Source organism: Chamaea fasciata, unplaced genomic scaffold, assembly GCF_029207755.1.
Source record: "Chamaea fasciata isolate MVZ Bird 193981 ecotype frontalis unplaced genomic scaffold, bChaFas1.0.hap1 SCAF_8, whole genome shotgun sequence".
In the NCBI taxonomy this organism is placed as follows: domain Eukaryota; kingdom Metazoa; phylum Chordata; class Aves; order Passeriformes; family Sylviidae; genus Chamaea; species Chamaea fasciata.
The window spans coordinates 21451482-21523570 of NW_027094093.1; positions in this window are offsets into that span (position 1 = coordinate 21451482).

Here is a 72089-nt window from a genome sequence, read left to right on the forward strand (position 1 = left end):
TATTTGAGAATAAAAAATATGATTTTTTAAGCTACTGAGATGCAAGTCAAAAATCTAACCATAAAAGTGATCCTTTGTAAATAATTTTATGTTGGACTATGGGAGAAAAAAAAAATTTGCATTATGAAAAACTCCTGTAAATATAGCTTCTGAATTGCAATGTGCAGCTCTAGCAAAACATTGCTTAGAGAGATTTTGTTTAAAACATTTATTGAAGGCATATATTACAGTATATCATTTACTGGCTGGAAGCCATGCAATATGTGTCTTAACAAAAAAAAAAATTACCTTGTAATATGAGCTCCTCCAAGGCATAATTATATAATAAACTTCTTATTGGGAAAACTGGAAGAAGGCCAAGCCTTGTCCAAATATAGTGAATGTCAGAGCCAAATTTATTATCCTTAGCTATTAACAGGAGAAGGCAGGTTTTGTTTACCAAGCCTAATTCTCTCCTAATTACAGCCACTATAAAATAATTACTATCCATGGGATAACAACACAAGGCAGAGTGACTAACAGAAGAAACTGCAGGGGTTAGAAAACAGAGTGCAATTCTGTGTCATTTTGAACAGCTTGTATACTGCCATGAACAAATTAACGGACTTCATTAAGGAATTATGTTTTAAGAGTGGCTTTGCAGTGAAGCAGTAAAGCAATTAATGCATCTTATTTGGTCCTAGATCTGAGTTCTAGTGTGGTTTTAGACAGCAACTTAATTTCTTTTTTTTTTTTTTTTTTAATGTATCAGGTATAATAGGATGTAACAACATTACTGAATAAGATCAGTAATGAGTATATGGAAAGGGCTTTATTTTGGACAAATGATACCCATTTTCCACTGAATCAAAATGTTTCACTGAGTAAATTCACATGAGCCTAATCTTAATTGAATAAAAAACAAAGAGAGAGCCCAAATTACACTTAAAATAATTTGCATATTCAAATATTTATTTCCATTACACTTTGGGTAAAAACTCACAGCACTAAACAAATGCTATATATAATCTCTGTGTTTATATTTGAACAAGGAAAGTAGGCTAATGCAAAAATTTTCAATATTTCATTGTTGCTCTCCATAAAGATCAGAATAGAGTATTTCTCAGCTGAAACAGAGTACTTCATTAAATTTGCAATATTTTGATTCTCACTTTGCCTATTCTCTTCCAACTTGTCGTACAACCCCAGAGGGTGCGCAAAAGTCCTAGGGCAAGGGGTTTTTCACAATTAAAGTGTATGTATCAAAACTAGCCTGTACACAACATATTCACAGTGTAAAAGGTTAGAGTTCAAGCTGTCTTCCCTCTGTAGCAGACAGTCCACCCTATAGCAGGGCTAACTCCCTGATTTTAGTGACTTAGTGGGAACTGGCAAACTCAACACACTTGGGAGTCTGCTTTAGATACTAGTTTTAATAGGCCTCCAGATGGCCACATGAAAGCAAAAGGATTATTATAGTAGCCCCCAGCCGTGCCATGATAGATAAAGGTATATTAGAGTTTCCTTTATAAACCCCTTTTTTGAGGGTTTTATAATTCCATTAAAAAATTCTCTTAGCACCAGAAGTCAATATAAAGTACTCAGCCCACACAATATGTTTTAGGGTTTTTAAAAGGATGTATATCATTGCACCCTCTGTTTATCCTGTGTACATAGCAGTGGTTTAGATTACTTTAAAGAGTGCTTTTGCCCACAATTTAAACAGAAGCTAATTGTGAAAGTAAAATTTAAATATGCATATGCTCAGCTGGGGTGAATCAGCTGACTGTCTTCTGTCTTTTGAGATTTGAGATCAGCCAAGTGACTCATTTATATCCACCAAACATCCTCTCCTCATTATTAGTCAAGGGCAAGAAGAGTGGAAACCAAAGCTAAGACATAGAACTAAAATGTTAGAAATATTGCTGGACACCCAATACGAATATCATGACAGCCAGCACCCAAGAACACTGGGACAAATAAACACAAATCCTTTGTATATCCATCAGTATGTTCAGGATCTGTCAGAATTATGTTTTGATTCAAATTCTTGCTAGTTTACATAGTGGTATTAGAGACAGAGTGCTCTTTAAGCTGGGATAAAGCTGAGTTTACTAGCTGCATTTGTATGGTTCTGCTGCTTTGCCCTTGTTTCCCTGGACTCTAATATCAGTGACATCCAGTAACTAAAACTGTTTCTTTGCACATTTCAAACAAAAAGAACAAGTCCACGCAAGGTTTCTTTGAAAAACACAAAGGAAAATGCTGCAGTTGGTCAGTTATCTTTTTTCTTTGTCTAATCATAAAATCAAAATGGAGTTTGCATTTTTTCCTACTAGTTTGATCAAACAATTTCCCACTGTCTGACAAATTCTGAGCAATTTCCTGGACAGCAAAGCAAAGAATGTGGACAGTAAACCTAACAAAGTATTAAAGCGACTTTCAGGCATGAAAACCCCAACTGATTCCTTTCCCTGGTTTTAACACTGGTTTTCTGATATTAAAACAGAAAGTGACTTATTGCAACATGAGCGTTATCTCCTCTCCATGTGTCACATCCTCTCAGGTTTTACTTCAAAGTTCTCACTGCAAAGGCCAGTCCTGTGCATTAGCATTGTAGAAAAGGAAGTGTCATTGTAAGATATTGTGTCAATAATTCTACATATTTATGAAGCTAAATTATGAATTGATATGATCTATCATAATGGCTCGGCCATGTCAACGTCTGCATATTAACTGCTTCATTACAGGATGATACTGTGTCAATCACATTTTTTCGGGAGTCCAGAATCACTGCTAAATTTTAGTCATTTATCTTCAATTGCATTAAAAATGAAAGGCTAACATGTTTGCAGCCTATTAAGGTATGCTTTTAATTAACACTCAAAGAAATCTGGACTAATAGCGTGGAAATGTTTAATGTTTTGCATGTTCCTAGAGAGTAAATATCTTCATTCATTTAGAAAACATTATTAAACTTTAAAAACATTCCAGGAATACTGTAACTGTGCTGCATGATTTGCACATCATTCTATCACATAAAATTAAAAGCTCTACAGAGAAATACAGCTTAAACATTATAATAAAATACAACACTTACAAATGAAATTATACCTAATTTTCCTTTAGATATGTGTCCCATATCTTCTTAATGGTTTTCTGAAGACATCTGAGTTGATAAGTAGTGCATTTGAATGGGATACATGTCTTCAAATATTGCAGGAAATTCAAGTGTGAGATGTCACGTACTGTAGCAAATTTGCTACAATACCTAGGCACAAAAGGGTGAGTTAAGGATGGACTGTCAGCATGGAGGTCGTTGACCTGGAATGAAAGTAATGTACAGATCTAGAGCGCTAATGAGGGAAACAATGACTTCCACAATAATGATGCGCAATGCTGTATAACATCCCATGTATTCTTGTATAGCCTGTAAATGTCACAAGCTTCAACTAGAAATCAGAATTTCCTTGCTTTTGATGGCTTGTCTTCAGATATTTGGTGCGCTTTGTAGCTGCAATTATTGCTGTGCTTTATGCATAAACCCTTCTGGGAAGCTGTTGTCCAGTTGGTGCAACATCATGGTCGTTGGACAGTGAAATACTTGTTGGTTTTGCGTATATTTCACAGGCCAAAAAAAATATTCAGGGCTGTAATTCTACTAATTACATTAAGTTTACTCCATTTGGGCACTGGAAAGATTTTCATATGTAGTTCAGAAAGTAAGGTCTTTATCATCTGAGACAGAGTTCTATGCGCATGTTTCTGTTCTCAGAATTATATCCGTTTAGGATATACTTCAGCAATGCTCTTCTACCCAATGTCCACTCTTGTAAAATGTGGACAGTTTTGCACAGTTATGGCTGCATTAATTTCTGGGGTACTTGATCGTTTGATTATGGAAAGAAAAGGACAATTATTTAAAACATTTCAAACACAAATATGTTATTTTTTTCTGATTTTTGCATTCATTTTCCTTACATTGAAGCAGGGTTTGGAAGATTTATACTAAATAAAGATCGCATTCATTGTGATGTGTATCAACAGTTGTGCTGCAAGAGACATTTCAGAAAGTGTTCTTGCTTCCTGAGGAAACTTCACTTCTGACTATTATGAACTAGCTTGAACAGACCTTTAACCAAAAAACCATCTCTGGCACCAAAATGACTACGTACCGTCTTAGATACCCAGCAAAATTTCTGGAGCTTCAAGCTGTCATCAGTAGATGTCTTCCTGGTCTTATTGCTATGATTCATTTTAAAATATTTTAAATCCCAATCATACAAAAAAAGCTGCAAAACTGTCTAGCTGAAAACTTCAAGTTTATTATTTCTGGAGAGGTACAACCTAGAAGAGGCAGGCACCATTGTGTCAGAGTACAATTGACAGTCTGTTAGGGGATACTAAAAAACAGGGCTGGAAATAGAAATAGAAACTAACTTTCAGCTTTATCAAGTGTGATGCTTCAAGGTCAGAATGAAATTCAGTGATGGGGCAGCACAAAGATGCTTGCACGGCAGGTGCCCTGGTCAATCTATAAACTCAGAGGCCATCAGTCTCTGCTTGTGCCAGCCTGCATTTTAATCAGAAGGAAAAGTAAGTGGCACAGTTAAGCATGCTTAGTGGTTTCCAATCAAGCAGGTCCCAAAACCAGAATAGTAAAAACACATCAAAGGCGTTTTAAGGCACAATGGACTTATATAAAATCTTGAAAATGCAAGTATTGCTAATGGGAAATTAGTTTAAAAAAATACTAATATCTCAGATTAGGAATTCCCTCCATAATTTTCCTACAGAGCTGGAAATTGATCATGGTAAGAATACGAATTTATAAGTCCTTTTTCATTTTTTCCTATGCTGGTTCTCACTCTAGAGCAATGACTGAAAAGGCAGTATCAATGATAACACACGTGCACTCTGTTTGGGGTCTTCCCCTTCTTTTAATTTGTTTCTTCAGTACCATGTGGTATTTGTCTTGAAAACTCTGATGAGATTTGAGCGGGAATTTTGTTAAATGTGGTCTGCTTGGAGAGATTTGAGGGTGATAGCAACGGGTATCTGAGAGACCCTGAGAAAAATCAAATACTGGGAGAACAGTAGTACCTGTAGGAGCCAGAGAATAGAGAGAGGTCCAGAAATAAACAGAACTTTGGTGATTTTTTGCTCCTTTTGTTAAACAAAATAAAGACCTTCTCATTTTATGAGAAATGAGGGAAGGGCTAACTCAGCTGAAGAGTTTTCTAGTTGTGATCAAATCTGAATTTGAATCTGGAGAAGGACTCGTGTGGCAAGTGAGAATAGATATCTTCATTCTGCTCTGCAGAGTGATAAATTAAATAGTTTAGTGCATAGCTAACTCTCTTCCTCCTAAAGCACTTTGTCATGTATACTCTTTACAGAAAATGAAAATTTTCTCCATATTTTTCATTCTTTTCCTTCCTTCATATAATCTTCAGTCCCGCTTCTTATCTTTCTTCCGGCTTTAAGATGTAGGAATTTTGTGATATTCAGTATTCCTTACATGCACTAACAAATATACACAAATGTGCCAAATAGTTCCTGGGTGTGCAATGTCCCCTAGCATTATGATATTTCACAGATGACCTTGCATGTGAGATATTTTAGCTTCCCATGTCATCTACATAGCACAGCCTAAGTGTTGTGACATGTCTTCAGTGTATCAGCTCATTGGGTATGTTCTTCACCAATCCTACTACATGGGATTTTCAGATGTGCCAAAGCCTAGCCAGTGGTAAAGCAGCTGTGTTCTTTTACCAGGGCTAAAGGGCATCCAGGCAGAAATCCTGAACATATGCTCAAAGCCTTAGATTTTGCCTAGAAAAAAATTTGAGATAGAGAAAGAGAACGTATCCAGATCATCATGTGTCCCAATCTCCAACTAGCTGTCTCTCAGCACGATGTTAAAAGTGTGGCTTCCGAAGCCAGCAGAACAAGACTTGCTGGAGGGACACTTTACTCTCAGTTGTGTAGCATTGTCTTCTACTCTGATGTTTTCTCACTGTGAAATATATGTAAAATACAAAAGACATGGCTCTGCCTGCTGCATACCACCACTATTATCTGCGAAATTTCACAGGAAGTGTGTGGAAGCTTTCTGGCTTCTATATGATTTTAAAGGTCCATTGTTCAGCGATACATTTATTAGTTTTCTGGCATATATGGCAAAATAGATGTTGTACAGTATTATAATAGCACAGAAATGAAGAAACTCAAAATGTATTAATATATTCTTGCTTTAGAGAGAGATTTTAAGGGCAGTAATGCTTGTATTTCCTGCCAGTCCAAACTCTCACGTAGTGGCACTTCCTCAATTTACTGCTGCCTTTCCTTACACTTCAGGTAGATAATTTACTGTAATGACACAGCAATAATAAAGCTGTTCCACATCTGTAGTAACAGATAATATTGTAGCAGTGTGCAAGGGAGGTGTTTTCAAGTATTGTGTAGTTATTTTTTGTGTTTTCTCTTTTTCTCTGTTATATGACATATAATAGCTTATAAACAGTTCATCAACATACATCAATTTCAATGTGAGTATGATTTTAGATGTAACTGTGTTCCTCAAACATGTGCTTTGCTCTTTGAAACCAAGATGTATGAATGAAAAACCTCCAGCAGAACCTTGAAGATAATGCTAAAATGCATATACAGGAGAAGCAGTAAAAAGTTCTGTGAAAGCTTACTCATCCTAAAAGGTCTTGACCAGTGTCCTTCTGAATTTTATACTGTAACACAATATACAACCTCAGGCCAACCCACCAGTGATAATAAATGGGAAATTCTGAGGGCTACTGAGCACTGTGCAGCTTTTCCCAGTGGACCAGGACTCAGTTTGTTAGCACAGGTGTTCCTGTAATTGTGATTCATTGGTGTAAATGCTCCCTGCTCAATGGCCCTTTTCCACGTCCGTCTTCTCCTGGGGTCGTATTGATCTGATGGGTACTGACCTGCACTACTGGGTAACAAGTAAGCCTACACAGATGGGGGCTCTATTCATATTCTAAAGGTTAAACCACATCCCTATAAAATATTAAAAGGGATATTTTTTTCAGGTGTGCAAGAATTTCATAGCACAAATTGTAAAGACTTTCTGGAGATCACCAACACTAAACTCCATGTGTGCTTTTTGAAAATGTCTCCCTAAACCACTTAAAGCCAAAAGTCTGTGTATATACAACTCATCTGTGTTTCACAGAAACCTGCACTATGGTTATTTTTTGTAGACTTGTTTGTAGGGGTGTTTTGCACTGGTATTCTGATGAAAATTTTCCTTTCTACAAAACTGGGGGGTTTGAATATTTTTTTTCCTCTCATTGGAGTAGATTGATTTTCTTCAGGAAAATCCAGATGACACGTCTTAATATGTTTACTGGAATTTTTTGTTATCAATTAAATTTTCTGTCTGGAGGCCAAAAAGTTTAATGTTGCCCACAGATGAATTTTTTCAAGGAATTTTCCAATTTCTTTCTTCAGAATAGTTCTAAGTTTTGACTTTCAATGAGCTTGAAGAAGACTGTTTTCAGAATATGAGTAAAACTGTTTTCAGAAAATGACTATTGGGAAGTGTATACGAACATACTCAATGCTCTCACATGTAAATTTGCACATACTCAAGCATTTATTAATTTATTTATTTTACACTTAAAAATAGGATTTCTTTCCAAGCTAAGTCTAATCCATCCACTCTGGATGGAAAAGGAGTTGGACCAGGGCACCCCAAATTTAAGACATCTCCACTTTCCTCTGTTGCCCTTATGCTACCCATCTGCTCCGGGAACTAGAAGAAGGGCCAGCAAAAGTCAGTACTTGGAGATGAAAATTGATCACATCCCTTGTACCCTGCAATTAATGTGCCTCACCGTAGCTTCCTCTACAAAGTTTATTTTAAGGCCTCTTTGCTGGTTATGTTGCATATTTACTGAGTTCTGTGTCTGGAATGTGGATATTTGGTGTACTGTTCCACACCACTCCCTTTTATTGATACTACAAAAATTTATATCATGCTTTCCTACTCAACTGACAGTGATTTGTTGTATTTTTCAGGTTTCAGTCTGATACAAATACACTGTAAGTCTTATGCTTGCAAGCATGGATTATACTTAGGAAGTCTGAGGGTTTTATTTTTTGGTTTGGTGGGTTTTTGTGTTTGTTTTTTTTTTTTGTGTTGATAAACAAATTGTTCATGCAATATGATATAGTATGATGTATGCATACAGGTCTTGCTTCAGGCGTGCAACACACCTTTACCTGGTCAAAATGTAGCCCTTGTCAATCAACTGCCTCTTAAGACAGTATGATTGTAGAAGATGTCCTTTTATGACTACAAACGTATTATTGTGTCCTGAAAGGACCAATCCATATCCTTATATGAAACATTAGTGATTTCTTGTGCTTTTAAATCACCGCATTAGTCCATATAATCCACTGATAAACAAAAGAAATTTATTGTGAATTAGATATAAATAGAGAAATACCCTGTGAGGATACAATAATTGTGTCCATTTTCTTGTCCCCAATGCTACGAAATAATAAAATGCTAATAAATGCAAATTATGCAAGCTTTTTGATGCATGCTAAAAAGCTAAAAAGGGGCCATTTTAAAAAACAGAGGTACCTTTAAGACCAGTGGTCAATGCATTTTTGTTTTCTGTTTTATATCTAGCTTAAACCATAAAGTTCATTTTCATTTTAAGGGTTTATGCATCTACCTGTCTATGAACCGACAGGCTAAGCAAATATGAGTTCCTGACGGTTTTAAAAAATAAATCCTTGAATTCATAACAAATTCCACAAGGAAATCTTGGAAAGAAAAAACAAAACATTGTCCCCAATAGGACAGTCACTGTGACTTGAAGAAAAGAAAATTGAAATACATGAAAAATCAATGAGGTAATAATTAAATTGTGGAGCTCACAGTACAGTGACCAAAGCTCAGCATGCATTTGCTAATGTATACTGGGAACTGGGGTAATCAGCAGTTACAGGAGAGCAAAGAATGTCTGTCATCCTGAAGCTAATTCCACTATCGGACTCTTTAAAAACACATACCTCCTACAGCATACAGGGATATTTATAGGGGGTTAAAGATACAAATTAAAGTCCTGGAGACTATACATTCCTGATTACCCAGCGTTCTTAAATCAGCCCCTTCTTGGTTCTCACACCTGGGCCTCAGCTGCAGAGTAGCTGTCATTTACGCTATCCATGGCACAGGATTGATGACAGTCATTCGCTGATGAAGCTGTATACATCATTTCTGTCCAAGCTGCACTGGCCAGATGGACCCTGACCATCCATCGCCTGTCAGGGACGCATCTGTTCACACTCCTGCGAGAGGTACTAACAAGTCATTGGCTTTCCAAAAGGACAGTATCAGCTGAATAGGGCATAACATAAAAAAAGCTGCTGTTGTTGTTGTTGATATGTTTTAATAGAGTTTCTATAGCAGCTTTTAAAAGTGTAAAAAAGGATGATTTCCACTAACTTGTAAGTTTAAAAAGTTGCAAAAATCCTTCATATTATTGTGAATGCCTTTTGAATTCAAAATATAGAGGAGCTGGCAAATATTTCTGGTAGACGTTTTTTCAGAGAGATGGACTGTTGGGCTAAGGATTTACTAGATGTGACTACATGGTGATCTATTGTTTCTTTCAAAGAATAGAGATATATGCACATTTTCTTGTATATACAGCACTGTCCGTGAATATTTTTCATGTGGAATTTCTTTGATACGGATTAAAGTTTCTATGTCACTAGAATGAAGGAGCAGTAAAGGAATATTTTAGTTTCTTCTGTGGTGTAGCCCTAGCCATCAGTAAAACAAAAACAGGCTCCTGAAGTGATTGTTTCCAGCAGTGGACTTTATTCACCAGCACAAAAGTGGCTTTTGATGGAGAAGCAAAAAAAAAGAGACTTTCACAATAAGAATGCTTCCCATTCCTCCAATGTCTTAGGACTAGTATGTCCATAAAGATATAGAATCAGATACTAGGGATGTTTTCATCACTGGGAAACCAAAACTATTTTGCAACATGAGAATTTGCTTGGGACTGTTTTAAAGGATGCTCTTCCATTAAGAATGTGAAGGCTACAGGGCATCAGACCTCCAAAATAAAACTGAGGAAAGTCAAATAAAAGGGAAAATAAAATTCTGACTCCTGAAGAATGAACAAAAATAGGAACATCTCCACCACTAAAGGCATGTTCTCCTGCCTCCCCGACATGCTCCCATGGCTTGGTGTGGAATTCCTCTTTGCTTGGTGACTGAGGAAAAACTGCCAATACTCATTAGCTATCCAGTTTATTTTTTTCTCCTTTTTCTTGTGTCCTAATATTCTTTAGCTTCATTTTGTACTGAATCTAGGAGTCTTTTGAAGGAACTAGTCAATGTCACATGTATTTTTTGACATAAGGAGTGGGTTAAGGGAAAGATCCTAATAGTGCAGAAGAATGGGAAGAATTGTGAAATACGGGGTTTTATACAGGTAATACTCTAATTTTGGCTGAGCTTCATCATTTTCCCAAGGAGGGGTTCTGAAGCCCTCTTTTGGGGTGATAAAATGTTTGATGACTTCTTAGCAGCTCACGTGTGCTGCTCATGAATTTAGCCAGTTATTCACAAAGAAAGAAGCCAAAGAATAAAGAAAAACTGAGTATATTAATACCCCTTCCATGTATTTAAGAATAAGGATTTCTATTCAATATTTGCACCTTTGTTTCTCTACAGCCATGCTCCACTCTTATATAAATAGGGATTGAAGACCAAACCTTTTCCATTTGAATTGAAAGTTAAAAGCACATGGTGTTGTCTCTAGTCAGCACTCTGTGCTATCCTTCTAGAAATGAAAATACACTACTATTTATCTCTTGAAGTTTTACGCTTTGTATTGATTTTGATCTTAGCGATCAGCAAACTGCCTAATCTGTCTTCAGTATTTTCACTTTTTCTTGCTTTGTTTCATTTATCTGGAGATCAGGCTTGATTGGATATCAGTTACTTTTCACATTAAAATATATTCCTCTGTAACGAAAATTTAAAAAGCGTGAGTATTTTTTGAAAATATAATATAAAGCCTTGTTAATAAAAAAGAAAGGTGTTATTTCCATTATTTAATAAAAAGACTAATACATTTTGTTGTATTTTAAAAGATATATTTTTACAATGATTTTGTTTTGTTCTAAGTTAGGAAACTAATTTATGTAGCAAAGGAAATAGCAGCTGCTGAATTGTCCCTGATAGGTGCTTGTAAGAGGGAGCCTGACTTCACGGCACTGATAAATTAACTGGTCTCTGTTTCGGAAATAATGCTGGGTGGGCTATAATTCTAGCATGGTCAATGTATTAGGCACAGGTCTGGAATGCACGGTCTACACAGCTTAAAGAAGGGTTAAACAGAGCAAGGACTGTAGATCATAGTGTAAGTTAGACAAAGGCCATCAAAACCAAACCAGGCACAAACCTCCAGCAGTTCCGGAGAATAAAAGGACAATAGTTGGATGCTGGGCTTGCTCTGTGGTGGCGGGAGCCTCTGATGCACTGCAATTTTGTGGTTTGTTTTCTGAAATACCCTCAGCCACTGCAAGATCACATTACAGACACAATAGTGATATGAAATTCACAACGCTTGCAAAGCAGGTATTGATATTTAATCAGTCTGCCTTTTGAACAGCAGATACTGTGATATTTTACACGAAATATTTGAGGTCTAGTGATTTGATAGGGTTTTTTCCTGTTGCATTACTTGTAGATGTGCCTACAAGCACAAGAAATATTTTGGTATTGGATAACTGAATCAATGTATTACTTGTTTGGTGATCACTGGCAGCATAACATGAACTGCAGTGTTACTGAAACTCTGTAAAACTTCTTCCTCAGAAGAACCTTATGACCTTGTACATTTGGAGCCAGAACACGAGTTCTGCTTACATTCTTTTGGGTGCTAAGAAATTGCAAAAGGATCCAAGGCCATCTGAGTGACCTCATGTAGATCTGGGACAAGTGAATCGACTATTGATGAGGGCTGGAAGGCGGTGGTGGTGCTAGAAATTTAAATGAAATAATTTATTTCAATAGAGTTTTTGTTCAGAATTGTCCATTTGTTTCACTCTTTGTCAGATTACTATTTCATGCATGTAGAATAATATTTCAATACTCAACCCCCCCTCCCCCGTTTTTCATGCCTATATATTTTGTCTTTCTACTGCATTTTATAAGAAAAACAAATTCCTTGAGCTTCAACTTTTTTCTAGGATGGAAATATGCTTTTTTAACTTGCAAAATAACTGAGTAGAATAACTGAATAGTTGTTTGTTTCACAGTAAAAAAGCTCCACTAATGCTATTCTTATTGCAGTTTACACTCAGTGATAAAGCTTTAGCTATTGAGGAGGATAGTCTAAGCCAAGCAAGGAAGATTATTTCAATTTAGAAGGAAACAGTGAAAAAAGAGGAAAGTAATCATAAACATGCTTGATTAAATTATATTTCATATACTTTAAAATAGAATATAAATTTTTTATACAAGTCTGTATATAAACAAAATATTAACAAATAATATATATTATCTAAACATAATGCTTCAAATAGGTGCTTAGAAAAACTGCTCACAAATATGTCTACAACAAATAATAGTGGAAACTACCTTGACAGAGAGGGTTTTTTGAGAAATTTTGTTGGAAGACAAGTATTTTATTGTGCAGGCTGAAATGAGTGACACATGGGAGTTAATGAAGTGTGCTCAAATAGGAAAAAAACCAGTGGGTGTAATGGCATTGATTTGTAAGACTAAAAGAGAATGGAAAGAAACACACTTCTGTTCTTTCATGGCATAAAATAGTTCCTTAAAATGTCTGTTATTGACAATGGTATTATGTATGTTTAAGTACTGATAGCTTAAACCACACTTTGTGGAACTGACTGCAGGAGAAGGAATTAAGGAGAAGGATTTTCCCACTTATCTCAATTTATCTAATACAATAAAAAAGGAATAAATTTTATAGGCTAAATTCACACTTATGTCCAATAGCCAAGAAATAAAAGCAAAGTCTTGGACATATTTCAAATTCCTGCTTGATTATATGTCCATCAAAGAGATGTTCCTACACTATGTGTAAGAGCCTATGTGCTGTATTTTAACATCAGAAAGAGAGCATACCATGTGGAGCATGTACCCACCGAGCCACATAGAAGATCCACAGGATACAGAAGGGCACATGTGTGAAAGTAAAAAAGATCAAAACAGGATCTCAAATACCAGATTTCTTCATTTAAAAGCCCCTATCAATTAGCAACTGTTCATTTTTAGCAGCCACAGCCTTACCATGCAAGTCACAAAGCTTCAGTTTCTGAATTCCCCCCATAGACAATGGCTGTTTGAGTAGATTTACCTTAGGTAATGACAATTTTGCAATATTTTTTGGAATGCTGACATTTCATCCCAGGATTAGACACTGAACTCAAGGTTATGATTTTCTCACAGCAGAAGCTGTGTTAGGTTTGGTCATTATTTTCATGAGACCTTGTCAAGAATAACCTAGATTGCTGGTTGGTGGCAGTCTTCGTGGGTGGCTTCTACCTTCAGAAGCAGTATAAAAAACCAGCATCACATCAGCAGTTCTGTGGCCTTCCAAATGTAAGAGAATGTTGAGAATTAGAGCTGAGATCCTGCTGAAGTAGGCTGTCAATTTTGTCAAATAATGAGTTTATGTTGCATATTTTTGGGGTAACTGCATAAGCCCGGACTTCCTTCAGTATAAACTCTAATCTGTAGTTTATGCACCAGGGTCAGTCAGCATTTGACATTACATACAAAGGTCAGTACTAAGAGCTGTCAGAGTTCAGTGTGAGGTATCAGCTGTGTACTGGTCTCAAATCCTAAGGAACATCAGGCTATTTTTTAACCTAGAAACCTACAAGGCTGAAAGATCTGTTGAAAACAAAAGATGAAATTAAACAGAAAGTGATTTTCAATTTTTATTTCAGTGATCTGTTTTCTTTTAAGTGCTTTATAAGTGTAAGAACACTGATCTTGTGATCCTTGTTTTCTAATCATGTTGTCTCAAACACAATTCATGAGCACTGAGAGGTGGGTCAAACATAATAAGCAGCGTGAGTAAGTAGTTTTAGTCCAGGACATGAGCATTTGGGGGACCAGTTTCAGCAGGCACTAAAATTCCCATTCCAAAAACCCCTTCAAATATCTGATAAGGTGTCCAAGACTGGGGATGCATACCAAAGGTCTGGAGGGCAGAAGATGTAGTTTGACTCAGTTCAAAAAATCTGGCATCTTTTGATAATGTAGTAATGATATTTTGAGCCAGTGTGTAATGTTGAATTATGGTACTGCTACTGTATGTGCCAAAAAGCAGGGTTTGACCTTACCACCAGAGCAGATTTGATTGATTTCAGGATACTTTCTTGAATGAAAGAAGGCATTATATCTGCTCAGATTTAAGGCCTTGGTGAGGTGGGTTCATTTCAAGCTATCGTAAGGCGTTCAGTCTCCGAAGATTTCTTCATGGTGCGTGAGGCTGAAGTGTCTCAATACAATTCTGTGTGAGGACTAGTCTGGCTCTTTCACATCCTCAGCCAACAGCTCCTTCCATGAACAGCAACCTCACCTGTACAGAGATGTGGTAGTTGCTACATACTCAGTTCCTTATTAAATCCAGGAGTGTCAAATTGGAAGTTAAAGATTACAAAGTGTAAAAAATTTTTCAAAATAATTTTTAAATTAAGAGAGTGTCTCAGAAATTTCAAACGGATATTGGATTCCTCACTTCCCAGGTTGCTCTGATGGGAGTATTGTACAAAGGGAGAACAAATCAAATATGTATCTATATAATAAACCTGATTTATAATATGTAATTATTTATGAGTAACTTTAGTTTCCAAAAGGTTACTTCATATGTTTCATATACACAGAGACACACCTGCATATTGGCCTGTATAGAATTAGAAAATGTTAGCTGTTACTTTTTTAATACCAGAGATCTGAATTATGTGCAGCATATAAGATACAAAAAAAAAAAAAAACCAAAAAAACCCCCCACCCCCCAAAAAAACAACAAACCAACAATAAAAACCCCAAAAACCAAAAACCAACAAAAAAAAAAAAAAAGAAAAAAGATAGAAAAAAAAATTTGTATGGGAGCATATACTGCATACACCACTTCAAGTACACACAAAACTATTCTGTTACCTTGTGTTAAGCAATACTTATATTCCGCTCTTATTGTAGCCTAAATCTTGCTTCTTTTAAAGCATTTTTTCCCAAGGATATAAAAATACCATTATAGATGCTTATAGCTGAGAACAGTAGCATAGATAAGTACTATTTCAGATGTGTATCTCTTCTAATCAAGACCTGGGTGAAGAAGGACTCTGTGGATGGCTACATGTCCCTGGGGAGTAGAAAGACTTATCAACAAGCCAAGCAAGCGAAGGGGCTTAGTTCGCTGACTCGAATGGGCTTTAGTTTGAGGCTTGTATGTTTTGTGTTCCAGGATTAACTATCCTTGGTTTGTCATAATTATTAAGAAATTGTTAACTATAGGTCTAGAGGCATCTTTTTATGCAGGTGGACATAGAGCTACTTTTTGACCTTGACTGCTCTCCTTCAAACTACCAATATATACTGTTGAGACTGACACATAGAAGATTCTTTTTTCCTTCCAATCTGAAATAAAAATTGATACAAATTCTTCTCTCATGAAAGTAATCAAGTAATTAAAATGGAGATGTCTATAAGAAGGCCTGCCTGGTGAATATATGCTCCATAAAAAACCCTAACATCCCAAGCATAGGAATTTAATTAAAGAAAATAAACAATTCTTCATTAAAATCTAGCTCTTAGGGTTTTTGTTTGTTTGTTTGTTTGTTTTTGTTTTTACTCTCAGTTTTCCTCATTATGACATTGGCCAGACTGCATGTAACAATAATGATTCAGATTAATTTTTTTTTCATCTCTTCAATATTTCCAGGTATAAAATACCTTTCAGTTTTCCCCAAAATGCTCTGTAAAGGCTATTCTTGGACTGTGAGGGAAGGAAATATTGTTCTGTCTATCTCAAATGTGAGTAAATTATAAATATTAGTGAGTCTAATGGTTTAATGTTTGTGGGAAAGGATGGGGCTATTCATATTGTCCCACTACGAACTAGCTGCTAATGCACTTTGTAGTCAATGGGGTAATAGGGCTAGAATTAGGCCAGTTAACTGAAGGGCAGTGCAAGTAAAAGAAGAATTAAAATGTAGTATTCTTTTGAGAGAATTGAAAAGAACATTTATGAGCAATACCAGTCAACAAGTATTAAGAAAGTAGAGTCTGTCAAATAATCCTGATTACTTTATTTGTTTTGGTTAGAAATGTAGTATTCCATACAACTGCACAGTTGTACTTCTCAAACATTCAGACTCACTTGAATTCATACCTCATGGTATTGTGATTATAATCCACTGTCTACACTGTCATTCAGCAACAAGAACATCACCTATTTTTACTATAATAGTGAATTCCTTTTTTAGTAGAATTTTGCAATATTTTATGCAAAATCACTTCTTTTTCTTAAAGATTCTAAAATCAAACATGAAACAAAAGCTGTGACAAATACAAAATATCAGGAAAAGAACAGAAGTCTGAAGCCATATAATTAGGCATTAAACCAAGACCTCTTAAAGCATTTTCTGAATGCAGATAAATCACGCATTTAGGATCTCTTTATAAATTAATACCTGAGAATGAGGGACTATATCTTGTAAGCCAGTGCCAAACAAAAAGCACAGAGAGAGTGATAGGAGGTGAATATTTTGGTGCATGGTCCCATTCTGGTGCTCTAACAGAAAAGTGATTGTGCACCCCTGAATGTTTTAGGACAAGCAGGGGAGGGATGTGAGTACTGCTTCATAGAACACATCTGTTCCTCTTTTTGAAAAGATAATAGAAAACATCTCAGAAACTGCAGAAGAATTGGGGAAAATTTTTTCTTTAACAAACACGAATTTTTATTTGTTTATTGTCACTAAAATTTGTGATAATAGAGAGCACCGGCTTCATCTTGATTTGAGAAGGAAAATCGGTGCATCTGATTCCTTTGATCAAGTCTAAACTGTCGCAGGACTGAATGGTCATCATTAGAGCCAAACACCTACAAATTAACGTAACACAAATTTTAACAGCAAGGATTATCCATCCTCAGAATAACTTGAATGTAAGAACATAGAATATAAGAACCAATGTAAGAATTACTCTGCTAATTCACGCGTCTCTGATATGTCATTTGCAAAGGTTTATACATTCAGTTTGCAGCACTTTGAAATGGCCAGAAAGTGTTTAGAAATATTTCAGGGAGGCACACCAAAAATTTTCAGGAAAGGTCCATAAAACTTAAATGTAAATGTAATGTTTTATTTACTCATCTTAGCTAAAAAAAATAAATATAAGTTTAAAAGATTTCTTCCCCTTTTTTGCTGGTTCTGTAAACTGAAGAAAATGCAATTAGACTGTTGCTGTGCTGTGGTGACCTTGCTGAAACTCAGGTGGAGTACCTGCATTTCTGTGGTTCATGCAGATCGTGCCAGTACACTGTTGGGAACAGGCACTTAGAGTGCTTGCTGCTCTTTCCATACCCAAGTGGTTTTGGAAGTACATTGATTTTATTACCCCAGGTTTGGGGCAAGTTTTTCTCCAGGTGCATCCATGAAGCACCCCTCTGCCTTTTGGGGAGGAAGATGTGCATCAGAGCTGCCTCTGAGCTTGCAAGTGCTCCACAAAGTGCAACATTATTGATTTAAAGTGTGGAGTAAGTAATTAATTTACCAGACAAATCTCACTACTTTTATAATGTTTAAGGATATTTCTACCTGTAATTTTTTACAGTACATTTGAGATTTTGGAGTTGTTTTTCATTCTAAGGGGTCTTAAAAGTAAGCTCTCTGCATATTTTTCTAGTGATCCAAAAAGTATTTAATAATATTTAAATATGTTAATGTTCTAAAAGGAATAGAATTTCTTCCAGTTTTTCTTAGCTTGATATGTTCCAGATAGCATGGCTGGAATTTTTCCATGATAAAAGTCTTAAGAATGAAATAAAACATGCTTTAATTTGAACCCAGTAACAGAACTACTACATCTGATCGGATAGCATGTTAATATATGTGCAGTGTGTATATAAGCAGTAATTCTTTTTCCTTAACCAGTTAGCTGGAGAGTTCATTAGATTCCCTATGAGGTGCAAAAGAGGGGAAGGAAACCAGTGTGGAGTTATTCATTGTCTTATGACTCAATTCTAATCACTTCAGTCAGTGTGACTGACAGAGAAATGCTTTCCACTGTGATTGAGAGTATTGATTTCTTAGCCCCTTTTGGGGCACACTGGAGAGACACAATCAGAGCCTTCACTTTCAAAAAACCTCTTCATCTGCCTTAATCATCTGATCGATAATCAACATCAGTGCTGGGGATCTTCAACAAAGCCTCCTCCGGTGTCTTTATTTTCTTTCCTCCATTGGGCTACAAATCTGCTGAGTCAAGGTGATTGTAATAGATCAGAAAAGTGAACAGTAAGCAACAATAGTGACAGCTTTTAGTGACGCTTGTTAGGCACATAAAGATCTTTTTTCACTTTTTAAAAAAATTTCCTTTCTTTCCTTTTATTTTGTTTAAGCCCTTCCCTCCTTTTTTCCCCACCCCCAATCCTTCATGGGCTGTTGGCTGGAGAACTATCACCTGCACGGATGCCTGGGAGTAGGAGCAAGAGAAATCAGCCCTTTGAGCCACCCAGCTGGAATGGGGCGGGGGAACAAAACACCAGCCACAATAGAGTAGTTCATGGGTAACATCTCATGCAACGACTGACAGAGCTTAGACAAAGTCAGAATTACATTTGGAGGTGAAACAATAAGTAACCGCAAACCCTTTTAAACATGGTCTCGCTTCCTAACTCCAATGTGAGTGTTGAAGTACCTTACTCTACTGCTTTTTCTTGGAGATTTATGTAATCCAAGTTTTAAGTCAGAGTACAGGAAGCTTCTTTTCTATGTCTTTTCATTTTTCCTTCAGGATTGTGCAGTTTCTCTGCTTTCTGTTACCATGTGTCTAATATTAATTAATAGACTTTAAATACATGTCCTGAAACTAAGTGTATCACAATCACATTTTCTCATGTGATCTGTGGGTTGTGGAAAATTCAGCCAACCACAGGAAAAGAGCATACATTTTAAAAATATCTTTATTAGCTTGCATAGAGGTTTTGAATAGCAAAATGTTGATAATTTTATAATGTCTGCTTTATATTCAATGGTGAGGACCAACTTTTAAAATTAAAACAAGAATTCTCTTATCAAAGGTATCAGGACTGCCTAAGTGTGAAATGTTTCCAATTAAAATTTCATTCATGTTTAGCCAATTTTTCAATTGAATTAAAAAAGCATAAAATACATATAATCTAATGTATCCTCTCTGAAGAGTGAAGTCTTTATTCTGCTGAATTCAGAAGAGCCTCATCCAATATAATCACTGCATTCATTCCAATTATAAGAGCAAAGTTGTGCAGACTTCTTATATGTTATGCAATGTCAAGAAGCACAGTGCACAGCACTAATTCCTCAAGTGAAAGAGGCAGCGATTTCCCACAGCAGCTCCTTGATTTAAATTACAGAGCACATTTATTATGCTTCTGTTCCTCTGACTGTGAAATACCATAGTACAGTAGCTTTGTTCTGACCTCTTCTCCAAAGCCCTGCCTCAAAGTGTGACTAATCTAGTGCCGGATGACAGCTAACTTCAACATCAGACAACACGAAAATTGAAGACACTTTTTATCCTCTTGCCAATCTGCGAGTGTCTGAATAAGCCTCGTCAACTTCATTACAAACTCATCATCTCTTGTGTAGATAATGATAGCCTAGGCTGGTGGAGAACTCAGCTTCTTGTTGTTTTTACTGACTCTCTCTGCCTCCAGGCCAAGCATCTGTGGGGATAATGAATGGAGCAATTCTTTTGGCACAAAACAAAAGGCTCTTGGGGTGGGGAAAGGCCCGTGGCGTCAGTCGAGGCCCAGCTCTCACAAGCGAAATTTCTTTGTTATGAATCGGTTCTCAGAAAATAGCTCTGTAGTAACCAGAGAAGCGAAGGACACAGAGTAACTTTGTACTGTGGTGGGAGGTTAAAGGCAGTGGCCATGTGAAAGAATTTCAGAGGGGTTTTATTCTCTTTCTTCAGGTTGTGCTTGCCAGTGTTGCCTTGTGCTAAATGCGACGGCAGCATAATGAGAATACAATTTGGGGTTTAACGGAGTTCTGCGTAGTTATTAAAATCCAATAAAGTAGCAAAACTGAAAGCATCTTGTTAAACATTCTAATATAATGAGCGCTCCCCGAATAGGTATTTTGCTGTTAATCTGCCAGTTAAGCTACAGGACCTAAGAATGTTTGTTCAGGGCTTCTGATTGTAATTTAAAAGGGATTTAAAAGTGGGTAATTGGCAAAGTTTAGAGAGTTTTTCATTAAAAAGCTCATGTTAATTAATAAAGAGAGAAAAAAGGCGTGTTTTTGTTTTTAGGGAGATATCCCTGTCAAAGAAATTTTATTTGTTTATCCTGTCACAAGAATTTCAAACTTTAGCGTAGAAGCCAGTTTTAAAGTGCTAGCTTTATATCAATGAGATCGTTAATATCTTTGGCAGTATTGCTAGTGAGAGACGATCAAACTGCTGCCTTAGATTGCAAAGCATATATGGTTTGACAGAAATTCTTAAACATTATCATAGTTGCTTCCACAAAAATATTTAATTAATACTGTCGTTTTGTCCTGTGCTGAGAGAAGTGAGCTGCTATGTGCATTGTATCTAAATAAAACTTGCATAATGACCCTCTTTAAAATCTTTAATTATATATGATAATCTGCAACAAACAATGCTTGATACCCTTGCAGTGCCAAAGCTCTTTAAAACAAACAACTGCTCCTCATAACAATGTTTTGTTAATATGGCAAGTGTAAACCTGTGGTGACATTGAGGCATGTATATTTGCATTGCTTCTTTCTGCTGTGAAAATGAAGCTATTCTGTGGCATTTATGGTCCAGTGGTTGCTGTTGGCCACAAGTCTGGCTTGGGCACTACTTTTGATGGGGTGTCCCCAGTGTGTGGAGACAGAGGGTCTCCTGCAATTGCAAAATAAGAGAGAGTGGAGTCCTGGGAGTGTCCATCCCACCTGGCATGGCTTGCCTGGTCCACGGGAAAGTGATGCAGGAGACCAAGGGCAGTGTTAGCTTCCTCTTGAGTCCTTCAGAGAGGAGAGGAGGCACTGACTGAACCCCAGAACTTTTAAACTTTGCCCAGCGCTTACTTGGGGACATCACATGGATCATACAGGGTTGCATGTGTTGGAGGGAAGGTGCTGTAGGAATGTGAGGGTCTGGGCAGCTGCTCCTCGTAGGGCAGAGGGTACCTCCTCTCTGACCCCACTCTGCTCACTGGAGGGGCACCAGATGCTGCCCCCAGGCTTGTTCTGCCAGAGGGGATCTGCACTCCCCTTTGCTCTGCCAGTGCTGCCAGAGCAAGAAAATGTGCTAAATCTGGGACTTGCAGTCAGGGCAAGGTGGATGTAGAGCTTTTATTGACTGTAATGGAAGGCATTCTCATGTTAATGACTGCAAAACATTGAAAAAAATTAAAAATTAAAGTTTCAACTAGATTTATTTATACCAAAAGCATATGGCTATAAAAAAATCTTTTAGAAATGACGTACATCTGGTGGGTTTGCTCCATTTGCAGATATAAGAAACTAATGGGAAGTTAATAGCCTAAATAAGGGTAAAAAGCATAAAATCATTGCTATTTTCAGCCTCATACTCTCCTGGGGCCATTTTAAATACCCACAGCAAACCTACGTCTCATATGGAATTATTTATACTGTTCTATAAACAGAACTCATTTTATCTCAGTCTGGCTACTACAGAAATTTCCTAATGTCACCAAAAATCTCTTTGCTTTTACTTTTTAAGTCAAAGTGGCTTGCTGTAATAACCAAACTCACTTACATATGAGCAGCAGTGTTTCAGTTAATACTTTTATGTTTACAAAAGGAATTAATCTTCAAACCAAGAAATACCCCATAATAAAGTGATAATACTTTTTCTTACACATAAATTTAGTTAAAATAAACAGAATTTGTACTTTAGTATATAGTTGCAAATTTAGATTCCTTTTCCAAGAAACCATACACCTGTGTTTGTTTTAAGTAATTTAAATTTGCCAAACGTAAATCAGAGTGCTCCTCTTTGGTTCCTCTGTTTAGTTACACCTTCCTCTAAATTTTACTTATCATGAGTATATTGACTACTCCTTCACAAAACTAATAGTAATCAATGAATCAATTGAATAAGAGGAAATGGACCTTGTTTATAAATGCTAAGCTAAATAATGTGATATTTATTAATTTTTTTTTATTTGTAGAGAAAAAGGGTTTTTTATATTGAATAAAGCACTTAACACTTTGGTTCTTATAATTAAACAGTCAACACTGTGTTATACTTGGAGATTGACATACTTGTGCCTGCAAACAGAACAGATTAATGTAATGTTTTGCTACCTTTGACCTTGTATCCTTGAGTCTCTTGATTCTGTGTCACCAAACATAGTACTGTAATAGAGTTGAGCTCTAGCTAATAGCTTGTGCTATTCTGACTGTCATGCTCCATCATTGTAACTTACTGCATGAGGTCCCCAAAGTAGTCTCAAACACAGAGAGACACAAAGTCACGTCAACAAAACCTAAAAGTAAGCAGAAAAGACCTTAAAATGGAAATTCTTCATTCAGTTCATGCAAGACCAATCTGGCTGTGACTGCTGGTTATTCTGAAAACTCCAGCAAAGCAACATTTAAATGAATTTTTGCTAAAATTCAGCTGGCAAAAGTCATTCAAAAAATATAGCTGAACTCCTAATTTTGCTCATTTGGGTTGCTATGATTTCAGAATTGGGAGGTCAAAATGTCATTTCTTTGCTCTAGTATGTAGTCTTTAAATACTTCCTGCAATGACTAGCAAACTACTTTCAAATGAGATATTTTCCATTACCTGGTGCCCTTCCTCCTAAGGGTGTGCAGGGAGAAAGTCTCATATGGTGATAGAAGTTTCCTTGGGCCCGGTGCAGATCTTGAGAGTCTTCTGCACTACAGATGGGGTCATGGGTGCCAAACAGAGGAACTCCTGGAAGGAAGTCCAGCATGATGAGAAAGCAGTTTTCCAAGCTGGGAAGAAGGAAATACCAAAGATTTGCAAACAGTGATACCTTCAAAGCCACGCTGCTCACTGCGAAACAAAATGCACCAAAAGGGTTGCTCCCAGTCCTTTCTGCTGAATCTGGCCTCTTTTGTATGAAATAGCCCTGATTAAGGTGGAGTGTTTGAGAGAAAATATGGCTGACTCCATGCTCCCTTTGTGGTGGCAGTCATTGAAAAAGGACCTGAATGTAAGGGTCTCTAGTGAATACTTACCATACTGTAAACCAAAAAATATGTGATTTTTTGTTAACTTGGGTTTGAAACAGATGAGGATTTTAATAATGTTTACATAATGGTCATATGTACCGTGAGCTCTTGGGTTCTGAGAAGAACAGAGATGCAGTTGATATTTGACAGAGGCAGGCAAGGAGAAATTTTTTCCTTGTCAACTTACTCCTGAGTGCCTAAATTATATTCTCTGCAAAACAGAATTGAGTCTAAGTAGTGCTTTCATATTGGTTAAGGCTGTGAAAATCTGAATATATCACATTAAAAAAACCTTTAAAAGTGAGGCTGATGTTACAAAATCACTTTCTAAGTTGAATGAGTTTTCAGTAACATTGGTATTTGTGTACCACTGTCTTACTGTTTCATACAGGAAGGGAATGTATGACTTTGCCTTTATGACAAGTGCTTTCAAGACAAACTTCCTCTTCTAATAGCCTGGGACTAGCTTTCTGAAATTCCAGTTGTGATTGAATTCTCCAAAGCTATTATTGCTAGAAACAAAAAAATAATTAGTGTTCTCAGTGACCGTATGCTGTGCAGTCATGTAAAACACAAAAGAACAGATAACTATTTCAGAGTGAAAAGAATACCAAAAAATGTTTGAAACTCAGTGGGGTCTTCAATTAATTTGAAGACTATGAACTTTCATCGCAAGACTTATTTTTAAGGAGGGATCTCATTTTGTTTGTGGCCTCTTTTTGCTTGCAAGATTTCCTTCTTCATACTTTAAACCTTATCACAAAACAACATGTGAATGGTGGTGCTATGGGACCATATTCCCTGTCTCCTGCTTCCTTTCCATGTTATGGGCATGGTTCCCTGCATGTTAAACTTCACAGAGGCTGGCTGACTTTGCTGTGCCAGCATACCTGCAGAGACATGGCCAGAAGAGCATTTTTCTTGTCTGGTATTTGGGTATTTATGCCTATACCATGGGTTGTGCAATATCTGAAATGGTTTTGATTCCATGTGGGAGGGCAGATCTGTGCTACTAAGATGCATATTTTAGGTGTAACTCAAAGAACACATCCAGCTGCATGCACTGTCACTGATGTCTGTGCCCCAGCCTGCTCCCACAGGTAGTCATGCCTGTGTTGAGGTTGTGTACACTGAATAAGGGTAATCTCCCTAATGTAGCTTGTCAGAATCAGAAAGTATTGCACCCTGAAAATATCTATCTTCTGAAGTGATTGACAGTTTACCCCAGCACCACAAATCCCATCTCTGCAATGTGAAGGAGGAGCTAAGCTCAGCAGAAACCGTCTGACCATCTTTTGCCAGGAAACTGAGTTCAAAAGCCCAGTGGGTCACAGTGGACTCCCTTTTAGGGGCCTCAAAATATGCAGACAGCATCAGTGATCACATTTTGTAAATCTTCCCAATATATTTTGAGTAATTTGATGTGGGCAAAGACTAGAAATCCCCACTCAGTGTGATTCGCTGAATATAATTTCACCTACCTCATGCTTTTACGAATACTAAGAAGTGTAGCATTGAAGGCATGTAAGAGTTTATATATATTCAAATATGTTTTTATAACATCTTATCTATGTGCTTATAGTATATGTATATGTAAATAATTTCTCAGCTTGTATCCTCCCTATGTCTTATATTCTTATAATTTTGTTTTAATGTTGAATCAGTAGTTTAGGAGGTCAAATAGCACCAATAGAATAAAAGCTTATAAGAACAAGTTCAATAGTTACTGCCATGTCCGACTTTAAAATTATCTTTTTGTCTGTATACTAAACAGGTGAATACTTGCATATTGAAATAGAAGTTTATCTTCCACCTATTAGCAACCTGTTAGAATTCTGATTTCTCATCTTTTTTTTCCCATGTACAGCCAGATGGATAATGCAAATATTTTAAATTTTGGAATTTTGTAGCTGAACTGAATTTGTGAACTATACTAGTGAACCAGTGGTTTGCCTATGCTCTGTTCTCATGCTCTTTCTTAGAAGCATATAGATATATATATATAGCGGAGCTATAGCCGTGATGTTTATTTCCAGTGGTATCAAACTGGACAATAAAACAGAGGCTTATGCTGGACTTCTATGTTTAAATATTATTCCAAATAATCAAATCATGATTATTATGATAAAAATTTATTTATTCTTAATTTATTTTCTTGATTATTTGTTTCATTAAAACAGTGAATGATTTAATTAGTTTAAAAAACCCTTCAATTTATATTTAATTGGAAATTTGTTTGCTAAGCTGAAGTTTTTGTTTCAGGATTGCAAAAAACATGTTGCTATGCTATGTGAGCAAAATGGCTGGGATCTTCCATAGTAATCTCTCACCAAGTGGGCGATAGGCATTTCCATTCTCATCTGTAAGTGACAGTGAAATTTTTGGGTCTTACAAACTTTGGAAGCATTTATTTTCAGTAAATTGTTTGGAGCTTATTCAGAGGGTCAAAAGACCCTGTGTCTCACTAGCACTAGCATTGTGTATATAGATGCCAGACTATTTCTAAACAGTAACTGTCAAGGAAGGGGATAAACTCTCTTCTAAAGAAAGGGGATTGCATCATCTCTCAGAAGAAAAAAAATGCTCCATTTGTCCTAGCTCCATAGTCTATGTTCAATCAACGCACAGTTAATGGAAGCCCTCCAGCGCTAAGCAATAAACAAACAGAGTTTGGCAAATAGTCCAAAATCAAATCCAGTGTATAAGGTGGACAATACATAGTTAGTTCCATTACAGAACTCTCCCCTGGGACCTGGAGCAGCTTCTGAGCCTGTCTCATTACACACCAGCACCATCTGTAGCCAGCCTGAACCTTATTTGGGAATATATAAAGTACACTGAAAAAATAGAGTAGGTATCAAGAGCCAGAGAATTCTATTTCAAGTTTAAATTTTGCTTGTGAAAGATCATTTGGTTTTAGACTCAGCAAACAGTAGGCCCTCATCACTCACAATGAGCTGTGCATGTAGCAGGGATTACTTCAGATCAGAGAGATTGAAGGTAATTGCTACTTTCCACAGGGAGATATCTAGTACTACTGTGGTTTGAGAGATACAGTAAAGCACCATAAACTGAAACACATCATCCTGAAGCAAACTAGAGCCACCTCTCATTGTCTCTCCTCTCCTTGCCTCATTTCAAAAAAGTGAGTAGGAAATTAAAAAGAATACATAGGAACAGAATGAAATTCTTTAATATGTGGATTTAAAATGATAAAACCATCCCCACTCTGATGTGCAGATGAATATATATGATATATGTGTTATACAGGCAGTACATATTTTTCCACTTTAAGTCCAATGTTTTAAAATAACTATATATATGTGTGTCATTATTGTGCAGGGATCACACAGGTGTTAGAATGCAGGTATAAGAACACTGGAGATGAAGGTCCATTTTTGGGGCCATATGAGAGAATAGAATAAAAAACCCAAGGGTTCTCTGCCTCAGAGAACAACAGTTGAACTGAGAGCCCAAATATATCTGTTAGTGACTTCAGCAGAATTACTCCTGGGGGATTCATTTATACTGGGATGCTCAGAGATTGCTGACAGTTGACAGCTACATTAGCTTCCCTTCTCCATTCGGTGGTTGTATGCGATAAATGAGCAACATCTTAATATAGTATAAGGAGTTTCTTAAGGTGAGTTTGTTATAGTAAATTATATGGTTGACTCTAAACAAACTCTTCATTATTGCATCTTAAGAATATTCTGCATAGTATACACAACTAAGTTGATAATGATTTAGTGGGTTTTATAACACACCTCCTTGAGAGTATTTTCATATACCTCTTTTTGTAAAACCTACAGACTTAGAAACCCTGGCTCTTATTTTTTGCTGGTCAGGATAGAAACTTAGGCATCCTTGATGACATTAGATGGGTTTCTGTGCTTCAAATGGTATTGTAAAACAAGGATCCTTCACTGTCACTGCAAGGTCATGCTTGCTCTTTGTCACCGTTGAATGATGTCCAGCAGGCTATCTACTAGTCAACATCAAGACTGGTGGTGCAGACAAAGCTGTGAATGATACCAGTGCATTCCACCCAAATTCAAGGAGTTTCAAGTACAGAGACACTGGGCCTCTGCAGTTTTAACAATTCCTTATGCATCTCCTCTTAATTTGCCATTACAGGAATTGCATCAAAACTTACACTCTATTCCTTTCTCAACATTAGGTTCTGCTCCAGCATAGGTAGATTTTTATAAGATAAATGTGAAGCAACTGACCTTTTTTTGTGAGGGTTATTTCTAAAAAAAACCAAAACCAGCATTCACAGGATTGTTTTTGCCATATTCCTAGGTTGTCTTCACTTCTTTTAATTTCTGACCTTGGTAGTGCAAAATGGGTAATATCAGCGAAATTGAATGGAGACACAATAAATTCTGGTAATACTGAATCCTCTCTGTGACCATGTGTGAGTGCCAGAAATTGAATATCTATTTTGTCATCTTGCTCATATTCTTTAGTACCTTTATGGCATTTTCCCATTAAATGGATTGATTATAATCAGTAGATGCATAATCAATTTCTTGATCCCTTTGTGAAAGAAAGGATTTTATTTTTCTGAAAAAAATTATAATAGCCAAAAAATAGAAAGATATTAGAGGTAGTTCAGAATTTACCAGGATCTTTGCACCTAGTAGAGTATGTACATTTTTTGCTATTAGGAGACAACTGTTTAAAATATTCTTGCCTTTAATGAGCTAGTTATGAAACTGTGACTGATTATCAGATTGTTCTGTCAGTGAAAATTGTAAGTTCTTGATTAATAAAAGAAATTCTTCTGAAAAAATTTATCATTAAATGTTCTTTGAACAAGCGCATTTAGTTTATAATGCCACCTACTTAATTCCAGAGAACAGGAAATATAATACAGCGTATGCATGATAACATAGATTTAAACCCCTAGAGCAAGAGTTGTCAATTAAAAAAAATTAATCCTGATATTTTGGGGGAATTCTTCCACATTTGTACACCTTACTCCACTGTCAGTTAGAATTATAAAGCTGGGAGTAAAACTGGTGTCATAAAAATTAGTATTGATTACAAAATTTTCAATGGCATAACTGTGCATAGTTCAGTTTTATCACTTGAACGTATTTAACAAAATATGGTTTAGCTGAACCAAATACATAGTCATACATATACAGAAACAAATTCATGCTTACAGCATAAGGAACCGTGTTTTGGTAAGGTGTGTGGGAAAGGTATTTAAAGGTCATAGTGGACAAGCAATTAAACATGAGATCCCAATAGATACTGAGGCAATGGGGCCTAGCCTAATCTTTGGATATTATAAATGAGAGTAGTATGTCAGAATGCTGTATCTACCTTTGCTGTTCTTTTTTTTAAAAAAGATGTTGGAAATTGGAAAAGACTCAAGAAGGACCACGGAAATTATTTGAGAGATGGAGCAAATGTCGTATTTAGCAAGACTTTGAGGTTATCAAAAAAAAAATCTGTGTTGGAAGTGTAGACATACTTTACGAAGTGAGAGATACCAAGTGCAAAAGGATTCCCCAGTCTGTCCAAGGAAGACATCTCAAAAGCTGGTGTTCAGAAAAGAAGCCAGATAAATTCAGACTAGAAATGAGGCTTGCAGTTTTAATGCTGACAATAATTACTCACTGCAACCAACTCCAAAGTGAAATGGTAGGTCGTCCCTCTCCAGATGCCTTACAAAGGTCTAGATGCCTTCCTGTTGCCCACTACTGTGGGCTGTTTGGCCAACTTGCATTGGACAGGATGTCAGTGATCCCTTCTGATACAGCAAATGCCAAATAAACTTGTGAGGACATGCAAAGAACTGATGGTGAATATGGAGTTGGGATGGACACCCCTCTGTGAAAATGTGTTAGTTAGCTCCCCTGTCCATCTCACAGCCATCCCAGCTAGTTGTCTTTGAACAGCAATAGCCCATAAAAGGCAGGTAGATGATCTGAAAATCAGGGCAAGAATCCACTGTGCAAAATGTTCTTATAAATTACAAATAATAGAAATATGGGCTTAATAGCAGTGTTCCTTTTCAATAAGACAAGAGCAGATGGATTCTGGTCAAAAGGTTTTGGACTGACTCCTTGAGGAATTCCGAGTTGCCTGGTTTTGCCTTTGCCTGGTAGGATGCTATTTCAAAGGGGGTATGCTAAACAGAAACCATCTGGAAAACTAAATCAGGCTTCTTCAATGTTTTGGTATTATCTATGACAAAATAGATCATTTTTGCACACCTCCTTTCAGTAAGTAGTGCATATCAGAATTAAAAGAATTTTCTTATTAAAAGAGTGATTCTACAGGAATTTGTAGAAAACATGAATGGATGGCTTAGTGCCAAAGCCATTCTAAAAAAAGAAAACAGATAAAAAATCCAAACCAGTAATATTCTTCTTTGTAACTTAAGTTCTGATGTTTACATCTTTTAAAAGAGGCTGAGTTGTAAAATGTAAAATTATTAACTGAGCTAATAAGTAAATAAGGAGTTGCTATTTTTGGTGTAGTCACCATTATTAAAGATCGTATTAGTTTAAGCTACAGTGACTGCTTCAAGAAGTCTATTCTTCATTGTGGATAGTCCAACAACTGTGCTCAAATTTTTCACCTGCCCAAAATATCCCAAGGAAGGCCTTTGGAAATCATTGAGTATGGAAATTTCATAAGCTCTGGCTTTAGCTGATTATGGAGGTGTTTAATGTTTTTCAGTGCCAACATACTTTTGTTTTTCTCACAAACAGGTTTCATAGGGGATGAATTTGTTATGTATTTCAGACTCCTTTTTGTCCTTAATGAGTGCTGCTGATGCTTTTGCAATACTCCACATAAATAGCTAAGATTCTTTCCAGAGCCAGGCATACAAAAACCTAGTTCTCAATTTGATCCTGCTAAATCTTTCATCTGTAAGAACTACCTTGTTTTTCCAGACTTTGAATTTTCTGGACGGTGAAATACATAAAGCATATGGTTGTGATCTCAATTGTTTTCATCATAGGAAGACCTCATCCTTCTTAAGAATAAAAAAATAAACTCAGGAGTAGTTGAGTTATTGAACACATTTGGAACTTAATTAATGATCAATGTCTAAAATGACTGCAATTGAGTACTTAGCCTCATCAAACCACTGTCCCTCTCTATCACCCACTTAACTGACCCTGCAGTTTGGCCTCCTCTATTTATCTGCTCTGTCTGGACAGGGCCATAGAACTTGAAGAGCTATGCTAAAGCTGAGGAGCTGCTGTAATCTTTGTTATATGAATAAGTCTCTAAGGAGAAACAAATATATCCAACTGAAATAGTAGCTGTGCAGACAAATCTAAAAGGGACAGAACTGTGAACGTGTAAGGTTCAAAATTTGTGTGGGCTTTTTTTTTTCTAGAGATAGAGGATGAAATACTTCCAAGAAAATGCTGAAGACTTGCTGGTATGTCAGCAGCTTTCCCCTGCTTCAAGCTAAAGAAGCAACTATTGAGGGGGTTTGTGCTACTAAAAGAAAATTATTTAATGAATAATTAATGTGTTACAGTGCATTTCCAGTATATTATGAACCATTAACAAATTAAAACAAAGTGGTCAATTTAAAGTAGGGCTTATGATGCATTTACTTTTCTGCTATTTGCTTGTTTACTTTCTGCTGTAGAATGTGTTGATTCATAGTTCTTCTCATCTCCAGCTTAATCTGCACCAGCCTATTCTGTGACACGTTGCTGTGTATGTGAGTGTCCATATGTTCAAAAGCACTTAAACACATTCCCATTTTCTCACTGTTGGATAGGTAAACAATGCTTGGCTATATGTAATAGTGTAATTTGTTTCTTTCAGGAAAACAATACTTCTAGTATTGATCAATGGTAAGTGTAGGACTGTTCAGTCTTCAAAACCTTCCCTGGTATGTTATGTTTGTCTTAATCTAGTACAGGGGTAAAAAAAAAAAAAAAAAAAGAAAAAAAAAAAAGAATAAGAGTCTATTTTCCACGTTTCTTTTTTTCTGCTTGCTATCGTTTAAAAAGCAGCTTTGAACCTTGTTCATGGCTTCCCCAGATTTTGCTGTTAGCTGCCAAGTCCCTGTCAGATTGAAATTGAAACGGCAGAAAAAAGATTTTCAACATACTTTTTCTGCAATTTTTTCTGTCTTTCACCTCTAATGAAATGACCTTTAACTGCCCCCTCATCCTACACTAAGCAATGCTGAGTTTTATACCCTAAGTTCCAACTACTTTATTAAATTAGCTACAAAATAGATATTTAGAAATGAAAACAAAACTAATTTAAAAGGTGTGTATGAAGCTTTGCATTTGTTGTTTTTAGATGCATTGCTGAACTTTTTACTTCAAAGACAAAAACCTCTGCACTTGAGAGGCCTTGCCACTTACTCAGTGCTTATCCAAATATATATATTTTATTAGCACAGATTATTGTAAAGCTAGCCTCATTTAGATTTTACTTTATTTATATATAAATAGTTATCAATTCATGTTTAAATCTGTAGTTATCTGCTGTGAAATAATTGCCTTGCTATTGAAAAAATGAATTGACTTAGCTACTTCAGTGTTAGGCTCTTACATTTATCCTAATGGAGTATATATACAAATTGCCTATTGGAATACACGGTGTGAGAAAGTCAGACTTACCAGCTCATTCTATTTTTATACCTTATACAACGTTCAACACTTTACTCTTGATGAAATGCGCTTCAGTCCCTTGTTGCACTACCTAATGTGCTAGTATTTCTTGCTACATTACATTTTCCTCTATATGGTCTTTAATGGAAAAGATGCTCAGCAGCATAAATATAACTAAAGCTAACAGTAAAAAAATAAATAACAGATGCACAAGGGAACCGTGGGATAAATATACAGGAGGCACACAGTCATAATCATATGTCTGAACTACTAGACCCATTATCACCATGTAGAAAAATACACACTAGTAATTATGTAGGTATCCCACATGCCGATATGATTCTGAACTGGGTCAAACTATCTTCAGCATTGCAAATATTTGTAAGGAAACATGATTTTTGAGAGCTAATATCAGATAAATTGTGGTAGACCTATAAAGCACATATAGGCGAGAACATACACATAACACACATGATTTTATGTAATTGTGAAGTTCGTCAAAGAAAATTTTTAATTGAACCGATTATAGCCACTGCACAGCACAATTAGCCAAGATAATTTTGCTCCACCAATGTATCACAACCTTGATTCTTCAGACTACTGATGTTACAGTCTGGGACACGAAGAAAAATCTTTGACAAACTTAATGGTATGGTTTTTCATGTCAGTAAAGTCTAAAAGCTTACGGGACGTGATAGTAACGTTTTATTTTCCTTTTCTACTTGTACACCAAGTCAAGGCCTTATCTCAGTTTAGATATTAAGAATAAAATATCATATAAGCCTGCTAAATGCTCTTCCTCAATATTTTCCTAGATAGTGTTTAATTAAATAAATACATAAAATTTAAAAAAAATAGAATGTTTGCAACAATGGTGCTCATTTATGGAAAAACTAAAACTAAATGCAAATCTCATTTATAGCTTAGTTTGATATGCCTCTTCACCGATAAATCTATCACTGTGCCTGTACTTTTTTGTTTGGTGTTACATTTGAAAGGTTTTCCTGGTTCACTGGAGATTGCTTTCTATATTTTTAGAATTTTTAAAGTTGCTTTACTTTTTATGTTATGAAATATCTTTGTATTAAGCTCCAAAAAGCAGGAATAAAAATACATTTTTTTTAATATAACAAATGACTCCTTGGATTGCCAAGTATTTTTCTCTTGGCAGAAGTAAGGTCGTGAAAAGGAGCTGGTTTTGGCTGGAGTAGAGTTAACTTTCTGCACAGTGGCTGGTAGGGGGCTGTGTTTGGATTTGTGCTGAACACGGGGTTGATAACACAGAGATGTTTTGTTACTGCTGAGCAGGGCTTGCCCTGAGCCAAGGCCCTTTGTGCTCCTTGTACGGCCACACTGGAGAGAGAGGGGGCTGGGGGTGCCTGGGAGACACAGCTGGGACAGGTGACCCCAGCTGACCAAAGGGACATTCCAGACCACATGACATCGTGTCCAGTATATGAAGTGGGGAAGGAAGGAGGAAAGGGGAGACAATTGGAATCATGGCATTTGCCTTCCCAAGGCACTGCAGCTGTGGTGGAGGCCTGGCTGTCCTGGAGAAGGCTGAACACCGGCCTGCCCATGGAACTGGTGCTCCCATGATGAGTGCCTCGTTGGGCTTTGCTTGTGTGCTCAGCTTCTCCTTTACCTACTGAACTGCCTTTGCCTCAGCCCATGAGTTCTCTCACTTCTACCCTTCTGATTGTCTCACCCATCCCACTGGTGAGGGGCTGAGCAAGGAGCTGTGTGGGGCTGAGTTTCTGTCTTGGGTTACAAGATGACAGAAGATTTGGGACTGGTTTTACCCTCCAGTGTGTATTTTTTTTTTTGTTTGTTCTGCAGCCAGCACAGTGCTACTAATTGGTTAATTACTATGTATACAAGACCTTGAAAATTGAATTTAGAACAACTTTTGGTGTTCAGCAAAAACTGAGACACAGAAACCATCTTTATCTTTTCCTCCTTACTTTTGAGCATTTGACTCTTACTGCTGTTTTGCTCCTGAAAGATTTTGAAGGCATGCTCCCAAAAATCAACAAGTATGGAAAATATGGATATGTGTAAAAACAGAAATTAAAACATCTACTTTTCTTAGCAGAGGGAAACTGCATGCAAACATTATGCCACACAACATCCAGAAAGGAAAAGCTGGATGATGTTTACTTTGATGAGGACCTCTGCACAGTAGGACTGCCTTAACAGCAGTTTCAGGAAAAATTTTAAATGGCTTTTTCATACAGATAAGAAATGACAAGCATTTTGAATTTAAGATGTTGCTCTTCATTTCCTTCTGTACCTTGACTACCTGCTAAATTTTGCTGTCCACTTTTGCTGGGGAAATGATAAAGAGGAATATATATGCACGGGGTGGGAAGTTGGTCCTCTAGATACAGAAGTCTTCCTGACCCTCTAAAAATGGTCATCCTGAGTGTTTACAGTGTAGATAAATGTAGGATATGAGTATAACCCTTGAGAAACACCTACTATTTATTTAAAAACATTAAAAAATGTTATTTGGATATAATCGGTGACACACTGTGTCTTTTTCAAAACCATTTTACAAATTTTGGTCCTTTATATACCTCCAGAGATGTTCTCAGAGGCAGTAGTTCCCATGGCCAGAAGTTGTAGCAGCTAGAAATAATTTTCTTTGTTTCTGTCACTGTTTAGAGATTAGAGGTCTTTAGAGATTTTCTTTAATTAACATGTGCTAACAAATGCTTCTTAAGGAGTAAAACAGTAAGTTGAAACTTTAGTTAGACAAATGCATATTAGCAAAATCTCCCTCATGATCCAGCTTACAGGGAGCCAAGATGCAGGGAACTGTAGACAGGGCACAAGAAATGGGAATCAGGGTACTGGAGTCCAATTTCTTCCTATGTCATTAACTCACAGTGAGTGTCCTTAGATGTAGAACACATCACTTCTGTGTCCATGTGTGTATAAATAGACTTGCTGATAATTGGCTACCTCTAGGAAGTGTTGTGATGAATACAGCTAATTACAAGTAATAACTAACTAATAGTAATTCTTTTTGAAGGATCATAGCATAATTTAAATATGACTTCTTTAAATCCTCTTATGTTAATATCGATAGGGTTCATAAGGCTAAACAGACATTTGAATAAATAGCTAGACACTTATAATTTACTCTTCTAAGGTATATCATGTCAATGAGTGGCTTAATATTACTCTTGATATCCACACTCACATAACTTGTGTATTAATAGCCATTTGGAACCTGTACTTGGTGTCTGTCAGAATACAAAGTAACAATTTTTAGATCAGGAAATCTGAAAAATTTAGCAAACCGGTTTAAGCTTGGAAAACAGAAACTTTGCATCTTGGAAATGATTTTTTTAGAAAATGAATTCTAGTAGTCTTTTAAACTCTCTATTGCTGGTGTAGAACTCCAGCTCTTCCAAAAGCTGTGCTTCAGATTCATTCCCATAACCACTGGCCTCAATTCTCTGCGTCCACCTGTGTCCTTCACTACAGTTTTCAGCAGCCTTTGCTGTCTTTCCAAATCAGATTGCTAAACTGTCCTACCTTCCAGTTGTCGTCTTTGACTCTCCACTAGGTCAAGTTCTGCAGTTTGAGTAGTTTTGCTTTGTGATAACTTTATCATCATCTGAAAGTGAGAAAGAAATAGTATAAGTGGTAACATTTTTTCCTTTTCATGCGTCCTCCACCATTCTCAGAATCAGTGGCACTGGTAGCAAAGGTGAGAATAGTATAAGTAATATAAAAATTAACTAAATGTAAATTCCAGCCCACATGCATTATCTGCAGTTCTAGTAAAGCATATCAGAAGTTTTCCTGAAGATGAATCATGTATTTTTAGCAGTTGTAGTGCATGAACTTGAGGGTTGATTCCTAAGCTTGATGGCACAGCTGTGTTTCACATGTAATGTCTAAAAGATTACGGCACTAAAAAAATTCTGAAAACAAAGAATGAAATTAAAGAGACTTTTTATGGCTTTAGGTGGGAATTTTCTAGCTGTTATATGACATAGTTCTTCTACACTAAAATGTCAGTTCAGATGGCAATTGAACTTGCTATTTCTTGAAGCCTGGTTTGCATTTTCTTTTCCTGTTTTTAGACTACTTGTACATCATCTTCTGCTATGTATGTGGGTACACATGCTATGTACGTGGGTACTTTTTACTTTTCTCAGAACTGTCAAAAATTGAACTATCTGAAGTGTGCAAATGTGAGAATACAATCTAGAAAAATGCTTTTTAAGAATATCTTTAAGTATTACATGGCAATCAAGGAAATAACTTTTTGCTGTACTAATCTATTGAAAAAAAACAAGCAATAATTAGTTTGTTTCCTTTTCTGTTGCTAAGATCTAAACAGGACCTATGGCTGGCTGATCAGATAGGGCTTGGAAAGCAACTAATGAACATTAGGGTTTTTTTATATTTGAATGAAACCGGGATGATTATTTGCCTATTTTTTTAGTGTGGCAAAGAGTTATAATGGTACAACTTCTCTCCTGATGTCTGAGTCAAAAAGGAATTAACAATTAACAGAATGTTATGATTTTTTATGTTTACCTTAGTTACATTTCAATTAGGTAGCATAAAATTTATTTAATGTGTAATTTCACTGTCTTACACTAATCCCATAAAATACCTTATCTCCTAGACAGGCAAACTTCCCTTTGGCAGCACCTAATTACAATTACCCTAGGAATACCACTGAGGGTATTCTATGTCAAGGTACTGAATTTGTTTCCTCCATACTTGGAAGTCAGAGAAAACAGGGTCTTCTGCCCCAGCATAACACGGCTGAAATTCAGATTCATCCTCTGCCAGGAATCCCAGTGTAGAGTTTGAAACATTTTTGATCTTTGATGTGATATTTAGACCTTTTCTGCAAGTCTGTTATCCAGACCACAGCCTCCAGTTAATCCTAAGGAATCCTCCTTAGTATCTTTACGTAGACCCTCCAGGGCCAAATGGTTTAAAACAACACTGTTTTGTTTGTAGCCAAACTGAATGACCTTTCTTGAGGTAATAACCACAAAGACAATTATCTGCCTTGATCAAAATGGTCTTTCTCTAGTCTGTCTTCTTTGGAGTACTCTAACAAAATTAAAAGAGGTCAGAAATCAATACTTTTTTCATGAGTCACCCACCTGTGACCAGGGACTCTCCTACTGAGGGATGTGAAGTACCTGAAGCTCTGGTAAGTAAAAAACCGCTTTTTCAAAGTGGCCTTTAGGCTGACTTGTCAGAGCAGGACAAATCATCTCCATTTTCTGTTTTTGCATTGAATTTACTCCTTCCCTGGCTGTCTTTGTTTGGGCTCCACCACCCTACTGACCAAGATCTTAAACTGGAAGAGTAAGTGTAGCTGTTAAAGATGTTCAGAAATCTGCATTAACAAGGTAAGCTTTATATCTGATCCACATCTTTTATGGCTACAAAATTGGAGGGGGGAGGGGGGAGGGGGGAGGGCGGGGTGGGGAAGTGTTCACGAGATCAGCTTTTTTTTTTAACAAAACCTTCTGCTGTCAGCAGCTCAGGAGTCATTCAGGAACACTGTCAGAACACTGCATCTTGGCACCTCTACTTTAGGCAGAAAGTGCCAGGGCACAGGCATCTGAGAGAAATGTGAAGAGCATACTTTAAAACCTTAAAAATTATCACTTCTAGGAATAGGTAAAATTTAGGGCTAGAGCAGGAAAGATTGCAGCTTTTCTGAATGTATGCCCTTTGGAAACTCAAGCTATTATTTTCTAAAGGTTAAAGCATTTTTGACGTACAACAGTTGCTTCATTCAGCAGCTTGTCCTACAGTGGCAAAATCTAGATGTGGATGATCTGTTTCTGGAAATTTAAGGTCAAACTGGTCTTTCCAAAGTCTGAAGTGAAGGTGACCATGAATATACCATCCAGCAAAGAAAGCTTTAGCCAAATGGGTTGTGCTAATTGCCAGGCAACATAGGCATGTTTCCAACTGAATGACTCTTCTCTGTGCTAAGGCAAAATACCTTCTTTAGAAGCTCTCACTACAGAGCTCATTTATTTCCAAAACCTGGGGGCCATCATAACTACACTGTTGATTTAGTTACTGGCCTTGAAGGAGACAAACAAAGAAACTCCAGCTCAAAACCACCAAACAAAAAACCTCAAGTTTTCCTACACAATTACCGGTTATTCCAGAGAGCACCACATAACAAAAATACTGGCAGAATTAAGTAGAGACCAGTAATGCCATGCATGGGTAACTGATGCTTAATCACATGAAAATCTATATGTAATATGCATGAATTCCTCAAGAATTTATCTGGAACAGTGTTCGGAAAACGCTTCTTGTTTATGTGTGCCAGAAGGAAACAGTGTTCCACAAGTAATTATTGGAAAAACTGGGACACAGTGGATGAACAGAACCTTTTAATAAAACTTCTTATTGATAGAGAAGGTTTTATTCTGTTTTTTAAAATGCTAAAATCAACTTTTCTTTAAAAATAATATAAAATATTGCTTCATAACAAGATGTCAGCCATAGTTTTACCTGTACTGTAATATGCTTCCTAATATTCCACAATTTGTGGCCATGCCTGGATATATTGAAGTGCCCTTAGCTTTGCCTCAGGCCCTTAGTACCTCCAGCTGTTATATTATTGGCTGATTTACTGGGAAAATAAAGAGTAGAAATACATAAATGAACATTTTTGTTGCTACCTAATCAGGAGAAAAGAGACTTACTTTTCTTTTCTCTCTCTGAAGCAGGAGAGGCTCCTTTTATAAATGTGAACCATTTACAATCAGCAGCAGTCTTATGAGGTGACAATGTAGTGCAGCCAGATTTTTTTTAGAATTACATTTAAAATACAGCAGTAACATAATTATTAAAATACATTTATATCTTAAATAACCAAAATTAAATTCCATAACTGCAGTGAAAATTACTTAGGTGAATTAAACTCAGATGTCTACACCTGCTCAGTACAAAATTGCAGCAAATTTGAGCTGGGTCCAGGATGTGTGTTTAAAAAAAAAGAAGAAAGAAACTCGTGACATCCCTCCGTATCAAAATGTTTTGGTAATAATTATGTTTAAATAGTAACATTTTATTTTTTTAAGCACTTAGATTCTTGATCTGAATCCATATTCATGGAGGTGTGCTGTAATCCACTTTACCACTTAATGTTGCAATTCAAATGTTCAGTAAGAAGCAAAGCCCTCCAGAATAAAGCATGAATATTACCGTGTGGGGGCTGTAAAGAGAAGACTATTAGAATATATCACCAACACACTAGGGGACCATTTAGTGCACTGCTCTAAATACATCATTTAATTACAATGGAGACATTACTTCATGTTTCTACTGATGTAAGTATTATTAGAATTCATGATATTCGCAGGCTACTGTGGGCCATTACATTGGCCATAAGCTATTCCATAAGATTTACTACTAAAGGCCCGCAAGGGTATTTGAGCATTCATGGATTCTGTGGCAGTAGGCTTTTATCTAAGACACATAAGTGAGGGACAACCGAGTTATTATCTCTAAGAAACATAGCTTAATATTTTGGATTCTAAAGGTTAAGGTACCATAAATCCTGAATTACTCTGAGATATCACATAAAAAGACATTTTTATTTTATTTTACTCTACTCTGCCTCTTAAAATATTTTATGATGGCAGTTTCTAGAGTTGTACCATGCTGTTTACATTCAGTCCCTGGATGCATCAAACCCACTGACATAGCATTTCCTTTAAACTGCTCTAATGGAGGCAAAAAACATGCAGGGGATATTCCCCCCATTTCTGGTCTCTCATACATGGTGTTCCCAGTGTGATTAGTCTGTCACCCTGATTTGATGAAAGTCACCGCAGACCTCCCCATCCCATGGAGGGCCTTGTTAGGGAACTAGTGGACAGTGTCTGGCAGGTCCTACTGGAGGCAGTAGGACTACTGTGCATGTGGAAAAATAAATACAAATCTCTGGTATTTTGAAGCAGATAGCTTGAATGTTCAGAGAATAAACACTTCTGCTGAAGCTGGTAATGTAAAAAGTGTGACATTTTCTTCTGCAGATGATCTACAGACCTTTAACAGTGCATGATGTTAGCTGGGTGTTCAGATACTTTTCTTAATTATGACAGTAAACAAGCAGCTTGCGTTTAACTCTGCTCCTCCAAAATGATTTAGACTTCATATGTTATCATTAGGAGTCATTATCTAGTTTCTTTATTTTTGCATAAACATAGCTGTACCACATTCAAGCAAATAACACAGGAGGTATTATGAAGGATGAGTCAGTCTTTCAGGCAGACCACAGCGAGTGTCGTTGGCGCAGTGCGGATCCAGCAGTTGGGCTGGCTCCCTGCACCCTTGCCAGGAAGGCGGCATCCTCACGCTCCAGAAAAGAGTTGGAGCACGGCCTCTGCCTCCAAGGAGCACAGTGTAAGTGGACAGGTCTATGATTTGCTATTTCAAACAGCAATTCTTTGGTATCAACCCAGGAAGTTTACCCAGTTAGTCTGCTTGGTTTCATAACTAAATGTCACAACTTGATCTGTTGATTTTAGTGGATCATACTGGGTGAATTGACCTTGAAGAGTGTCTCTAAAACTGAATAAGGCTCAAGAATGTTTTCTGTAACAAGTAAAACAACCGTGCACAAAATATCTAAGAGTTTGAGATGAGTCAAAATTCTTTTAGGAAAACTAGAAAATCAGAGATATCCGCTAGTAAATTGTCCAGGACAAGAACTATTCTTCTTCTCCTTGTTCCAGTTTTCTTTTGCCCTTCTACATTCTGCTTTTATCTTGGGCCCATTGATTGCTAGAGCTTAAGAAGTAATAATAGAGAAGAGGCAATCCTTTGCAGTTTTGCAGCTATGAGGAGGGCTGACAAGAATTTTCCTTCCACAAAACAAAGAAAGATTGGTCTTGTGTAGCATGTACTTAAATGTCAAATAAAAAATGAGCTTCTAATTAAAATATAAAGTCCGGGCCTTACACTTGTTTTCTAATAGCTTTACTTAGTACAAACTAGTCGTTCCACCTTGGTTTACTCCATGTGTTTTAATGGCTGTCTTAAGGAAATACAGAGCTCTATTTGGCCCAAGAACAATTTTAGATGCAGAGAGCTGATCATACTTCTTCATAAAGAACCTTGAATCCAAAGTCTTATCTGCGTGTATCTGTGAAGCCAGAGACTTCACGGAAGTCTGTGGTTATTCTCAGGCTGCTCTAGAACTGGCACATTGTTTGGGAGTGGTGGGCTGCCTGCACCATGCCAGAAGCATATGAAGTGCCATAGAGCAATTGCTTGGGTTGCCTTTTGTTCCAGTCGTTGAGTCCGCTGAGGGCTGAAATTGATTTTCCTTATGTTAGCATGTGAAGGCTCTGCCCCTTGACCCGCTGCCGGCAAGCGTGCAGGGCACACAGAGGCTGCAGCTTTGCAGGAGTAAGCAGCACTATGGCTCTTATCTCTGGTACATTCTTCTTCCAAAATTGTTCTCTCCCCTGTGCCTTTCCTTCCTACCCTATTCTGCACTTTGCAGTGATGCTGAATTGTCCCATAAATATTTTGTATGCCTGAAAACAATATTTTTTTTTCTTGCAACAGCATAATATTTTTTAAAAGTAGCCGAAGTGGTTGATCTGTATTCATGAACCAGATAATACTGCTGAGTGCAGTCAAGCACATTGTCAGCAATTGGTAGAATGGGCCATCTACTCTATGCCATTATTTCTGTGCAGCTTAATTCCATATGAAATGTTCTGCTCATATGTCACTTCTGCCAGTGGTGATGCAATGATATGTAAAACAGGGAAGAGTGAACAGAGACCACAATTGTAAAAACAAGCTCAGTGATGTTCACAATATCTTCAGAAATTTAAGAAAGACATATTTTGCTAGATGAGTCAGTTCTTTTTGTCTCCTTTCCTTAAAAAAGAATTCCTTTCCTCCTCCTCAGTTTTCTTGCTGTAGTTAACTCATCCACTGCCTCAGCTTATGTCCTACTTCTGACCAGGAGACTAAACCCACCAGAAATTATGTCGCCTATGCTGTGATTAACCCAGTTGTCCAAAGTCCTATTGGCTTGTTGGGGTCCTTGAATGTAAATTTTCATACTCTGTATGAGACTTTTTTTTTCTTTTAAATTTGAAAATCCACAAAACGTACATATACTTCTAGACTGAAATATAAAAACATGCTCATGGCTTTTTACCTGTTAGGAAGTAAAGAGGGAGAATGTGTTAAATCAGGAACAAGCCATGTTTCAATGCCTGCTCTCAGTAGGTGGCACTCTTTCCTCTGAGTATGTGCCGAGTGAAAATAGTCTGTTCTCAAGGTTCTCAGTTTAACTTAGAAGCAAGAGTGGGGTCCGGCAGTTTCTGATTGCTGAAAGCTCAGAGCACTTTCTGCAAGAGATGTGGCATTGCTTTCTTGTGTCCTTGCAATTTTCCATACTCTTGCAACTACAGTCTTTGTATCCGCATTTTCTCTGTAATTTGAGAAAGATTCGTTGCTCATAGTATTCCCCACCATCACCCACAAAACAGAATTGATGTGATGTGGGTCTGCTTTGAATGACTGACAAGGCCTTCACCAGAGATGGTTGCATGTCACTAATTAGTGAAATTATTTTCTAATCATCTACAGACTGTAAAATATTTCTAGTCTTTGAGAGGCTTTCAGATATCCTGCATCTATAAGATTTCACTTCTTTCAGTTGCTCTTATTTTCTAACAGTAGGGTAATAAAGAAGTAGTGTTTTCCTGTTTTGGAGGTTTAAATGGATTTGTAACTAAAATAAAGGACAAAAGTGTGTTCATTGATAATATTTTGAATTCTTTTTTCTTTGCTGTGCAGTGTAGAGGGTTGCCATTGGTATTCCTATTCAGAACCATTCACAGAGAGAAAACACACATTGTAAACCAGAGGCAAGAAGTAAGAAAAATGAAGGGGGAGAAGGGGAAGGGGAAAAGAGTATAAAAGAGTGCAAGAAAATAGAGCCACTTAATAATGCATTTTAACTAAAAATTAAATGCTTTTGAATAAAGAGAGTATCATGTGGTCTTTACCTGCCATCTCTTGCACAAGTGCATTTCTAAGTTATAGTAATACAAACTCCACCCCTCTGTGTGACAGAAGATGTAGATTTTTCAAAATTTAGACCTCGGTAATGCAAAAACCTTTGGACTGTAGTTTGGGAATATTTTACTCCAAGAGGCCCACCTTTCAGTTTGTTGAGATAATCAGAATAGTCATGGGACCTTGATTATTTTTAAATTATTATTGGAAATGCAACAGATTGGCAGTATTTGTGTTTTATTTCCTCTGCTAAATTTCCTCACTGGCTAAGGTGCCAAAGTAGAAATGAGACTGAGAAAGTTAAGATTCTTCAGTGGTGAGGAGGAGGCAAAGACAGATTAAAAACAAGTCTTTAGATGGAGTGGGGGAAGGAGTGCACTGAAGCAAATCATCTATCTGAAAACAGAGACCAGTAATCATTGGGAGCCAAGGGGATAGCTTTTCCTTTCCTTTGGAAGACACCCTTTCTTTAAAGGGAATTCTGGAAAGAAAGCATTAAGGAAATTGTCAAAGCAGGGGTCTTCAACATTTGGAAAAGCAAAGACAGTTTTGGCTGCATTTTCTCTGTCCGGTGCTGACGGCTTGTCTACTTTCCCCACCTCTCTTTTTGTATATAGTGCTTTCACTTTGAGTCCTATCATACATCCATCCTTTTGCCGTATTTCTTTGTTACTCTCCTCCTGCATTTGAAAGTGTCTCTTTTTCCAAAGGATCTTGTGCCTTTTCTCACTATCATTCTTTCCCCTGCTTGTTTTTTCCCCCCCTGACACTACTTCCTGTCCTGTCAAAGCAAATCACTGGTGTGCAGCCCCCCTTGCTTGTTCCTATGGTATTCTCCAAGACATTTTCTGAAAAGCAGTAATGTTAGGTACCTGCCAGAATAGGTCAGTAAAGAACATTTTTCTTCAAGTAGTCTCCAAAAGGTTGGTATGGAATGGACTATTCTTGGAATAGCCAACGTCTTCTGAATATTTGTACTTTAAATAGCTGGTGAGAGAAAAGGACCCCATGACTCTGCTACCATTGCTGGGATAGATAGGTTAGCCACAGCATACACTTTTTTTTTGAAAGGCATACCTTTTATTTGAAAACCAAGTGAGATGCTAACTTGGTAGTACAGATGTATTTCTCTAATATCATGCTGGGAAGAGAAACTAGAATAGTTTAAGGACCTTGATAGATGTCTCATTTCCTGAGTTTATTTTTCCCATCACATGTGGCTAACTTCCTTTCTCTTTAACTAGAGTCTAAGATACTCCTAAACTTAGATGTGGCCTCTTACCAGCCATGGTGTCTTCTCGTTACGTCGGTATGCAGTAAATTTGAAAAGGCAAAAGGATTAGCCGACACACTAGGCTTTTTGTAGTAGTTCTGTGTTCAAGCAGTCATGATTGAAGAGATGTAGGGAGTTCTCCTAGTATTACTATAACTTTACTTAGGAACGGAATTGTAGCTTAAAGGAAACAGAGTATTGACCTCGTATCTGTGATGGGGAAAGCGCAACTCATCAGGATGAAGGTTTTGCCCCTCCCTCCTTTCTCTTGCTCTCTCCCTCTCTCCTTCTCTCTCCCCTTCCCTCCTTCCTTCCCCCTCTCTCAGTTTAATTTTCTTTTAATTCTTCTCTCTTTAGGTGATTTATATCACATAGCCATAAATACTGTGGCATCTGTCTCTGGACAGATTATTATATTTAGTATGTAAAAATGAACATAGAAAATTCTACTTAACATTACAATCAATAATTTTAGCAATATAAAAGATGTCCAAGAAATCAATTTTCTTAACTTCTGTACTACTTTTTAATATTTTTAATATTTTTCTGTATTCATCATACATAAAATAGCCAACAAAGCTAGCTGTGTAAGCAAGAGTGAGAAATCGCTATGTTTGAGACCTCAGCTTTACAGGTGATCCCCATTACTGCGGGTAGTAATACCCTTTAAATATGTAGGCAATTTATAATGGATACCAACATGCAGAATAATTATATAAAACAAAAGTGGGAAAGCATGAAAAAAAATGCAGGATAAACCACATCTTAAAGCAAAAGGAAAAAGGGCAAGTTTTATGCACCACTCCAGTCTTACCTTGGCCATGAATAGTATTTTTGGAGTGACTTTTTATATATAACAAGCATAAATAAGTAATAGAGTTTATTATAAATAAAAATCCTTTGACAATGTAAGATGACATAAATGCATTAATTGCTAGGTAATTATACCAATTAAAATCAGTGAGAATTATCACCAAATGGAAAAATAAGTTCACAGTTCAAAAAGTAAATTGAATTTTGTTAACCGTGATACTGTTGGTAGAATTATGAACCTGATATATTTAAAACCAGCATTCTTTTATTTATTTTCATTTTTATTTCCTTGATACTTCCAGTCCTATTTCAGATTCCTGATTCTTGAAGAATCAAAAACATAAACCACATTATATGTATTCTATTCCCCATAGAGCACAGACCTGGCCTCTGGGGAACAGATGAAACAGTAGTTTCAAATTAAGCACCAAGCAAAATGTCCACACATATTCTGGTGCATCCTGTTATTTAGAGCAGTTGCCTCTTTTCCTACTGCAAGACCCCAGCTTATGAGCCTGCCCTCAGTAAATTAAAGGGGAAAAAAAAATCACTTTCTTCAGATGTCATTCCTCTGTATGCACTCATTTCTCCAAGGCTCAAGATCTAAAATTCCTGTAACAATTTGGCCTGGAAAGATGAATAGCTTTTAAACATTGTGTTGATTGTATTAATTGGGAAGGGAGTAATGGGTTTAGAATAACTGGAACAGTTTTTAAACAGCTTGATTACAAGGATTATCACACACACATTGAGATAGACAAATCTAGGGAAATGAGAATAATTTCTGACTTTCCTGAGCATGCATTTAAAGTAGAGAAATGTAGAACTAAAAGCAAATAGCACAACCTGTTTTAATCAAAGTAGTCTAGCAAGAAACAATCAATTAAAGAACAGTCTGATTCTCTGTGACATCAATGTATGAAAATCTGTTAGACGCCAGATTGTGTCTCAAGACACATATGATGAACTGAACAAAATGACCTGCTAATAGCTTTTACGGGTAATAAATGCATCATGTTATTGGTAATTCTGCAGATGGTAAATCAAGCTAATATCCAGGCTGAAACAAGCTACTTGTTAAATATACTTCAAAAATGTTCCTCCTTGTTATTCCATAATTGTGTCACACAGAAAAATAAGATGATTGCTACTTACTTTTAGGCATTTTAAATTAATATGTGTTTCAACATGCAGGCATTTTAATTTTCAAATTCTTTAGAGAGAACATTTTCCTAACTGATCTGAGCTTTTGAAGCACAGCATTTGTATTTAGATTAGCAGTGCTATATAAATTGTTTTATAGAAATTTTCTGTTTAACTGTTCATGATGTATTTTGAAAGAGATTTCGCAATGTCTAATGTTAATCTGAAGCTGGTATTCAGAATGCAGGATTTTCAATCGCACAGATGTAAACAATTTCCAAATGGGGATTTTTTGATTTCTAGATTCCAAGATGCTGTAAAAATGGAGTTAATCGATCTCTAGCAAAACAAGAATTCAGATGTGTAGACATCAGTTCTAATTTTGCAATATATATGAAATTATTTAGTTTATATACCCAAAGAAGATTAATTATGTAAAGAAAGGAATGAATTTATGCACTAAATTCCATGTCTCTCCAAGGCAGAAAAATTACCTAATTGTTGGCTTAAAAAAATATTCGTATAAGATAGATAAACTCCAAAATCTCACTCAAAAACGGCAAGTGAAAGAAAATACGTAAACTTAAAAAACCCTATTTCATTTCATTATGCCAAGGATTTTACAGAATTAAGGAGTCTGTAATTTTTATATTGCTCCCCATCAGTTTTAATAATAAAAAAGTAAATTAATTTTCCAGGTAGCAATTATTTACCCCAGAAAAGCATCTACCCGCAATAATAAGGGTGGTTTGTTTTTTTCACTACCCAATTCAGTACTTATCTGCAACAATTCAAACGGATATTCAATACTCAATTATTATAATATCTGTAAAAAAGCGATTTTGACAGGCTAATTCATCAGGAAACCATAAAATGATTGGAAAACCTCAATAAAATTTGAAGGTATCACTCTAACATGTTAAATACTAAAAAAACATTTGGGCTACTGAGTGTCACAGGTAGCAAAAAGGAACTGTGATGAGGGAACAAAATCACAAATATTTGAATCGGGGAATCTTTTGAACACACTGCTTTTCCCAGATTCTTGTGAAAAACGTGGTGGCCTTGACCCTACCTCAATGCTTTAGTTCCTCTTCTACATTCCTGCATCAGATCTAGTCACATAAATAACATCTTTTGTTACTAACCACTTACTATCTTTGTTCTAGCTACTCCCCTCACTTCACCACACTTGAACTAATATAGCTAGAGTTTATAATGGCTCTTCTCAATAATTTACTATTGCCATCAAACCCATAGAGCTCTTGATAAATGCTCAATATTAACAGCATCAAGACTTTTTTTTAGATTTTAGAATAACTTTGCTCAGCGCATTCATGATCTGCTGTGATAATTTTCAGTGAATACAGAATTGAAGTTATCAGTGGAGAACACAGAGGAAAGAGATTGTTAAATTTCTTTGTGCTATTAGGATACTCAACACCTCTTCCCATGATGGAAGAAGAATTGTAGCTTGAAGGGAAGGAGAGACAACAATGGAATTTTCTGGCAGTGCCACTGCAAATGTAGTTTCTGGCAAAAAAACCCAACAAATACTGGTAACCAATATAGTCTGAATCCCGTATTGTGAGGGCCATGCTCAGACACTTTTGCTCACATTGATTGAAGTGTCTCTTAAGTTCACTCAAAGGTGGCAGAACACTACTTTCAAAAGCATGCAGATAGAAGTATTCATTTCAGAAATGATTGTAGCTTTGGCTAGTTGTGGAAAAGGGAAAACATAATTTGATTTTTCTGATTTTGGTTGAATTGTAATTATATACAAACACAGACAAAAGATTGAATAAGGTATAATCAAATTATCAATTTGACTCAATTTCAGGTCAGTGCTCTTTAATATTTTTATTCATTTTCTGGATTCAAGAGTCAAATATACATAAAGTTCTTCTGATACCAAACTAGGATGTGCCATGGTCTTTCTCAAGAGCAGAGAGGCCTTACAGAGAGATCTGGGTAGACTAGACAGCTGAGCAGCCACCCACCACATGAAAATTAACTAGAGCAAGTGGACATTTTTCCACCTGAGATGGGGAAATCCTGATTAAATACATAAATATGGGGATGAGAGGCTGGAGAGCAGCCCTGCAGAAAGACATCTGGAGTTTGGGTAGATGGCAAGTTGATAGGAGCTAACAGTGTGTCTAGGCAGCCAAAAGGGCCAGCTGTGTCCTGGGGGCATCAGGCACAGCATTGCCAGCTGGGCAAGGGGTGGGATTGTCCCGCTCTGCTCTGCAGTGGTGTAGCCCCCCCTCGAGCACTGTGTGCAGTTTTGGGTGCCACAAAAAGGACATCACACTTTTACAGCATGTCCGGCACGACCAAGGTGGTGAAAGGTTTTGAGGGCAAGAATTAGGAGGAGAAGCTGAGGTCAATTGTTTGTTGAGCCTGGAAAAGGGAAGGCTCAGGGTGACCTTGTCGCAGTTGACAAGTCCCTCAAGGGTGGCCATGGATGGGGAGGAACTGCTCTCCTCTCTGGTGAGCAGCGACAGGAGACGAGGCAGTGGAGTGAAGGCACATAAGGGGAAGTTCAGGTTGGACATTAGGAAAGGGTCCTTCACCGGGACAGTTGTGGGTCACTGGAACGGGCTCTCCAGGGAAGCCATCATGGCACCGAGCCTCTCGGAATTCGAAGAGTGTCTGGACAATGCCCTTAGTTCTGTGGTTAAGTTTAGGTAGTTCTGTGAAGAGCAGGGTGTTGGACTCAATGATCCTTATGGGTCCCTTCCAACTTAAGGTATTCTAGGATTCTAAAATAGCTAATTATTTAAGGAAATTGGCACCTCCTTGAGCAGAGATTATAACTTCCAGAACACAAATAATTCATTATGAGATGTTGTCACATGTCTGTCCTTCAATACAGTGTGACTGAGAATTCATCCTGTGTTTCTGCGTATGCTCTCTTATGACTTATTTTTAGAGGTTTTTATAATGTTTAGGTGAAAATATAATATTTACTGTATGTACAAGACAAGCCAGCAGAATAGTATTACTGTTTTAAGTCCTTCTAGCCAATTAATTGAAAAGCTGCTTGTGGTGCTGGAGCAGACTATTTATTTTCTTGGTGAACAGGTGAAAAATGGAGAAATTCTGTGAGTACCTCTGTTTCCATCCTTCCCCCTTCATTCACCATCTGCTTGTTTCAAACAGGCCAGAAATTCTGCTTTATATTTCCAAGGAAACTGTTTTGTATATTAAAATGTGTATTAATTGAATATAAAATTAATGATAAAGTCAAGAATTACTGGGCTAATGTTTCCCCTCAGTCATAAAAATTGTATGACAGTTTCTACTTGAGATTCACTTAATACCAACTTGGAAAGGGTTTTGGCTCTCAGCAAAATACTCCTTGTTGATGGCCACATCATCATTATCCCTTTGACTCCTGACACAGTGCCCACTCCAAAGTTATTTTATTATGGTAAGTACTGAAAAAAATCCAGAGCAGGCAGTTTGGTGAAGACAGTGGTTTTCAGCAGAAGTCCTCTCTCCATCCTTTTTATCCAGTATAATGTAGTAGTTGCCAGAGGCAATGTGCAAACATACGGATTTACTGTTGCTGCCTCAAACAGTTAAAAAGCTAAAGAGTATTAATAGTTAGCATGGAAGCATCTGCATTTCCATTTTGCCTGAAAAAGGTAGAGTAACCTCTATGAAGCAGTTTCTAACCCAGAGTTAGTTCTGTCAGATTGTAGAATACGTGCAGTGAGAAAAGATGCATGAGAAAGGGGTAGCCGAGAGACGACTGGATGTTGCCTGCAGTAGGATTTGGTTCTGACCTGGTACTTCCCGTTTCTGCTCCATTAGCATTGTCATGCAAATTTTTTTTTCAAAGCACCCTTATTTTACAAACTGCTTTTCCTTCCAGCCACCCACCACTTTAGGAAGGGCAGGTGACCCTGGCAGATTATTTTCCCAAATCATTATCAATTTTGTTTCTTCAAAAGCAAGAAAACAAAATATTTTGTTCCTTTTTCTTTTAAAAATGGAATATTTTTTTTCTGTAATAATAGTTATCAAATAATTGTTTTTATGTGTTTAAAAGCAAGAATCAGTTTAGGGTGCCACAAGCAATAGCTTTTACAGCCATAGCGATGGTTCTTATTCTGGATACCCTGTATGTTAATAGCTTAGGAACAACTCAAAGAACTTAACATTAAAGCTTCTGTTTTCTCTCTGGATGATCAGAAGAGGGAAATCAAGTGCTGTATATCTTGAGAAACGGTATTTTTTATACTAAAATTTATTTAAAATTAAGTCTATCATATCAGTTTAAATATTGCTCTAAATTCTAAAATATAATCTCTTGGTAGATATTTAGTGCAAATTGAAAAAGCTTAAATGGCTTAAAAATGGCTTTGAAGCATTATGTAGAAGCAGAGATCATTTATAAATGATGGGACATTAATGGTTTCCTTCTACATTTAGCATAAGACTTTGAAGATGAAATGGAAGTCTCTCACTGTAGAAATTCACAATGTATATGTATCTCTAAAAGTTTATTTGTTTTTAGTATTTATTTTGAGATTCTTTATGCTTTTTTAGTAATTTGATATTCAGAACAGTAAATTTATTATAACAGAAAGTTTGCTGTCTAGGACAGAAGCCTTTCCATTTTTTTGAAGTTTTATTTGATTGTAGAGATATTGGCTAAATTACTAGCTTGTTATTTACTCTCTTTTCTGACATTGTTTCATCCATCTGGCTTTGAGGAAAAACAACGTCAGTTCACGAATGAAATAGCTTTAAATTTAAGTGGAAGAGATATCTTATAGGTATATTATCCAGTTGAAATCCTGTGGTGTAGGATCTAAAGTACCTGACTCCCATGTCTGTGTCAAGGAGAGCAGAAACAGCTAAAAATAATGTACGATTGCCTTAGACCCGGAATAAGTCATGATTTTAAATGATTCCATTATGGAGGAGTTATACTATGGGCTATTTTGCTCCTGGCAGGGTTGTATGGAACAGTTCATTTTTAAAAATAATGTGGACAGCAAACTAGATAGGTTTAAAAAAATAAATTTATGCATTTTTCTAGATGAACATATGAAAGTTTTTCAGTGTACCTTTTTGTACAAGAGGAAAGTAAAAATTTAAAAGAGGGGAAAAAAGAGAGAGAGGGATTTTGAATCATCAATCTTCAGCGTTATCTTGTCCAATCTAGACCAAAAGGTGATATCTGTAGATTTCATAGACCAGGACAGTACAGCTCACTCCTGTTGATAAAAGGGAGTTGGTCAAAATATTTGACTAAAGTAATAGTAAATTCTTTCAAATTCTAGATAATATCTATTTTAAAGTCAATTTAGAATTTCTGATAATCATGAGTGACACATACTGTTTGATGCTGGGGAAAATAGCTCATTTAGAAATGGAGATTTTCCAAGATGATTAAGATGTTGCTTCTGAATAACTAAAGACCATATTAAAATTTAAGAAAGTATTCTTGTCCATAGTGGCTGTCCATGAATGGATCCTGACAGTAAAAAAACCCAAAATAACAAACTAAATTGTTTAATGAGTCAGCCACCTAGAACTTTAAACTGCTTTTAAATGCCCCTACAATTTTCTCCCAAGGAATGACTGTAGGCAAAAAATTCAAGGCATAAAATGAGGAATATTTGATCTACTTTTGCTTTTTTTAAAATTCATTTTAGGGCATGGTTCAGAAAAATGCTCAAAAGCATGTCTGACTTTAAGCAGGCAAGTCACCCTTTATTTCTCAGAGACTGTACACATCTCTAAAATTATATTAAGTGTATTTTGCTGAATGAAGATGTACAGGAAAAAGAAAATGAAATGTTGGAGTCCAGGAGTGAATAGCATGACTCAAATTATCATCTAGTAGTCAGATGTTACCTGCCTAATTTTATTATTGACACTTGATAAAATATTTTGCAAAAAAGAGTTGATGTAAGGTCAAAGGAAAGAAAGAATTGGTGGGAACAGGGATGTATACAGCTTAAAAGCCAAGGTCAGTGTTAAACTTCACTGACAAATTTGACCTTTTAAGTAGCACAATTGGAGGCAAGGTTAACCACTCCTTTTTCCCCACCCTTGTCCAGCTGAAATGGCATTCCCTACGAGCAAAGGCAAACAGAACTGCAGAAATTAGCAAGGAAGCTAATTTTAGTACAAATTCCTAGACAAACTCCAGACACTCGCCAGTAAACACAATATAAGGAGGGTTAGAACATGGCCCAAGGAAGGGGTTTTTTCCTCTTCTTATGCCTGAGGTTATTTTGCTAAGAAATACATCTTTCAGTGTACTGTAATTGAAACTATTCTCTTGCTCTGTTTCGGACTTCTGATAAGCACAAAGCGTCACCTTGTAGACCTGGCAGACTGACTCTGCCCTGTCCCCCCGTAAGTCACAATTTGCAGGGCCCATAGAGAAACAAACTCAACCTCCTACTCCCCAGGCTTAAAAATTTAAATTGAAAGGTTTTCCCAACTATTTATGCTTTCTGTTGTTACAAATAGTTAATAAATGACAAAGCAAAAGAGACCAATGAAATATTCTTCTTTTTAGTGTGCTAGGAGGTTGATTCTATGCCTTTGACAGCATTTTTAAGAAAGTCGGTTTTCCCTTTCTGTTGTAGTCTTTTTGCTTTAACAACAACAAAAATCATTTGGAAACAGACATTGTCAAGCTCCTTAGAGCAGCTTTAGAAAACACTCACAGAAACCAAATCCCATTCCACACTGAATGTCTCCTTTTTAGCCAATGCTGAATGTTATTTTCCACCAATAACCCATATTCCCAAACTAACCCAGCTCTTGCTGCTTTATCGTAAGTCTTGCACTATTTAATGCTGTACTTGAAGCACCAGCTGCTGGACACAAGCGATAACAAGAGACTCTCACCTTTCATTTTAAAATGTGCATGTTTCTAGCTTTCATAGCTGTGGAGAAGAGCTTGAAAATATCATCCAAGAATAACAGAAGATTCAAAAAAAGAGAAAAAATACCATTTTGTGTAAATCTTCTAACTTTTTAGTCTCAGGACTGACACTATTGCAAAACTAAAATCGAAATGAATAAACAAAGACAATACTGTTTAGAGATGCTGTTTACCTGGAAGATGAAAACACACAAAAAGATAATAGCATCTAAATACTTTTTCAGGTCTATTAGAGATTATCTTTTATTGACAGACAGAAGTCCCAGGATTATTAAAAATGTATAGTGGTAAAACACAAAATTATTGCTTGATTGCTAGCATCGATGCAAAACCACTTACACTACGCAAAATATGACTCTTCCATCTAACAATTAATGTTGTGCAGTAGAGGACATTGTGCAGTTCTTACTATGGAAAACAGCTTTGCCAACATTGTGTAGTGGCCTACTGGTCTTAATTACACAACAAAGCATCTTGTTTCTCCCATGCTAAAAGCAAAATGAGAGTATAACTGCTTAGGTAAGCTTAATTAGGCTCTGGCACTAATGCTAACTTCCATCTTTGAATAATTCCAGCCCCTTATGCTAATTCAAAACCCATGAAATTGTAGCAGTAAAACAACTCCACTTCTACCTTTCCTAGTATGTGAGACACATTTAAGAAAGTGCTCTATCAACTCTGAAACAATCTTGAATTCTTTTTTTTTTTATTTTATTTGAAACTGAAGCAATTTCATCAAGAATAACTCACCTTCCAAGGGGAAAAGAGGAGAATTATGATAACTCGTATGCCTTTGGAAGAGCTTTACCTGCTGTGATAAGCCTATTTGACTACATGGCTGCAAGAACAGTGACTTTTTGACATCAATTCCCATAAGGATATATCTTCCAAAGCTTTGGTTTTCTTTACAATTTAATTCAGTTGCCCTGTAGTGGAACCCCTGATGTCTGGATATTGCCTCTGCAGCTTTCCTTCTCATGGTCCAGGTTTTCTTCCCCACATGACCATTGTTCAACCTGATAGGGCACTGCTAATGTTGCTTGATGAATGATAATTCTGCTGGGAAAAGCATCAGAATAATATTAGATGACTAAAGCTTGTTGACATATTTCAATTTTTAAAATGTGAAAAAAATCCCAGCAAGAGCAGTTCAGTAAAATTATAAAAAGTATTAAGCCATATTTAAATAATGTATGCAAGTGTTAGACTCCAGATGTATGAATAGGTCAGATATTCTTCAGTCCTTTTCTCTTCAGACAACACAAAGTTCAGATTTGCTGGAGAGGGTTTGGTCTTCTTTTTCTAGGTGGTTACCTTTGTTTTGCTTTTTTTTTTGCTGGTAGAATACATGAGAGATCTTCGGTATAACCACACACTTCACAGTTTAAGCTTTAATATTCCCTTAATCTTTAAGAGCCAGATTTATTTAGACTGAGAAATATACTTCAAAAATGGTATTATCAATAGTGTATCAAAAGTACAACTATGATATATATATTTGATATTTACTTATCAACTTAGTTGATATTTACTTATTTACTTAGTTGAGGAACGACAGATCCCTTAAGCTGAGCCAAGAACCTCTATCAATTGCAATTTCTGATGCTGAAGAATTTCCTATCTGTGACTAGGTAGGGTGAAATCAACTGCAATTGAAGTCAGTAGGAATACCTCCTAGCATAATATATTACTTGACATGAGTAATGGTGGCAGAATACCCCCCTTTGGGGATTGCACAACCAAAGATTGGTACATTAAGTTGAAATACTCCCCTGTAGTATTTCCTGATACAGACTTGTCAGTGTACTCAGAGCCTGATCTCTTATTCCTTATATTGACTCCTGGGTATTATTATAGTTTAGGAGGATTTTTCGGTTGATTGGTTGGTTTGGTTTTGGAATTTTTTTTGTTGTTGTTTTGAGTAATATTCTATGAGGTTATTCAACTTGAGCCTAAGTCACACATCCAATTTCTTTTATAAGAAGAAATCTTCTGTAAGGAACTTGTGTAGTTTAGCCCTATAGGAAAAGGGGAAATTTTAAACAAAATTCTTAGGGCTATAATAAGACTGATTTGTTCCTAAGAGAAGAAGCCATACCCTGGTTATTCCATGGTATCTTAGAAAACAATGGATGAGAATTGAAGAAATATGGTAGGTTGTAATACCCCTCTCAGATATCAGAGAGGGAGAAAAATATCTTGCTACTCCACCATTGGAAAGTCATCAAATATTTTTCCATGGGAAAAGATTTCTTGGCATTGTGTTAATACTGTAAAAAAAAATTGCCTTCTGTTCAGTAAATACTGAGAATGAGTTTTGTTGGGAGAACAGACTGATACATGCATCCCAAATTCATTGCCATACAACTTTTTCCACAAACTGCGAAAAGGATTATTTGGAACTGTGAGCAAATTGCAATCCAATTCCTATGATGTTTTGTTTCCCAGAAAGATGCTATAGAAAGAATGAGCAACAATAGAATATCTGTTCAAAATTTAGGTGACGGAGCAAAAGTTCCTAGCACAGCATACCAAAAATTACACAGGGAGAGTTTCACAAAGGTGGCAGAGACAGAAAAATCTTCAATACTGAGTTGACTCTGTATTGAAGACCAAACTTTTAGACCAGGCTAAATCAGACAAGAGAAAAAAAAGTTATATGAACCGTCCCATATTTGTCAGGTTGTGTGAGCTTCTAGGAAGCAGGAAATACCCTATTTCACCCAAAGATCACAGTCTAAAAATGATTTATATGCCATGTATTGCTCTTCTGGTTGTAAATGCAGCATCATTTTCTACAAAATTAATGTAAAATTTATTTGATAAAATTAAACAGTGTTTCACAACTACTCCTAAATATTTCTTATTTTCAGTGGGATAAAATCTGAAGTATCATTTTAATTTCAATGTCATACTAGTTTATTTTGTTTGCAATATACTGACTAGCAAACTGAATAATATCCTGTTAAGTTAGTGGGGGAAATTAAATTTTTCTGCAGTTCAGTACTCTCGCATTGTCTTATTCTAAATAGAATTTATAATCCCAATTCTATTTTTTTGTGATGTTACTACTAGTGATAGCATCAGAACAAACAGCAATGCTTAGTCTTCATGTACTTGTCCTATATTGCTTCTTAATTCTAACATTATTTTTCCCTTGTAACCTTTGGTTTCTTTTGTTTTTCTCTAAATACCTTACACTCTCTACTTTGTTGGGTTTTCTTTGCCAAAGTAGGCCTCAGTGTGATTTGGGACTGGGCATTTACATCACCTGTATATTAGGTGTTTAAATTCTTTATTAAGTATCTTGCTGATCTTTCAAGTGCTCTGCACTTTCTACTTAGTTTTTATTTTACCATTATAGAAATTAATGGGTTTTTTAGAGATTTAAAGGTCTGCAGAGGAGCAAAACTATAGACTGTAGATCTGAAGTTCACAATTAGTAATTAGATATTTTAGTTTTAAATTCTCAGTTTGATCACTACCAGAACTTAGCCAAGTAACAGTAACACAGATAAACTTGCATTTATCCTCCTCTTTCCTCTTCCTCTTTCCCCCATAGAGCTGGGTTCCTCAGAAGCAAAGGAAAGCCAGATGGAAAGTAGCAAGTTTGAAGTCTTGAATGTGTCACTAATTTGGGTACAGTTTGGGACCAGTATGCTTTAAGTAACTGGCAGCTCTCCAGGTGATTCTGTTGAGGCACCCAGACACCTCAAAAGTCTTCCAAAAGTTCTAATCTCATTTTCAGAGATGCAAGTGCTCTGAAAAGCAAGATAGGAAGTTATTAGTGACAGCTATTAAAATATAATTTTACACTAAAATATTTTATCATTATCATAATCAATGTATTTTTACATACAAGAGGAAAATAAAAAATATATATATATTTTGGATTTGTTAATTTCTAACTTAATATTCTACAGTATGGTCAATGGCCAAGGAGAACCAAGTTCCCCCAGCTCCCCAATGTACTTTATTTCACATCAACCATTTGTCAGAGGTTATGTTGAAACATTATATTCTATATCAGAACTGTCTCTTGAGAATAATTGTTTGCTTTGGGGTCTTCAAACAACAATTCCAGGATCTCTGCAGGCAAGGTTATTTAAAGAAAGACATGAGAATCATTTGGTCACTGCTGAAGCACCTGTAGCACCACTGCAGGGATGGACAGTGCCAGAATCACCAGCTACCTCCGGAATCAGTAAATAAAACCCAGTAATATTCATAGTAATTTGCTGTCTGTAGTAATTTTATACAATATGAAGCAGCTAGTACTTTTTGGTGAGTAATTTATTTTTTAGTGTTTTCTGAAATACATATATTAGAGATATACAAATAATAAGAGCAAGTTGCTAAACCATTCAGAAAATGAGTGCAGACGTAGCTGTTCTTATGGAACAACGTGCAGCAATGCATGAGATAGCATTTTGTAATGTCAAATTCAGAGTATGTGTGTGCCTCAGTGGAATAATGCAAAAAATCATGCAAAGTTCTAAGAAACACAAAGGAAATATTTCCGGACAGTTAAAACCGGAATATATCCTTGGGTGTAAGCATGAAGTCTTCCAGTCTCTGGAAGCTGTATTCTGGATCTGAAGATTCTGCCTGTGCTTACCGAGTGAAATATTAAGTGAATATTTGATCAATCCATGAGCAGATACAGCACAACAGGTACTCAGTACAGCTGAGCCTCCAATGACAAGACTAATTTTTATGACAATTTTTGAAGAGGAAGTTTGACTGATAGTAAAACTTGGAAATATTTCTGGTTAATCTCCTCAAGACAAATTAAAATGGATTAATTCAATGTGCTGTATTAGAAATGGATGTTCTTCAACAGGACTGTCCCTATCAGATGATAAAGAAAGTAATCAAAACTGTTTAAGAAAACTGGTTTAAACTGCTTGTTTGTCATGTTGATAGAATGAGCCTGGATCTTTTGTTCTTATCCTATTTCATGTGGATATCACTCATTTGTTATCCATGGAGTCTGAATTACATTATTCAGTTGGAACTGAGTCAGCTGAAATGCCTGTGTTAAGAATGATTTCACCTGGTCAAGTGTGGGGTTCAAGCAATGGAAGTGCACAGGTTTAGAGAGGCTTCATTTTCCAGCTGTCTTTAAAAGTTTTCCAATGCAATACATGCCAATTAAAAGTTTTCCAATGCAATACATGACGACACATCTTGTAAATCATGGACTGGAGTTCATGACAGAATAAAGCAGGAAGGTCAGGTGGAATGACTAAACCATTGTATTGATCGGGTCATGGGAAACTGTGTTCGAAAGACTGCCGTAAAAAATTATGGTGCAAATTCCACACCTGAGTCCAGGTACATCCGTGTACATGGAACTGAGGGCAGAATCTGGCTACAAGGCATGACTCAAAACATTGTTAAAATGAAGATCAAGCTTTCTTTGGTTTGCCTCTGCTCCAAACAGCTGAAATTTGCTCAATGACTGTGATGCTTAAAGCCACACTGCTGTTCTTCAAGATTACAATGTCTTAGTTCCATTACTCTCCTAGGATACTGAAGCTTTGGGTTTCTGCTGTAAAAAAAAATGCAGTCAAATATAAACTCAGAGGAATCTGGGCCTGCACACTACCCATAACAGTTGTATTGAGCATGCTTGGCAATAAAGCCAAGACTAATCCTGGATTCCATTTTGTGAAAAGGCTTAAAGAGGAGGCACTCTATATATTTGGTTATTCTTTGAGCGCATAATTGTCCACTGATCTTCCTAAGAAACTATCTCTGTGCAAGTCAAATGAGGGACTGAGGCCTGAAGGTCAGTAAAGTAGCACACAGCAAAACAAAAACAGTGTATACATATTCCTCAGTGCAGACAATTGAGAGCACATGCTTATTGTGTCCATTTTTTTCAAACTTGCATAACAATTTTGCTACTAATAATCTACTTAGTAAAAATGAGTAGTAAAAATCAGCATGGCATAATTTCAAGAAACATGCCTCTGACTCTCCAAATTGCTCTCTAGTGTACATGATACATACATTGAAATTGTTTATGGATTTTGACTTGATTGTACTGTGAAACCTAACCCTGACTTTTCATTTCTGTGACTTAAAGTCGAGAACTTTGTTGTGTAATTAAGTACAGTGGGTCACTGGGCACTGTGGCAATGCTATTTTCTAGTGCATGGAGTACTGAATCCATAGAGCAACATTAATTGCTAGGTAGGAAAGGATATTAATATTTTGAATGGTTGTAAGCGGTTTTGCATAAATGCCAGCAATAAGGAAATGGTTTTATGTTTTATTGTTATGCATTTTTAATGTTGGAGTGTGCTCTAACCATAAGGCTTCTAACAAAAATTAAAGCACTGTCTGAATCTTACTGCACATTTCAGAAGGTTCTCCTCTCCTCTCCTCTCCTCTCCTCTCCTCTCCTCTCCTCTCCTCTCCTCTCCTCTCCTCTCCTCTCCTCTCCTCTCCTCTCCTCTCCTCTCCTCTCCTCTCCTCTCCTCTCCTCTCCTCTCCTCTCCTCTCCTCTCCTCTCCTCTCCTCTCCTCTCCTCTCCTCTCCTCTCCTCTCCTCTCCTCTCCTCTCCTCTCCTCTCCTCTCCTCTCCTCTCCTCTCCTCTCCTCTCCTCTCCTCTCCTCTCCTCTCCTCTCCTCTCCTCTCCTCTCCTCTCCTCTCCTCTCCTCTCCTCTCCTCTCCTCTCCTCTCCTCTCCTCTCCTCTCCTCTCCTCTCCTCTCCTCTCCTCTCCTCTCCTCTCCTCTCCTCTCCTCTCCTCTCCTCTCCTCTCCTCTCCTCTCCCCTCCCCTCCCCTCCCCTCCCCTCCCCTCCCCTCCCCTCCCCTCCCCTCCCCTCCCCTCCCCTCCCCTCCCCTCCCCTCCCCTCCCCTCCCCTCCCCTCCCCTCCCCTCCCCTCCCCTCCCCTCCCCTCCCCTCCCCTCCCCTCCCCTCCCCTCCCCTCCCCTCCCCTCCCCTCCCCTCCCCTCCCCTCCCCTCGATTTATTCTTAAGATGAACTCTAAAATTTTGCAGCAGAGATACTCTATGACTCTTCAACGTGGAACTTCACTTGTGTTTTTGCAAATCGTACACAAAGACTATACTCAGTCTCACCAGTCTTTCCCAGAAGGCTTGATTTTCTTTGTTGGTGTGACAATAGGAAACATCAGTCTAGGCCTGTAGGTGGTCAATCCATAGTCATTATAATATGCACGTACTCTGAATTAAATGGGTAGAATATTTGCTTTTCATGTTTAATATGTTCTTGTTCATTAAGTAAATATTATTTTTCATATCCCAGTTTTAGGATTCTTAGTGCTTTACAGGATGCAGTTAAACTGACCTTATATTTAAGAATCAATGTGATCTCCTGGTCAATAATAAAAAAGCTTTTTGAAATGACAGGGACATTCATCACTGTCAGTAAACAGTTATGATTATTTGGACCATTCATCGTTAGTAATTAAACTTAAAAGAAATAATGAAATTATCCTAAATTTCTCTTTAGAAAATGGCAGTCTGAAGATAGGCTAAGAGACAGATGCAGATAGTTTTATCTGTGACTTCGCTGTAAGATTTCAGCAGGATCACAAATGCAGAGCTCTTTCTTCACAAAAGTTACATGCTGAGAAATATGTCAAAACATGAATCAAGTAATTAAATAGTTAAGTGAATGTTTAATAATAGATTCTATTACAACTATTTACATTCCACTGGGAATGTGCCATATAATGATATTGTAGTCTTCAGTATCGTCACCCAACTTTCAGAGCAGCATGTTCTGTAATAGAATGAGGCATTTATCTTGTATAAAGTTTAAATGTGTAGAGCATGATTGCAGAAGCTTGTCAGATGATGGCTCTAATGAGATCCTTATGGTCACCATGTGATGCTACGTCTTTCACCCTATCTCTAGAATTCACAAAATTTTGTACATTGATTTTTCCCTTTGCCAGGTTTCTCAAGATAAACAAATGTTTCTATGACAACTGGCTCTAAAAGCAACCATTTTCATGGCAAGGAAATTTGAATATCTGACCTTACAGGTACAATAATGCCCTTGTATCGTGTGTGTGTAGTTGTACCAGAGACAGCAAATGTTTCTGTTCTGTTAGAATAATATGTACAAATGTGTGGTACATAAACCTTTTAAAATATCTTTATCCAATTTTATGTGTAGAATTAAACTATTAAATGCACGTAAATTCCTGGAAAATGATGGGTGATTTAAGGCAAAAATGCATAAGAAAAATACTTTTTTTCTGATAGAAGTAATGCTCAGTGATCTCTGTAAAGGGTCATGGTCTAATTGCCCAAAGAAATGCATAAGCATATAAGGAGATAGTCTCTATTCTAAAGATTTTACGGACTAAGATGACAAAATATCTCCAAATAAAGGTGGTAGCATAGTATAACAGAAAATCACTTAAATATGTATTGGTGTATATAAGTATACGTATTGGCACATGTATATGAAAACTTACTGAAATCAATACATTCACATGTAGAAATATACCACATTCTCCTCTGTGAACATAAATATATCTATTCCCACTCATACTACAAAAGCTTGCATTCAATTTTTTAAAGTAAACTATATCTAATTCTTCTTTATTTAACGTCTTGTAGGAAGCATTAAGTTATAATTTCTTGAGTAATATCAGAAATCAGAACTTCTGCTGGTTTTAAAGTGTTTCAGCTGAGGTGTCATAAAGATAGTTTGGGGAAAAGCAAACAGAATCAGTCTGAGTCTTAAAACAAGAAGGCAAAGATAATTATATTAAAGACGGAACAGAGGTAATGTAGACCTATGACTGGTCTTAGAGGTGAAAACAAGAAACACTATTTGGTCACTGAAGTTGGTATTCCTTATCCTTTTTTTCAATGAAGAAGTTTGAGTAATCACACAGCAGCAGATGACTTCCCTCACTTTCTTGTAAAAACTGAAAAATATGGTGACATTTAACAGTGCCTTCCTTTTCCCAAAAGGCTTTCTTATATATATATAAAAGTAATATCCAACAGAAATTGCTGTTTTGATTTTTCTTCATGTTAATCATGATCTCAAAAGCATTTTTATGACAATTAATTAGATAAATTATAATCTCAATTAATAAAAGGCAACAGATATTTTAAAAACCTGAAATCATAAAATGGGATTTACCCTGTCTGGTTCACTATTAACACACTGTATAAGTCTGCCTTCAGCATCCTATCAGTTCTATTTTATAGGAAATCTGCTGCAGTGGATGTCAGATTCAGGAGATTCACTTTAGTAGTTTTATCAAGACTGCTGATGATTTTGCAAAAAGGAAGTTTAAACTCACAAACTTTCATTAAAATTTCCTTCAGAATATCTAAGGGTTTTCAGCAGGAAAAGTACGTGAATGTAGATTCAAGGGAAATATTTTATTAGCAAATTATTCTGTGTTTAATACTTAATTTCTGAAGATGTTTTTAGAACTATGCCATGTTTGTTAAAGGAATATTTAGCATCCTGATTTATTCTTGGTTCAATTCTGTAAGTCTTGCTCAGGTTAAAAAATCTTAACTTCTTCAGAAAATCTTCCTTCCAAATGGCAAGGCAACAGAATGCACTTGGAACAAAATATTCATAGTTAGTTGTCTGACAATCTGGTATCTGATTGAGTATCTGATCCTAGGCACATAGAAACAAACAGGTTTAATTTCCGGGACAGTAACCATCAGTTCAAACTCCATGGATATTTTTGATTTTTTTTTTAAATACCAAACACTTTAAAATCCCACCAAACTTAGTGCCTTTGAAAACTGCAGTATTTTAGCAGCCCATTTCTCCTTATTCTTAACTTTTCTTTCAGACAGTGGACCAGTTAGAAAGATGATCTATAGCAAAGCATCATATCATAATACTGTAGGCCCTATATTAAAAAAAGGACAACAATGATGCAATGATGAAAATACATCAATGAATTTTCAAGTCTCATCATTGTTCATTTTACAAGAATCAAAGAATGAATACCCCAAGGTTGGTTGATAAACCGTTAACATATTGAGATCTGCATTTTCTCTTACGTATTCCCAAACTTGTTGTGCCCTTTGGAAAAGAAAATAATTGTTTTTGACATTATTTGACTGACTTGACTCAAGTAGGCCATAATTGTAGTGCTGATCGAATTTCCCTAGACCACTTGAATTTCCAAGGAGGACTACAACATATGGAAACATGATGGTTAATCGCAAACAGATACGCTACACAATGGTGTACCTGATGGGTAATCACAACAGATACACTACAAAATTGGGGCATTTTTTTCCCCCCCAATTCTCATTCTACGCTTCACTGAAGTTACTTCAAATTTACAACTGTTTAAAGGTCAAAAAGCATAGCAACAATGTAATTACCACTGGAAGAAAGCTGCTAGTAGCAGTAGAAGAGAAGTTGTCACTGCTTAAATACTGTTTCAGTATATGAAAGAGTACTTGCATATGTTTTGATCAGCAAAGAACTGGTTTTAAAACTCTTACTTAAGGAAGAAAAAAAAATAAATAGAGGAAAAACAAGGCCCCTTTTGTCCTGTGAGGAATTTGTCAGACTTACAAAGGCTAAGACATAAAACATAAAATAAAAAAAATCTTTGGGTGAGGGTTCTTTGATCGTTCATATCTAGCCAATGTAACTTCCAGCGATCCAAGAGAACAATGGAGGCAGAATATTTACTGCAAAACTAGTGATGGGAATGAGGAAAGGATCCAGTAATCCAAAACAGAGAGAGCAAAGCAGTGTTTATAATAAACAGATATTTGTCATAGTAGTAGAAGAAGAAGCCAATAGGATGACAGCAGGAACAGATTTAAAACCATAATTTTTAGAGATAAGACAAAAACGTTTGGATATTCGGTTGCCACAATGATCCCTAAAATTTTGTAGCGGTAGTAGCACAGTAGGGGGTAGAGAAAAAGAACCACAGGGAGCAAGAACCATATTTAGTTTTGAAAAATAAAAGTGATCATACTACCTGGGAGGTAAGTGGGAATTATAAAAATAGTAATTGGATCTTTAGCATTGTAATTTACAGTCTTGATAAGGTCTTTAGTGGATAATTTACTGCTTCTTACTATCCAGTTGGGTTTTCTTTGGACCCAAGGTTAGGGAATAGTAACTACTCAGGTATCATCAAAAGCAAAATCAATTTAGTAACATTGAATCTACTTGGCTACTCATGCATGAAGGCAAGAAAAAAAAAAGGCAGCTTTAAGTGGAACAGTCTGTATACATTTATTATTTGTATTATTTTTCCTGATAGCTTGATTACAAGCCTATCATTCATTATGGCAGGTGTTGTACAAACCAGATAAGGTACAAAAAAATGATCAAAAGAGTAATTGTATGGGTTTCCAAGTCAAGAGGCAAAACAAAGACATTTAAATGAAAATTGGTAAACTGGTAATGGTGTTATGAGCACCATATCCCAGCTGCTGAGCTGGTTGGAGGTATTTCTAGGAATCCTTGCAGGTGAAGGCCTATAAGGAAAGACCTGGAACTGAGGATGAGGAGGAAGTTCTGAGAAGGGCAGACTTGTATCATAGACTAACCAGAGGAAGACTGTATGGCTACAGGAGGAAGGAAAAACCCCCTTATGACTGACAACTGCATGGATTGAAGTAGGAATTAAGGAACGGATTCATAAACAAGGTTGGTGTGATCAGCTACCCAGATAGGAAAAAATCTACTTCAGCTCTGAAGCAGACACAACCTATGTAGATATCTCTATATTCTACTTCAACTCTGTGCTCAAGTTATGGTTACAAACCTGATATTAATTTTGATTTTTTTTTGACACAGCATTTCTGAAAACTGAAGAGTTTTCAGTCTTTCCTTTTGTCTATTTTTAAACAAATTGACAACACAGAAGCAATTAATTAAAAATACAGGATTTCACCTCTAAAGAATTCAAAATTTATGGCACATTTTGCTCGCTGATGCAATTTTGCAATGGTTGTAGCTAAATTTTTGCTCCCAGATAGTACTTATGTGTAAGTTGATGAAAGAAAAAGGAAGAATAGTATTGCAAATAAAGCAGGATCAAAGTAGGTTCTCATGATTTAGTTTCAAGGCAGGCAAATACATTTTTTCCCTAAAAAGCTCTTTAGGATTTTACCATGCATGATAGAATTCATAGAGAACTCACAGAAATGTATCATACTTCAGTTGACAGAAAATATTATCAAATGATTTCTCAAGTGTCTTTTTCTTATATTTTCCTTTTTATATATTTTTTACAAATCCTTAAAGCCTTTTATCTTTCTTTCTTTCTTTTTTTTTTTTTGTTTAGAAGTAAATTTTATTTTTTAGGATGTAAATTTTTGTTTGAAATTTAATATTTCTGAATTCCGTCCAATATAATTTGTATACTCTAAATCTGTTCACTTTGATAATAATAGAAAAAAAGTGTAAAATAAAACTTTGTTGTATTCCCTTTGATAACAGAGTTCTTTTGATCCTTATATTACATTGAATTTGGTTAAAGGTCATTGAAGTCAATTACATCTTTCATAAGCTAACAAACCCTGCAAAAACACACACACTTTCTTAGTACTCTTCAGCTCTTTTTAGTTTACTATAGCTAATGGTTTTGTCGATTCTGATTGAAAGAGAAGTCAAATAGAGCAACTAAGTTGCAAGTGCACCACTTTCTCTGGAATTCCCAGAGATACATATTTATTAATTTTTATTTCAGTTCTTTTTTTAGAATCGTGTTGAACACAAGATTGTTAAACAAGGAGCTTCAGTGAAATCCAAATCTCACAGATATTGTCACTGTGAGATTGTTTAGGGACCACTGTGATGAACATACCTTGTGAGATTACTTTTTACTGATGAATGTGTGCATTACAGTGAACTTGTGCATTGTCTTAGACTGTATATTCCTTCCCTTTCCAGACTTTATATGATGTTTACTGAAATGCAAGCTTTTGGGAAGCCTACCAGCAACAACAAAACCAACTGCAGGATGGATGGGCGCTCAGGGGTTTTCCTCTATTCTCAGTAAGAGCCTGCTTGGCTCTTAGTCTTTCTTTAGCAGAGACTGTCATGTGAGTGGAGGACTCTGTGACATGAACGAGTCAACAAAAGAGGAAATCATATTTTTTTATCAGCCACCTTAGATAAAGATTTGGATTTTGATATTATCTGATGTAACCTGCCAATTTTCCTTGTCACATGAAGTATCTCTTTCTTCCTATTCCCTACGTAGTCTGTGATTTGGTTCTCTGTGTTTTTATGTAAATGCTGTGTCTTTGCTTTTCCTAGTTAAAATATTCTTTTAAATGTTGCCATTTCAAAGCTCATTATATCTTTGGAAAGTAGAAGATATACAAAGGTCTTGAAGAACTAACTCTGCTCAGATTTATCATACCTTTGATTGACTGGGGAAATGACTTTCAGTTGACATCTGAGCCAACAAGTTAGCTGAAATAAAATTTTGTTTAATACCTTTGCATCAATAATCTAGGCACAGCATCATTGATTGAGAAAGTCTGATCAATAGAGTATTACTGACTGCCTAACTGTAACTTTGCCAGACTTTTTTGTTAATTCTGCTGATGACCTTCGTACCACTGCTTTTCAGGTTCACCATTTTTTTCCCTTTGAAATTCAATTTGCTCCATTTGCTATTATTTAAGGAATTTACACATTCAATTGATTTCATTCTACCTAATACAACATGAATTTAGTATATAAAAAGATCATGCATGCTTGGGACAAAACTTCTGTTGCCCCAAATTAGAATCTTCATGAGAAATTCACTTCAGGGAAGACATAATCCATGGAAAGAGAAAAAGGAAATACAAATATTTTATTTTAACCCTGTGAATACGATGGCATTTTCATCTTGAGATTTGCATTCAGTGTAGATGAAGTAGCAAGGAAAAAGGGAAATAATCTCAACCAGTCCCAGATAGTTATTCAGGAATTAGAAAATGATTACAGAAATAATGAAAAATTCCAAATCTTAACTAATCATTAAAATAGGAATTCTCCATTCTATCCTATCAGATATTTTCTTTCTCTGTTCACTTTCATTGTGACTTACATTAGCCTTTGTTTCTATCTTTGTGACATTCTTCAAGCTACCTCCATTCAGACTTTGATGGAACAAAACAACTGTTTCTTTGAAAGTTATTTAGCAATTGGACATTGTTTCATTCAATGTTCCCTTGGAATACATAATGTTTCCCTTTCGCACAGACAAGACTGAATGCAACATCTAGATGCATTTGTCTTATCTAATGACATCTTGAGAAAAATGCACTGTTATTTTGCTTGATATAAATTCATGGCTTATGTTTTCATAGTTAGGAAGATTTTAAAAGTAAAATATGCTAGAACACATCCATTTTTCTCTGATTGCCCTATTAACATTTCATTGCTGGTGGAACATACATGCCATCTACCCCATGTATTTTTCCAATATTAGAAATTTAAATCAGATTCTGTGCTAGATGTGTGAATGTGTAATGCAGCACCTGGAAAGGAGTCTAGTTAACTGGTTTGTTCTGAGGCTGGCTGCTCCCAAGTCTCCATTTAGAGCTCTTCAGAAGTCCAAGAATGTCCAGGAAGTTTGAAAAACTGTCTTAGAAAGATGAGGACAGCCTTAAAAATGCTATTTTTCTCCTTGACATCTTATAGAGTCCACACATCTTTACAATATCTTCCATAGGCAAGGGATCTTGCCACCACTGGCTATGAAGTTTTCTGAGTGCCTTTCTACCACATCCATAGCACAAAATGCCTTTAATATTCTGTCTGGATCAGAAATACAGACCTTTCTAGCAAATGGTATCACATTACTCTTAATTTGCTTGACCTTGATTTTAGAGTGAGATGAAGGCATCTGTATTCCATTTAACTGACTAAGAAAATGTCACTTCTTGGGAGCTCGCCAGATTTACCCACCTTTTACCCACCTTCCCACCTACCTGAGCATTGCCTAAGTGCAAAAGGTAAGCATGTTTGAGACTATTAATGTTTACATGATATTGGCTCGAACTTGCATGTGCAACAGAATTGTTTAAAAACAATTAAAGTTTGGGGGCATGTCATTCTGATGAATGATAATATTTATGTTTGGGAAATGACAGTGACAGCAGTGAAATTTGCTAAATGTATACAATGCATCAGGTAATGGTCTTAGGTCCAAGATGGCATGCATTCACACTTCAGGTTAACATATCGATATATATGACACCCAAAGCATTTCCATTTTAGGGACAGACACAGCAAACAAAAAATTAATGGAGCAATTATATATACACACATTATGAAATAAAAAATTGACGTCTAAAAATTCTAAATGTTCTGTTAATTTGTTTCTCTGAATTAATTCTATTTAGAGGTGCATGCAATGCTTTCTAATTTTAATAATACCTATTTTTTTCAGAAATATTAAAATTAAATTACTCCCCTTATATGTTCAGTAGAACAATCAGACCATCTTTAACATTTCATTGTTCTATGAATTGCTATTGTATGCACTCGTAAGGCGACACAACCCATAAATAATATTAAAGCTTGCTGCTAAAAGTCAAAAAAAGTGAATGGTGCTAGCACCAGAAGTTAACTTTTAACCTGACTGGAGAATGAAATGTCTCCTTTGAAAAAAGAGATTTGGAAGCAGCTCTCTTGAGGACAGGTAATTTACAAAATCCTAGTTTGAAGACTGAACACTTATATGATTTGCCTTGATTCTCTATTTGATCTTCTCTTAAAAATTAGGTATCTATGATTGAAGCAAACATTCTGGTACCTTTCAGATATTCAGATACGTATTTAAAGAAAATTAGCTAAGAAACCACAACAGAGGTGAAAGGTTGTATCTCGATAAATTTCCAGATCTGCACTGTCTCTCCAGAATAGTCCATTTCTGTAGAGCGACTTTTGAAAATTCCTCAAAATTCAGAAATGGTTAATTTTTTATTTTTTTTTTAAGGTAGGAATAAGATAATATCTTCAGTGCTTTTAGTCACTGTGCTGACATAGTAAATGAAAGCATACTAATTCCATTTTGTTGACCACTTAATCAGTGCAAAGTATGTTTCATTTATCAAATTTTAAGATATCTACTTAATGCCTGATTAGAAATATAAATAGAATTCAGCAAGTCCTGTGGAGGGAGAGAGTGGGGCAGTGCAAGTCTCCCCACTCTTAAAGAATTATTTGAAGTGTTTCTAATTGTTGAACATATTTTAGTTCTGTGTAATAATAAAAAAAATAGGGTCTGTGGAAATGCCTCACAAGAATTGTTATATGTTCTCTGTGTCCTATATTCTTTAGGCTAATTGATAACGTGGTATGATGTCTACTGTATGTTTTTCTTTTTTTATCTTGTTACCTTTTTTTACTGTGAGCTTCAGGAGATGCACTACTTGAAAAGTCCTACTGTAGTCAGAAGGTAAATAAGACATAGAGTGGTAATACCTACAATTCCAGGATCTGACTCTAATTTCTTGAAAGCCTTACAATGCTGTTTCCTGGGCCTTCCATTTCATTAGTTATTCATCATCATAATGACTGTATTTATTATTACTGCTAAAAATAGGTAATGATGGCAGTATTTCATCTAATGTATTCACTTTGTCCCTGCTCAAAAATGTTGATCTGTCACTTACAGCAGGTTTATAAGGCTGCAGTATTATCTTAGTGAAGCTGCTTGTGCTTGTAAGTTGTTCATATTTGGAGTATTATAGATCTTCTTTTAACACAGAACTACCAAAATCAGATTTTTGTTTTGCTTAATTTTGAGTAAAAATACATGTGTATTTTGGAAAGCTGTCTCTAAATGCTATTTAAGTGTAATAGCTTACAACCTTATTTCCAGATTCTGTGATGTTTTTATCCTTGGGTTTGCTTGGTCCTCTGTTTTTCAGTTAGTAGGATAAGAAAACTTTCTGATTTCAAATATGAATATATTTCCAAGAGGGTTTAATAAGCTCCCATGGCATACATTACAGAAAAAATGAAAAATTCCTTCAGTTTGAGAGCGGATGATATGAATGTGTTATATATATTAAAATGTATAAAATTTTAAAATCCCTGAGAAGAGTGAAAGGAATAGTTTCCTTTTGAAAATGTTTTCTTTCAAAAATGACTACTCCTACACCAAAAATACAATTGCTTATTCTTCCAATCTTGTCATTTCTCATTTTTTTCTTTAGCTGTGGAGCTACTTCATGTCTCTGAGTTAACTTGTTCTGGGGACAGAAGGAGAAAATTTAGCCTGGACACTGGAAATTAACTCATTAGCATACTTCTATGATTTAGTTTACTGAAACATTCCAAATTCTTATATCACCTCCATTCCTACCTTTGCTTCTGTCCCTCTCTGAGAGCTAGAGCTGTTAAAAGTTCTTAGATTTTAATTTGTTAGTTTATGATAGACAACTGTGAAACAGTCTTAAACATCATTGTCAGAGAGCACGCTAAAGAAGGAATATTAGGGAATAGAGGCAAGTTAAATGGTTTGAACTACACATTTACTTGTCTCAGAGAAGCTATAACGAATTAGGTAGGCCTTAAACAAGTATTAACTATGCCAAGAACCCATGTAGTCCAGTGATAAATGCCACAAAAGCATTTTAAACCACTGTCTAAATATCAAGTAAAATATAAAAACTGCAAATGTCCAGCACCTTCTGTGAGTCACTGGCAGATCTGCTGCACAGCCTTTGTGTGCCCTACCCTGGTAAAGGAATGGTCATCCTAAGGTGTGACTGCTAAAACATGTGAGCAATAATAATAATTAATTAAATGATTTTACAAATCATCTATTATTTGGATAGATGGACCATTTATGTCTCTGTTTCTTCTGCAACATTACACAAATCATGAATTCATGATTCCACAATCCATACCCTGCTTCAATGATTCAGTTTTCTTTCTGTGAACCACTTAGAACAAGGTACAAAATTCACACATCCTTTATACATTCTTTATACTTCTCTTCTGGCTAAAAGGGAGCTGCACTTTCTAGTCCTGTGCTTACAGTGTGTTCACAGTTTGTTTACAATTCACTTATGGGATTTCTAATACCAGCTTCAGTGTGTCATTTAACCACAGTCATAGTTTTTAGATTCTTTTCACTCTCAAAAAAAAAAAGAATAGTTGTCTTCTGGTTTTGCAAATTATTACCAGTTTCAGTATGAAAAGTATATTTGCTCTCCCTTTTTTGAAAAAACACCTGCCTAATTTTACTTTGTGTGAGATTCCTGGTTAGTTTAAAAGGGAATCTCATTATCAACTGTATTTTGGCTAGAGAAACAAGAGGACTTGAAAAGTGATGACTGTGGAATGACTTTTTTTTAGCTGTTTTCAGTAAAACTTGCCCCAGGCAATGCAATGTTGCACTGCTATAAGGCCTTTTCTTGGGCCAATACATTTACAGGTCTAATGAAGGAGTTCTGTCCTTGGAAAAAATTAACCTGGCAAGAAACGACTTGTTATGTTCTCTTATATTGGCTATGACAAATGAAGGGCCAGTGAAGGGTTGACAAGTTCTTGATCATTGCTTGCTGCCTTGATTTGGTTTAATACTGCAAACAGAATGTCACCCTACACTTTAGTTTCTTGTTTTGCTCTGTCTATAAATATATTGCCATATTACTAATACTGGGATTACTACCCCATTAAAAAATAACGGTGTGAATGTGGCATCCTAGCCAGTCTTGGCATTGCACGATGAAAACAAGTAAATTCACAAACTGAAAAATAGCCAACTGAGTAATAGGGATAAATCACCTGAAGAACA